The sequence below is a fragment of the Hordeum vulgare genome, chromosome 1H, assembly GCF_904849725.1.
Source record: "Hordeum vulgare subsp. vulgare chromosome 1H, MorexV3_pseudomolecules_assembly, whole genome shotgun sequence".
NCBI classification, from domain to species: domain Eukaryota; kingdom Viridiplantae; phylum Streptophyta; class Magnoliopsida; order Poales; family Poaceae; genus Hordeum; species Hordeum vulgare.
Genome location: NC_058518.1, coordinates 152,592,004 through 152,664,092, shown reverse-complemented (window position 1 = coordinate 152,664,092; position 72,089 = coordinate 152,592,004). Strand labels below are relative to the sequence as shown.

Sequence of the window (72,089 nt, the reverse complement as noted above, 5' to 3'; positions counted from 1 at the left end):
CATATGTGCTTATGGGAAAGAACTTGCATGACATCTTTTGTCCTACCCTCCTATGGCAGCGGGGTCCTAATGGAAACTAATGGATATTAAGGCCCCCTTTTAATAGAGAATCGGCCAAAACCATTAGCACTTAGTGAATACATGAACTCCTCAAACTACGGTAATCACCGGAAAGAATCCCAGTTATTGTCACCCTGGGGGATGCGGTTCATAACTCGCAATAGGTGTTTATAACTTGCAAGATAGGATCAAGAACACATATATATTCATGAAAACATAATAGGTTCAGATCTCAAATCATGGCACTCAGGCCCTAGTGACAAGCATTAAGCATAGCAAAGTCATAGCAACATTAATCTCAGAACATAGTGGATACTAGGGATCAAACCCTAACAAAACTAACTCAATTACATGATAGATCTCATCCAACCCATCACCGTCTAGCACGCCTACGATGGAATTACTCACGAACGATGGAGAGCATCATGAAATTGGTGATGAAGGATGGTTGGTGATGACGACGGCACCGATTTCCCCTCTCCGAAGCCCAAATGAGACTCCATATCTGCCCTCCCAAGGAAAAACACGAGGTGGCAGCAGCTCTGTATCATAAAATGCGATGAACTCTTCTCTCTGATTTTTTCCTCCACGCATAGGAATATATAGGAGTGGAAAATAGGTCGGTGGAGCTTCAAGGGCCCCACAAGCCAGGGGAAAGGCCTAGGGGGCGCGCCCTGCGGGCTTGTGTCCTGAGGGTGGACCCTCTTCGGTAGATTCTTTCACCACTATTTTTTTTTAAATCTAGAAATATTCTCAGTAAATTTCCAAGTCAATCCGAGAACTTGTATTTCTGCACAAAAATAACACCAAGGCAATTCTGTTGAAAACAGCATCAGTCCGGGTTAGTTTCATTCAAATCATGCAAATTAGAGTCCAAAACAAGGGCAAAAGAATTTGGAAAAGTAGATACGTTGGAGACGTATCAGTTTACAATCGAGGTTTGCACATGCACGGTCCTTTGTCTAATAGTAGCACATTCTTGTGCAATTGGAGGAACCATTCTAATATTTAGGTTTTGAACAATTTGGTCTTGCACATAGGTCCCGCTGTCAGAGGTTTTGACCCACTGTTCGACTCTTTTTGCATGTGGGGACATGAGTTGTCCATGAAAATCAATCAAGTCAACAAACTCCGAAAGATTGTTAGGATAAAGAAACTAGGGAGAAAAAACAACAAGATCTTTGTCTCCACAATGAAGAAGGCATCAATGCACTATAGGATGGTACTAACTATTATAGCTTGTCTTTTTTATTCCCTTGTGCCATTTCAAATCTAGAGAAGATATTTATCCATATCCTTGTTTTCAGGCCTTTCGAAAGCACTTCACTGATGATTACCCCTCAAACCACGTGTATGGCCAGGAGGCGGGGCGGGTATTCATACAACACCCACGGTACAATCTTTAAGTCTTCCTGAAGAGGATGAAGGATGGATGGTCAATCATCCATAGACGCTGGCCTAAAGTTGCATAGACCTTCAACATCAATAAAGGTTCAATATTCGCCTTCCCCTTCAGCAGTTTTCCAGATGAGATTCATCTCTCTATCTACCATCTATGATGCTAATTTCCAAAGGTTATAGATGTTGCATGTGAAACTTGGTGCTAGTGCAGTTGTGTAATGGGGTAGCTAGCTATATGCCTATATGGTGTACCTGAGTGCTGAAGCTACATGATGTTGTCCTCTCATGTATTTCAATTACAAAATCCTAGTTCTCTAATATGATGAAATAAATTGTGTGCTTAATATGAAATGTCAATTTGATTAATAAATGGATTATTAATAATAGGCCAATTAGCCTGCTAATTGGGCATCTGTATTGCTAACAGTTATTTAGAAAAGACCATCGACAATGGCCTAAGACAATGCACACAGTTTCTAGGACGAAAACGTGTTGGATCAATGAACAATCACACATGATTTCCTCTTGAAAACTGTTTGGGTTAGGCCTCCTTGCACGAACGTTTTCCACATAGAAAGTGTGTGTGATGGACAGCCTATGCCACATAGTTTGTTCAAACCACCAGGCGCGATGCATTCAAGAATGCAAAAGATAAAATTGTTCATATCGTCTGCAATGGCAACGCTATCACACACGATTTGATGGGGAAAATTTTGTGTGATGTACGTGCGAACAGAAACATTTTTCTAGGATTCATCGTGTGGGATGTACATACGAACAGAAACATTCTTCTTGGATTGACTATGTAGGATGTACATACAAATGGAAACGATTGGGCATGTATAATTGTATGCGATGGCTAGCCCGATCGCACACGAGCTAATTTTGCGTAGTGTGTGACCGGAGATCCTATCCCTGACGGTTTTTGGGTCGTGTGGGAAGGACCCCTCCCCCCTATCGCCCACACCCACTAGGCGCCGGTTTAAAATGTCGTCACGGAAAGGGGTTAAAAACCGTTTGTATAGCACGTGGCTGCACGAGTGGTGGTGACTTTTGACTTTCTCAAGAACTCCTTTGAAACGCCAAGGATCCTAGCCTCCTCTACTTTCTCTTCTTTCGTTTTCTTGAAAGTAAGATGGGCACATTGCAAGCAAGTCTTCCCGGGGGATAATGATGGTAAGGACACCTTTGGACGCATTAAAACACGATCATCTTGCGACAAGGAGTATAAGAGAGAAAAGAGTTAAGTTCAATTTTTTCCTTTGATGAGAGTTGTTTTTTCCTTTGAAACAATCCACTTGTATGAGAAAAACATGCACGCGAGGAACCCTTGTCGGATCTGTCCGCACTCATCGTTGTTTCAAGTTTGCTCAACAACCTGAGCAGTCGCGGCAAGGACAGCAAGGTAGTCCCGATGGAAAAGCGTGTCGTTGACAAGCTGGTAATGACCCGTTCCTAAAAGCGCTTACAGCAAGAATACATGCACCGGCAGGCAATTACAATAAGCGTAGGTGTGGAAACATACAAGTGCAAATTCATAGGGAAAATGGCCACTCAATAGACATGATAACGCTTAAAAACCTGGCGGGAAGTACCCTACAATTTTCTTCGTATTTCTTTGCAGGATTACATAGGGTACTGTTTAAATACAAAAGGATATTTTCCACTACGATGTGGCGATTGATCCGGACACAAGGCATCGCACATGGAGCACCAAGTTCGGACCATACAAGCCAAGACACGGTAACGTCTTCTGAATCCCGCCAAGGCATCATCACGCCTACTCGGAGTCATCACCCTCGAGCCTGGCATCGGGGGAGTTGTCATTGTCGTCGCTCTCCCTGGAGGTGTCAAGGTCCTTGAACTGGAGATTTCCGCATAACACTTCATCCGGCTATCGGGGCTCCCGAAGAACTTCATAAAGGCGTAGCGTATCCATCGAACGTGAAGTGTAGAAGATGCTCCGGACCTAGGTTGTGGAAGTGCGCGAACGACTTCCACCCCCACGTCAGGAATATGGCGCTTCCAGGGTAGAGATCGACCGCCACCAGGTGGGTCCGTTGGAACAACCATATGCCCGGAGCCATAGACCCACAGGCCCGCTACCCTCCATGGCCCTCGCGAAGGGGTTGGGCAGCTGGAACCAGCTGCGAGGGTGTCGGTGCAGCGAAACCAAGAACTCATGTGTCGCATCCCATGCGATAGGCTCCGGCAGGATCGGTGGGAGAGGAAGGCCGCTGTTGTCGCCTTGACACGGAGCACATCGTCCTCTACAGTCCAGATCCGCGCTCCTACCACGGAAGTCGGCGCTAGACCCTGCTGCTCTGACCATAATGCGCGTCTGGCATGGGGTCCTCGAACCGGCCACTGGTGCTCGGGCTCCACCACCAACTCTGCCCCTCGCCATTGCAATGGTGGCTCTCAGAGGAAAAGGAAGAAGACGAGGGAAAAAGGCAGCGGTGGCTAGAAGTCTAGCAATAGAACGTCTCAACGAGCAGCGCTCCCCACGAGCCCCCTTTTTATAGGAAAGATGCACGGGGTTGGCTCTTCACTACTCCGATGAGTAACTATGCATCACCACATTGACAGCACAACTCCGCCAATACCATGCTCCGCATGCGACACGTGTTGTAAAGGAAACATGATGCAAGAGAGGGCGGGCAGAAGAAGTCGAACCAGGATGAGCAGCGCCTTTGTTAATTCTCGCCTCTTATTTTTTACAAGCGTGGAATGCGCAGAGGCCGTCTCTCCTCGTTTGACCTGCCCACGCTTCCCGAGGCACGCTGAAAGGATCGATATGGTTGACTAGAGGGGGGTGAATAGGCAACTACCAGTTTTAAGCTTTCTTTTAACAAATTAAGTTAAGCAACAAATAGGTAATCTAGATATGCAACTAGGTGATCAACCTATATGAAGCTACCAACAACAATAACAAACAAGTAACAATGCAAGTAAAGGTAAGAAGTAACCACAAGTGGAATCTATGAAGACGAGGATGTGTTTTCGAAGTTCCTTCCCTTTTAGGGGAAGTATGTCTCCATTAGAGCGGTGTGGAGGCACAATGCTCCCCAAGATGCCACTAAGGCCACCATATTCTCCTCACACCCTCACACAATGCGAGATGCCGTGATTCCGCTAGTGGTTCTCTTGAAGGCGGTGATCCAACCTTTACAAACAAGGTTGGGGAAATCTCCACAACTGAATTGGAGGCTCCCAACGAAACCACAAAGCTTCACCACAATGGAATATGGCTTCGAGGTGACCTCAACCATCTAGGGTGCTCAAACACCCAAGTGTAACAAGATCCATGAGGGAATAGTGGGGGATCAACTTTCCCTTGGTGGAAGTGTAGATCAAGGCCATCTCAAGAAAACTCTAGAGTATCAACTAGTTTTGTTGGCTAGGGAGATAGATCGGGCGAAAATGGAGCTTGGAGGAACAATGGAGCTTATGGTTGGAAAAGCTAAAACTTCTCAGGGAGGAACAACTCCTTTATGTAGTGGGGGAGATTTACAACCGTTACCCACTTACTCATCCCTCATATGAGTGGTACTACCGCTCAGGAGAGCGGTACTACCTCCCATTAGAGATAGTACCACTCTAGGGGAAGAAGTACTACCGCTGAGGCAGAGAGAAGGAGCCCAGCGAGAGGCAGATGTCGGTAGTACTAGCGGGGCGGCACTACCACCCATTAGGTGCAGTACTGCTACCTACTTCCACTCCGTACATTGCTATAGACCTAACCCAGAAATACTGAGCGTCCTGGCATGGTAGTAATAAGTGGTACTACCGCCCATTGGGCGGTACTACCACCCAGTACTACCGCTCTAGACACCGCTCAATCCGACACGAAAAGTGTCGAGACCGAGGGGTAGCGGCACTAGCAAGCGGAACTGGCGAGAGCACTACCGCCCAAGAGCGGTACTACTGCTGACAGGGCAGTACTACCTCCGATAATATGTAGTACCGCTCCAAGGTGCGGTACTACCGCTTGGATCTTTCTAGGCAGGGCACAGGCAAGGTTAGCGACACATTTAGACGAGAAAGTGGGTGCGAGAAAACGTGTACGTGATGATTCCACCCAAACATTTCCAACGTGGACCCTCTCTTAATAGTACGGATTTTCCTACGACTCAAGTGCACCGAGAGTGAAATGTAAGGAAGAAAACCGTCTTCATACTAATACACCGAGGGTCATGAACCGTCTTGTGCCATATGATGAAATACCTGAAAGGATTAGTGCACACAATTAGTCCGCAAAAGCATTGTCATCAATCACAAAAACCACTAGGGTAGAAATATGCCCTAACAATCTCCCCCTTTTTGGTGTATTGATGAGAACACGGGATTTGCACAGAAGATATACACAAGAAATAATGCAAACCCTACTATCTACAAAATATAGAGAGGCTCCCCCTAGATTTGTGCACTATTTGAGTATGCTTCTGCAACACAAAATGCACACACTAGGATCAACACTCTCCCTATATTTATAGATAGGCACTACTTGCACTAAGAGAATATGAAAGCAATATATATGCAAGAAATGATGTGAGCACTGATACTAGGGCACAATATAACCATCTCACAGACTAAAACAAGATGAATTAAGGTAGAATATGTCTCACACCATATGACTTAGTCTCACAAGAGTATCACACACATAAAAGCAAGCAAAGCAAATGATAGAAGAGTTCACGAGCGAAAATAAACATAGGCGACGAAAAAACACACTCGTGACTCCCGCAAATCCGTAAAATCTCTCCCCCTTTGGCGGCAAGACACCAAAAGGGTAGACAAAACTAAGAGGATCTAGGAAGGTGGTAACTCTGGTAGGTGACATCAATGCTCTCCGGACTCAGAGCTAGGAGCTGCAGGAGATCCAGGCAGCTCAGCATCGGAATCCCACGGGTAATGCTCAGCGATCCACGTGTATTCATTAGTTAGTATGACCTCAGAACTACTAGAAGTGTGTAAGCCTATCTTCTTGCATGTAACCTTGTGATGGCTGATCGCCGCCTTCTCGGTAGTGTGAGCCATGTACTAACCCTTTGCCTGCAAACAAAACAGCTTCTTCATCTTCTCCTAGATCTTCTTAGCCCAAGATGGCTCAGTAGAAGGGGTGCAACACTAGGGGTAGCGCCACCTGCCGCCTCAAAGTCCTGATCATCTTCATCCTCTACATCCTCTAGCAGATCTTTCTCAGGAGTAGTATGAGTAGCCTACTTATCCTTCTGTCGTAGCTGAACCACCTTGTGTGATACCAACTCTCCACACTCAAACATGATGTTAGGAAAAGTTGCTCCCAAGTTTTCTCAATCAGATGCATCATATAGGGCACAGAGATGGGGAACTTACGCTCAGAAACAGCAGAATGGAGCTCAGACCACATAACATGAGAAATATCCAATGGCTACACATTAACCTTGAACTTATGAGGCTGGCAGAAAAGGAGTATATCCACCAAGTATGAGTGTACCGGATCCAGATTCCCAACACGGGAAAATAGAATGTGCTGTAAAATGCGGTGCATAATATCGAGGAATGGTTCCAGCACCCAAGTGGACTTGCATGTGGTGGAGGAGATATTTTCCGTACTATACTTGTAAAGTGGCACTTGTGGTTTGAAGTAGTCTCTTTGTGGGTACGGAAACCAAGAGGGTTCTCGAGTCCACTGTCCTCGTAGCCCAGCAGATTCATAAAGGTCTTCCAGGGAGCAAAAAGCAGCCTGCCGTTGGTCATCCAAGTCAAGGTCATGTCCTCATCAATCCCCAAATGCACAATGGCAAAGAAGACAACAACAATCTCGGCATCAAAGTCTTTGTTGAACTACATAATGTTGAGAATGCCCAGTTTTTCACAGAGTGGGAGATCAGCCCCGAAGTACTTGACATTTTTCTGCATATATTCCACGTCAATGGATTTGACATGTGGAACATACAAGTTCTCTTTCTGCTTGAGAACATCATTATAGACTGACAATTGCTTCCTCGTCAAGAAGGGACGATTGCATATAGATGGCTCCTGAGCTTCCCCGTAGGGGTAGGCCTTGCGTGACATCTAGAAGTCCCTAGCATTCAGAGTGGCCATGGCTTGGGACTTAAATGGCCTGGTGGTAGGGCCCTTCCCCTTGGACTTGGAAGATTGTTGATAGGCACTCTCTTCTGGAACATTCTGATTTGGCTGGCTAGAGCTATCTTCTTTAGTGGTGCGATAACGCTTCGAGCTTCCACGACTGGGGTTCACCCTACGCTCCTCATGAGAAGAGATGCCACCTCCTGAGATCCAAAACAAGACCCGAGGAAAACATGAGTGTAAATGATATGCATATGCCAAAAAGAAACCGAACGTGGAAGAAATTTGATGAAACAGGAGGAAACATGTGTGATTATCATATCAGAGCGTTAGTGCCGCTGCTAGGAGAGGTACTACCCCTAATGGCGGTAGTACCGCCCAAGGGAGCAGTAGTACCGCTCGGCGCACAGACCACAGGGTGGTTACCATCGCTGGTCAGATCCGGTACTATCGGGGATCCCAAGAGCAAATGTTTCCTACTAGAACATCAAATCTACTCCCTAACCGCCTTCCACATCTGACTCATGCCTCAATTTTGACAAAAAAATGAAGAATGCATCTCATATTGCCCAAAAACTAGATCTAAAGAAGGAGACTAAGAAGGGAGAAGATCGGGGGCAATACCGGCATCCATGGCAAGAGGCGGGGGTGGGGATCGATTCCACCGGTTGGAATCATGGAAGAACGGCCGAAAACGGAGATCAGCGGCGACCATCGAAGCCCTTGGGTCGGCTGGAGAGAGAAAGACGCGAGGAGGAGTGGGAATGAATGGGTATGGGGAGTAGAAACTGCCCCTACCCATGCCCCATAACCCCGTGTGATTTCTCATGAGCGATAGTACCGCTCTGGGAGCAGTAGTACCGCCCGGCGATAGTACTACTATTGCCAGCGGTACTACCTCTTATCCGGGGTAGTACCGCTCTAGGAGAGGTAGTACTGCTCCAGATGACGCCAAGGAGACTCCATGAGGTGGCAAATGCACAAAAACATGAGTTTGTTTGACAAAAAACATGAGACTACCAGGAGAATGGGACACACCAAGTTGTGAAGAACTAAAACAGAAAAGAAAATCAAATTAGGGTGACACAAAAACACAAACAAGTACCAAGAAAGCAAGTGGCTCACTATGAGCGGGGGCGGCCGAAGCCACCTATGTTTGAGTCAATTGGTATGGCACCATGAAAATTTTAACCTTGGGCCCATGACCAAAAATCGTCTTTGTAACACACGTGTCATCAAGAATGACTAATGTGAAAGACTTGATAGATTTATGCATAACACGGGGAGATTACATTGAGAGAACAACACTCCCCCTAAGACCATGCCTACATCTAAACAGGATAGTATGAAGAGAGTGGTGGGGTGTGCCTAACCTTAATCCACATTGCTCGAATCAATGATATCTAGCTCATGCCTTAACTCGTGAAATCTTCCTTCATCCAATGGCTTTGTGAAAATATCTGCACATTGATCATTAGTGTTGAGGTGAATAAGATTAATCTGCCCACACTTGATATGATCCCAGTTAAAATGGTGATCAATCTGCTTCGTCTTGCAGTGTTGAACCGGGTTGTTGGATATCGAGATTGCACTTTCATTATCACAATAAAGAGGTACCTTGTCACAAGTGACATCATAATCCTTTGAAGTTTGCCTCATCCAAAGTAATTGAGTATAGCAACTTCCAACAGCTACATACATGGCCTCTATGGACAAGAGAGTTAGACAGTTTTGTTTCTTCAAAGACCAACTAACGAGAGAGCAACCAAGGAATTGGCAACCTTCGTAAGTTGACTTCCTCTCCACACGGTCTCCCGCTCAATCCGAGTCCGGATATCCTATGAGATCAAATGAAGCACCTTTGGGATACCATAAGCCAAAGTTTGGGGAATGAGCCAAATATCGAAAGATTCGCTTGACACCACGAGGTGACTTTCCTTTGGTGCGGATTGAAATCATGCACAAATTCCCACATTCAACATAATATCCAGTCTAGATGCACAAAGGTAAACCAAAGAGCCAATCATAGAGCAATATACCTTTTGATCCACAGCTTTACCATTGAGATCCAAGTCAAGTTGCCATTTGAGAGGCATAGGAGTGTTTGCCTTGGCCAGTTTGAGATCATCGATCTTGAACCTCTTGAGCATGTCTTCGGTATATTTTGCTTGATTGATGAACGTTCCTTGACTTTGTTCATTGACTTCGAATCCTAGGAAGAACTTCAACTCTCCCATCATACACATCTCAAACTCTTTGGTCATTAGTGCGGCAAACTCTTCATTAAAAGCTTTGTTAGGAGAACCAAAGATAATATCATCAACATATAGTTGGCATATGAACAATCTCCCTTTGCCCTTATTTGTGAAAAGAGTGGGCTCAATTTTCCCAATTTCAAACCCACGATCTTGTAACATCTCGGTAAGGTGATCCTACCACACATGTGGGGCTTGTTGAAGACCATAGAGTGCCTTTTCGAGAACATACACATGATTGGGAAACTTGGGACCCTCAAACCCTGAGGGTTGCTTGACATACACCAACTACTTAATGGACCGTTATGAAATGCACTCTTCACATCCATTTGATATAATTTGAAGTTATGATGAGAAGCAGATGCAAGCAACATGCGAATAGATTCAAGGTGGGAAATGGTGTCACAACCCTAGTTATTACTTTGCTTGCAAAGCATTCATGCATGCATTTAATTTATTTTGAACTTGAAATGAGGAAGTGATCAAGCCTCATCATTCAAACTTTTGGAAAATAAGCAAGATAAAAACTGCTTCAAAATGATCCAATAAAATGTCCCTAGTTTTTCAATAAATTATTGGCATGATATAAAATGTCAACCAATATTTTTGGATCACAGGAACATTTTATATTAGACTTTTGAATTAATCAAACAATTATTTGAAGTGGAATTATATTTGCTATATATAAAATATAGTTTCATAAATTCTAAAACTATTATGTGGCATTGGATATTTAAATTTGTGTCACGTAATGATATTTTCAGTATTTTATAAAACGATATGATATTATTTTCAAATCCAAACAAATACCAGAAAAAAAGGTAAAACGTACCTGGCCTGCCTGGCCCAGGAGGGAAGCCAGCCCAGCCCACCAGGGGCAGGGGTCTTCTTCCTCCTCGTGCCAGGAGGACAGGCAGGTGTGTGGCGCGCACGGTCACGTCGCCGGTCACCTCCACCCTCCGTGTCTGCCTCCCCCTCGCCTTAGCTGTGCCACGGAGGCCCCTCACCGCCTCCCTCTCCCTTATCCTCTCTGGTCTCTCCCCATCTCTCTACTCTCTTCTCTCCCCCTCCATTGCCGAGCTCGCTAGAGCTCGCCGTCATCACCGCCACGGCCATCGTCGCTGCTACCCCCCCCCCCCCCCTGAGTTGCTCATCACCTCCGCCACCACGAGCTGCTCCTCCCCGCTGGAAGAATCAAGCTCCACGCCCCTGCAACGTCACCGCTCCGGTCATCTTCAACCTCCGGATCGGCCAAACTCCATCGTCTGATTCGCCGGCTACCGGACCTCCCCGATCTCGCCGTTGCATCCATCCTCCTCGTGGTAAGCCGCGGGTTCCATTCCACCTCTCCCCATGGCTTCTCGTGCACCGCAACCCATGCCCGCACATGCCCGAACTGCTGCCACCGCATACCTCATTGCTGGAGCCATATCCGGCCGCCCCAGCTCCTCTTGTCACCCATGCTGGATGAGGCCGAGCTTGGGCTTCATCGCAATGCTCTCGGCGCTCGAATCCGCCCTTTGTAGCACCGATTAGAGCAAGTCTGGCGAGCCCCCGCCGTGGTTTTCGTCGCCGTCGGACAGATTCCGGCGAGCGTCGACGTGGTCCGCAGCTTAGCGGCTAATTAGCCCCCACATCAACTGACCGTCGGGCCCCACACGTGGTCAAACCCCATTTAGCGCGAGTCAGCACGGGGATTAGCCCTGGGTCACGGACCAGTGGCCCCACTCGTCAGGTTTGACCTGGGCCAGCGTTGCTCACTTGTTGACGCAAGGATGATGCAGTAATTGATTTTCTAGAATAAAAATAAATGAGGGAATTCCAGAAAAATAGCAAAACTTCAAAAAATCAGAAAAAAATAAAATATAACTCGAATGAAAATAATTTATATATGAAAAATTATCAGAAAAATGCAAGGAATCTGATGGTACCATTTTCATGCATGTTTGAACAACTTAAACTTGTTGAATAGGAAAATTTCATTAAAGGGGTTTAAATGCTATATATGGAGTTTATAATTGATCTATATGGATCAAATAATTTCCATTTAATCTATGATCACTTGCATTAGATAAAACCATCATCATGTTAACATGCCATACTCGTGCATCATTGTGAAGCATTTGCCATGCTTAATTTGTTCTTGTTTTATCTTTTCGATAGACTTGCGAGATGTACTTATCACCGACATCGAAGAACAGCTGAGTTCTTCTGATCAACAGGCAATCAAACCCCCCTTGAGCATTCCGATACAATCCCACTCTCTCGCTCTTGCTCTCATTTCAATGCATTAGGACAAGATGATTCAACTGCTACTTGTATTACGGTAGATGAACCCATTACTTTGCATGACATGTCTTTGTCACAGTAAATAGCTAAACCAAGCAACCTAGCATACCTGGTAGATGCTTTAGCCATGATGTGCCATTACCCTGATATGCTTGCTATGCTTAGAGTTGAGTTGGTCTGATCATCTGGATGATGAATTGGAATGATCATGTCCTACTGGTGAGAGTTAAGTATGTGAACCTGTTTTGGTAAAGGTAGCGACGAGAGGCCATGTAGGAGTACATGGTGGGTTGTCTCATTGATGCCGCACTTAGGACCTGAGATCTTGTGTTGGTGTTGCAAGACTAGCTACTACTGCACATTGGGTTCCGGTAACTCGACCCCTCTCGACCTATTAACTACTCTATTCTCAGTCCAAGGAGTCGCAGTAGTTCGAAAAGTTCATAGGTTGTGGCACGGCATGCTAAGTGGATGAACGGCCCAATCGGGACCGGCTTGGGGCCCTGCTCACATCATTTGAGGCATTGTTGGAAACCTCGGTCGGACTTCCATTATGGGTTCCAACTCAGATAGGCGACTGCCTTGGACGTGAGTCATTGTAGGTTAACATCCGTGGCCGACCCCCGTGATGGGCTTCCCCTTGAAGGTTGTCCATATCACAGTCATGGGTCAATGTGCCATAGTTGATGTCTTCAGTCTTGGGGTCTTCTTTACGTCCAAAAATTTTAGTTCTAACACCCCAAAATCCAGACTTCCTCTTTGTCACCTTGATCTCACGTATCGGCAACTTCATCATATGTACCAGCTCCATGAGAAATGGGCCTCCGAGAACATCTTCGTAGTGCTCTCTCTCGTTCAGAGTGTAGCTCTCCATCTATAGTTTTGAAATAGGGAATGTTCAGTAAAAGAATTAAGAGGTATGAGAGTAGTGAAAACAAAAGTTGTTCCTATCAAGGTCTTCCTATTTCTAAGCCATTTTCTAGGGTTACGTCCGACAGTCAACATGTGCTCTGATACTATATCTGTAGCAACCCGACTCAAAATGAGTCAAGCCTTTGTGTATCTGTGCCATCCCTGGATCAGTATGTTGGCACACATAGTACATCAATGTATATATCAAAGTGCAATCACATGTAAATAATGTAAACTGATATATACCTCAAAATCTCACTGGAAACAGTCAAAGGGAGTGGAGTCCTAATAAACACCAACGGCGGGTTGAGTGCGGACCGTAACCCTGAATTTTACTCTTACTCGTCAAAGAAAGTATCTGCAACATAAGACATTGCAGCCATGTAGGTCAGCATATTGAATATGCTGGCAAGTCACAAAAGAGAGGGTCAAAATATAATCTATACTATATGCATATATGGCAGGTGGGGTTGTAGTTTAAGTTTTGCGTAAAGAAAAATTTTCCTACAACAAGAGAGAGGGTAAAAGCAAAATTTACTACATTGTTGATTGTTTAATGAGAAGGTTCCATGATACATCTCCAACGTATCTAAAATTTTTGATGGTTCCATGCTATTATCTTGTCAACTTTGGATGTTTTATATGCATGAATATGCTATTTTATATCTTTTTGGGACTAACCTATTAACTCAGTGCCAAGTGCCGGTTTCTGTTTTTTCCGTGTTTTTACCCTTTTTCAGACGGAGTCCAAATGGAATAAGACTTTGCGATGATTTTTTTTGGACCAAAAGAGACCCCCGAAGGTTTGGAAGAAGGCCAGAAGAGCCACGAGGGAGTCACAAGCGAGGGAGGCGCGACCCCCCCCCTAGGCCGCACCTACCAGGATTGTGACCTCCGTGTGGGCCCAACCGACGTAATTCCACTGCCATAAATTCCTATAAATTCAGAAACCCCCAAAAAGAAACCTAGATCGGGAGTTCCACCGCCGCAAGCCTCTGTGGCCACCAAAAACCAATCTGGAGCCCGTTCCGACACCCTATCGGAGGGGTAATCCATCTCCGGTGGCCATCTTCATCATCCCGGCGATCTCCATGACGAGGAGGGAGTAGTTCACCCTCGGGGCTGAGGGTATGTACCAGTAGCTATGTGTTTGATCTCTCTCTCTCTCTCGTGTTCTTGAGATGTCCTGATCTCGATGTACCGTGGGCTTTGCTACTATAGTTGGATATTATGATGTTCTTCCCCCTCTCCCTTCTTGTAATGAATTGAGTTTCCCCTTTGAAGTTGTCTTATCGGATTGAGTCTTTGAGAACACTTGATGTATGTCTTGCACGTGTCTATCTGTGGTGATCAACTTGCAGGTTTGTGACATTGGGAACCTATGCATATGGGTTGGCACACGTTTGGATATTCATGTGAGTACTTGATGTATGTTTTGGTGATCAACTTGCGGGTTTCGTGACATTGGGAACCTATGCATATGGGTTGGCACACGTTTTGACTCTCCGGTAGAAACTTCGGGGCACTCTTTGAAGTTCTATCTGTTGGTTGAATAGATGATTCTGAGATTGTGTGATGCATATCGTATAATCATGCCCACGGATACTTGAGGTGACAATGGAGTATCTAGGTGACATTAGGGTCTTGGTTGATATGTATCTTAAGGTGTTATTCTAGTACGAACTCTATGATGGATCGAACAAAAAGAATAGCTTCGTGTTATTTTACTACGGACTCTTGAATAGATCTATCAGAAAGAGTAACTTTGTGGTGGTTTCGTACTCGACAATAATCTCTTCATTTGTTCTCCGCTATTAATGACTTTGCAGTGACTCTTTGTTGCATGTTGAGGGCTAGTTATATGATCCGGTTATGTTATCATTGTTGAGAGAACTTCACTAGTGAAAGTATGAACCCTAGGCCTTGTTTCCACACATTGCAATACAGTTCGTGCTCACTTTTGTTACTAGTTACCTTGTTGTTTTTGTAATTTCAGATTACAAAAACCTATATCTACCATCCATATTGCACTTGTATCACCATCTCTTCACCGAACTAGTGCACCTATACAATTTACCATTGTATTGGGTCTGTTGGGGACACAATAGACTCTTTGTTATTTGGTTGCAGGGTTGCTTGAGAGAGACCATCTTCATACTATGCCTCCCACGGATTGAGAAACCTTAGGTCACCCACTTGAGGGAAAATTGCTACTGTCCTACAAACCTCTGTACTTGGAGGCCCAACAACGTCTATAAGGAGAAGGTTGCATAGTAGACATCATTCCACCAACCATTTCTCATACCCAAATTATTCAATATTACCCACATCAATAAGTTAATGGTGTGGAGAATTCCTGATAGTTTCAGTTCCCTTGGCTCAAGTTGTCCATGACCGTGGACACGGCTAATCGATTAGGTTTGAGTACTCTGCAGAGTTTTGCACACGTTCCCCACAAGATTTGATCGCCTCCGTTGAAGTCCTCGCACTTCAGGGTGTTTGAGAACCGGATGATTAAAACATGGTCTTTCAAAGGGTTCCTGTGAGACACTATCGGTGCCCATCCAATCCTACCGTTCTTCTACATCTCATAGCACCACTCGTCCAGAGTCACCATGATGTCCAACCAAGCCAGAGCCCATAATGACTTGTGGATGTGCAGGTAAGCCTTGGGTCTTGAAGTATCCATCCATCTCTTCGTGCCTGGGTGAAGCTTTCCAAAAGATGTCATGGCACTTCCCCATACATCCGGGGTCATCCACTGGTTTCTCCAGGGAGCCCATCTAAACCGTCCTTCACCCAGAGGTATATTGCATCATGAGGTCTTGAAAGTCTTGAAGTATTCAGGTCTTGATTAGTAAGTTCTCACAACACTCATGATAAACACTCAACCAAACCCGTCAACTAGAAGCATAGCAAAATAACTAGAAGCGTAACAAGGGCTTATGGGTGCCTATCGCAAGATACTACTCAAGAATCAAAATTTCCAAGTACCTACTTTGCATGCAATGGGTGGAGAAGGTTGATCTAATGCAATAAAACCATAGGTAAATTATGATAAATGTGAACTTGTCTAGTAAGGTTGATGAAGATAGATATAGCTCACAGGAAATAACTAGCTAGAACTATTTGTCACTCTCCGATGAAATCTATATAATCAAACATAGTATTCACATAAGCAATCATACTATCAATCATCCTAACAATCCATAGCAAAACAACAATTTCAATTGATGCAATAAGATTAATAAGAAAAAAATCAAATAAGAATCCAAAAGAAACTTCAAAGAATAGCTATGGAGTCTTCTACTACAACAACACAAAATAGTTTTTGGTCCTAATTAAACTTAACAGCAAATAAAACACTAAAATAGTGAAATAACAGAAAATAAAAATATAAAATAACTAAGATAACATAAATTAAAATTTCCAAAACATTATCATTTTGAAAGTATTTTCAAATAGGAAATCAAACTAGCAATGAAATCAATTTACAAGTTACAATAGAACTAGAATTGATTCCATGCAAACAAAGAAGAATAAAATTTTGTTGTTGTTGAAAATTTACTGGTAAATATCAGAAAACAAAATATAACTTGTTGCAATTACAAAATAAAATAAATTAAGAACAATTAATACAAAAGAAATAACAAGAAAACTAAAAGGAGCTAAAACAGAATCTGTTTTGCTTAAAACACTAATATAAAATATCCTAAAAATAATGAAATTAAACCTACTGATAAATAAGATCACTCGTGATCAGTAGCAATAAGAATGAACTAAAAACCTATTTTTAAACTCCAGATAATCACAAAACAAGGTTTAACTCAAATCTGTTTAAACTCAAGATTTAAATATTCAAACATGGACAAATTTTATATATACAGAAACTACATAACAATTGTGATCCAATGCAAAAAAGAATCATCTAATTTTGAGTTATATAATAAAAGTTAAAGCTAAAACAAAATAGAAATTTTATGGTTTTTAATAACAGCAACAGAAATAAAAGTGTTAGCTAGTGAACAGAGTGCCACGTGGCGATTTGCTACTGGCTAGGAGGTGTGCGCTGAGTGGGCTAACTAACGAACGGCCGTAACTAAAAGAAAACCTTTCAGTTAAAATAATTACTAACAGAAAATCGTGGTTTTCTTATCTAAACCGAACAGGTATAATAGATCTAATCTAAGCCGTAGATAGAGGATCCGACGATGGAGGAAAAAGTGGAGACTCGCTAGTGGCTGGAGGGAGTTCTCCGGCGAGGTACTCCTCTGGCCGAAGGTGGGAGGTGGCGGGGAGGTGGCTCCGGTGGTCGAAGGGGGCGGCGGAGAGCTCCGGACGGCGGAGGAGGGGCTCCGGCGGCGAATGGTGGCGTCGGCAGGGGCTGGGGCGACGGGAGGAGCAGGAGGAGCTCCAGTTGAGCTCGGGCTGGGGCGGAACTCCGGCGAGGCGGGGCTGCGTTCTCGCATGGGAAACTCGGGGGTTTGGGGCAGAACGGAGAGAGGGGGTCGAGGGGAGTATTTATCGGGGCTCGGGAGGGGTTGAGACAGAAGGAGGAGGGAGATCGGCTCGGGATTTGATCTACTCCAGCCATGGAAAGTTACTCGCAACGTTAGAAGGAAGGAGATCCATCTCGGGGGAGAAGAAAGGGATTCGGGCCAGATTTTCTAACGGGCCTCGGTGGTTTTCCTAATAAAAAACGAATTATTTCCTTTTAAATAAAATAGGAAAGAAAACTACAAAAAGGGAATAAACCCTACTCCGAAAATATAAGTTTTATATACCAAAATAATCAGAAAAACAATTCCCACAACGTGGACATTTTCTTTTGCACAAAAGAAAAACTTTATCAAAATTATTATTTTTAAATCCAATAAAAACAAAGTTTTGTCTTTTAAAACTTTTGGCACTATTTTTCTTCTGACTTTTTGGGGTGTCATGTTACCTCTCCTGTTTCTTGCTTAGCAAGATAATTGTCAAGCATTTTGTGAGTGAAAAATCTTGTGCCAAAAATAAATGCAAATCAAATACCAAAAGAAAGTCAAATGCCGTCATCATTCAAATAAAATGCATAGTTGAAGAAGTCATGTTATCTTCTCTCAGTGATTTTAAATGGATGAATTTGAATTCATAGGAAAAGGGGAAAGTCATTTTATTCCCTCTCAATCAAAAGTTTTAAAAGTTTCGAATTTTCACTCGAATTAAATAACTCAATCAATCAAACCATCAGTCAACTATTTATTATAACATTCCAAAATTTTGGGATGTTACACTCTTCTGGGTCTATTAAATAAATGATATGTTGTAGAGTTATGTTGTGATGCCATGTTGTATCTACACATATCGTGCATATTGTGTGTATGTTTGAAATGCATTGATATGTGTGGGATTCGACACCTAATTGTGTGCCTTTAATAGTACTCTTTACGGGGAAATGCCTCTTTGTGCTTCCATCGAGCCTTGGTAGCTTGCTACTGCTCCGAACACATTGATTGACCGACATGTATCCTTCTGTGCTACTGTGTCTGTCCCCTCGGGGAAATGTCACGCGGTGTAATGGAGTCCCTGTAGCTTGCTATGACTCGTCTACACACGTTGTTGACTCACACCTGCTTTGTTGGGTTATGTATGCATGTTCCTGTATGGATGTGCCACTTGGGCTTATAACTAGCCATGTCGACTTGGGTTCTCTGACATATGATTGCTAGTGACATAGTCATATATGTGAGCCAAATGGCGCAAACGGTCCCGGCCAGGGTAAGGTAGCAGCCGTGGTGATTACCGTGTGTGAGGCCATAAAGTGATATGATGTGTTACAAGCTGGAATCATATGGCTTAGGATCGGGGTCCCGACAAATGGGAGCAAAGGTTTCATCGTAGTCGATACCCTCGATTTGGGAGTAGCCTTGTGCTACCAATCTTGCCTTCTTGTGAATTACGACACCATTTGCATCTTGCTTGTTCTTAAAGATCCAATTGGTTCCAATGACATTGTGGTTCTCCTTTGGTTTTGGCACCAACCGCCACACTTTGTTGTGCTCGAAGTTGTTGAGTTCATCATCATGGTCTCAGGCCACTCCACGTCCTCGAGCGCTTCTTCTACCTTGAGGGGTTCAATGCAAGAAACAAAGGCATGATGTGCACTAAAGTTTGTTAATTGTCTATGAGTGGTTGCCCCTCTCAGAAAGCTACCGTAGACATTCTCCAACACATGTTGTTTCTTATGAAGTTTGGAAGCATTCTTCGCGACACGTCTTTCTTGAATCTCCTCCATGGAAAGTTAAGGAGGAACCTTTTGTGACCTTGACCAACGATGTGAGCTTGCTCTTGATCTTGAACTTGGTCTTGATCTTGAGCTTGATATTATATTGAGCTTGCTCAGTGGTGTGAGTTTGATCAAGGACATCACTTGGTGAACCACCATCATGAGGTTGATCTTGTCCTTGATCTTGATCACAAGCCTGAGGGCCTTCACTTTGTTCTTCGGAAGCGTGTGGGTCTTGCATCGGTGATGGTTCCACTAGATTGGAACACTGTCCTTATCCTTCGGCCACAAGGGGTTCCTCAATGGGTAGGAAGTGTCCGAGACCCATTCTTCTTATGGCTTGGGGAGGAATTTCATCACCTACATCACAAAGACCACTTTGCTCCACTTGGGAGTCATTATTTTCATCAAACTCCACGTTACACGTCTCCTCAATGAGTCCATTGGACTTGTTGTGGACACGGTAAGCACGAGAGTTTGTAGCATAACCAACAAATATGCCCTCTTGAGCTCTAGGTTCAGATTTAGACAAACGAGCACCTTTCTTGAGAATGAAATACTTACAACCAAACACCCAAAAATACTTGAGGTTGGGATTGTTACCGATAAGAATTTCATAAGGAGTCTTGTTCAAGCCTTTGTGGAGGTAGAGCCGATTAGATGCATGACATCAAGTGTTGATGGCTTTGGCCCAAAAGTTATATAGGGATTTGAACTCCTCCATCATGGTCCTTGTCGCGTCCATTAACGTCTGAATCTTCCTTTTCGCTACACCATTTTGTTGAGGGGTATATGGTGCATAGTATTGGTGCGTGATCCCCTCACCACTAATAAACTCATTCAACGTGTAGTTCTTGTATTCGATGCCACTTTCACTTCTAATCATCAATATCTTTGCCTCATGTTGTCGTTGAGTTTCATTGGCAAAGTCGATGAAAGTTTGTCGGGTCTCACTCTTCCTCTTGAAGAAGTATACTCAAGTATATCTTGAGTAATCATCCACTATCACCAAGCAATAATTTATTCACCCAAGAGTATCAAAAGATCAAGGACCAAAGAGATCCATGTGGAGGAGCTCCAAGTTCTTGTTGGGGTATATGGTAGTCGTGGGGAAGTGAGTTGTCTCGTGTAGCTTTCCTTCAATACAAGCACTGCAAGCACGATCTCTGGTAAAACTCACATTTGTTAGTCAAAGAATGTGATCTCCTTTGAGGAGACTTTGCAAAGATCTCATATTGAAATGGGCTAGCCGGTGATGCCAAAGCAATCCCACATCAAATTTATCCATTACGCAAGTTGCAGTCTTAGTGGGTCACTCTGAGAAGTTAACCACATAGAGACCGTTCTTGACATGCCCAACAAAGGCTACTTTAAGAGTCTTGCTCTACAAAAGGTCCATGGAGTCAACACCAAAGAACATACTAAAACCCATGAGTGCAAGTTGATGAACGGAAAGTAAATTGTATGCAAGGGTCTCAACAAGCATGACATTCTCAATGGAAAGTTCCAGAGAGATTACCACCTTTCCAAGGCCTAATACCTTTGAATAGCATCATCAACAAAGGAGACTTGGGTGGCCATGGATGGGTCGGGATGAACGTCCACCACCAAGTCCTTGCTTTCGGTCATATGATTTATCGCTCAACTATCAAGCAACCATGACACTCCACCGGAAGAAAACTCCTACATAAGGTCAATTCTCTGATTTAGGTACCCATTCTTTAATGGGTCCTTTTAGGTTAGTAACAAGAATCTTAGGAACCCAAATAGACCATTTAACGTACTCATAAGGAGAGCCCACAAATTTAGCAAAGACATTTCCATCACTAGCACGGCATAAAACATAAGAGGGGTTAAAGTCTCTAGCATTGTTGGGAGGGAGGTTTTTACCGTTCTTGGAATTACCATTGTTAGCTTTGTTCTTCTTCTTATCATGAGTACCCTCCCCGACTTTAACAAAGGTTTCCTTAAGCGGGGGAGGTTTCTTGGTCTATATCTTCTTGTTCTTCTTGGACTTGGGTGTAAACCTAACTCCTTCCTTTGCAACCACTTCCTTTTGATTGCTCAAAAGTTCATTAAGATTCTTTTCGCCTTGGATGCATGTCACAAGGCCTTTCTCAAGTTGCTCTTTTAACTTGACATTCTCCTTCACAAGATGCACATTCTCACAACACAGGTTAGTACCATGGGCATTATCAATTAATACAAAAGGAGAACATTTAGCTATTTCCTTAGTAATTTTTACATTGAGTTGATCATGAGACTCTTTTAAAGAAGCATGAACACTCTTCAAAGCCTTATGGGCCTTGTCAAGTGTGGAAAACTCTTCCTTGAGTCTATGAGGGTCAATCCCAAGCGCAACCTTTTTGGATTGGATCACACGAGTAAGAACAAGAGCATGATCGTGATATTTTTGTAATTTAGCAAGGTCATCATTGTGTGACTCCTCAAGAGCCAAACGAAGACCTTGATCTTCCTCAAGAGCAATGGAAAGATCCACTATCTCATCGGCATAATCACGATTATCTCCTTGTAATATAGAGATAGTTTCTTCATGAGTTTCAATGAGGTCATTAGCCTCTCCCAGTTGTTCCAAGAGAGCAACAAAGTGCTTCTTGGTTTTACCCTTGACCTTTCTCATAAATCTAATAAAGGAATTTTCCTCAACATTTACCTCCTCTTTTTCATCCCCACTACACATAGGAGAAGGGGTAGTGGAAATGATAGTTTTGATGTTCGTGGTTACCTTGTTGGATGCCTTGTCAATAAGGCACTTGGCAATGTTGTTCTCGTTGAGGGCATCGAAGAGGGACACCTTGCTTGGAGAAGAGGATGAAATGGCCACTGTGGCCATTCCCATTACTTCACCACTTGCATCATCATCATCCTCATCAGAGAGGTACTCTTCTTGAGCCACCAACACCTTTTGGGGCATCTTCTTGGCAAAGTTGTTGTTGCTGGGGAAGGGCTTGGCCTTGTATTTGTGAATAAGCTTGCCACCATTGTCTTCCCTCTTCTCATAAGGATAATCTGCCACAAAGTGACTCACATAGCCACAATTGTAGCAAGACCTCACGCGTTGCTTTACCTTGGACCCACTTGAGTTGTTCTTGGATAAGTTGGGCCTTGAGTTTCTCTTGTTGCCCCAAAATTGCCTTGACGCAAGAGCCATGTGCTCATGGTAAGAATATTCGGTATCTTCAGGAAAAATTTCTTCTTCTTCTTCTTCATGTTACTCCAAAACAACCTTGGCCTTCAAAGCAAGGTTGGAGGAGTCTTTTCTTGACCGTTGGACACGAGCAGGGGCGTTGTCGGTGTTGGAATTATGCCCTAGAGGCAATAATAAATATAGTTATTATTATAATTCCTGTATCAAGATAATCGTTTATTATCCATGCTATAATTGTATTGAATGAAGACTCATTTACATGTGTGGATACATAGACAAAACACCGTCCCTAGCAAGCCTCTAGTTGGCTAGCCAGTTGATCAAAGATAGTCAGTGTCTTCTGATTATGAACAAGGTGTTGTTGCTTGATAACTAGATCACGTCATTAGGAGAATCACGTGATGGACTAGACCCAAACTAATAGACGTAGCATGTTGATCGTGTCATTTTGTTGCTACTGTTTTCTGCGTGTCAAGTATTTATTCCTATGACCATGAGATCATATAACTCACTGACACCGGAGGAATGCTTTGTGTGTATAAAACGTCGCAACGTGACTGGGTGACTATAAAGATGCTCTACAGGTATCTCCGAAGGTGTTAGTTGAGTTAGTATGGATCAAGACTGGGATTTGTCACTCCGTGTGAACGGAGAGGTATCTCGGGGCCCACTCGGTAATACAACATCACACACAAGCCTTGCAAGCAATGTAACTTAGTGTAAGTTGCAGGATCTTGTATTACGGAACGAGTAAAGAGACTTGCCGGTAAACGAGATTGAAATAGGTATACGGATACTAACGATCGAATCTCGGGCAAGTAACATACCGAAGGACAAAGGGAATGACATACGGGATTATATGAATCCTTGGCACTGAGGTTCAAACGATAAGATCTTCGTAGAATATGTAGGATCCAATATGGGCATCCAGGTCCCGCTATTGGATATTGACCGAGGAGTCTCTCGGGTCATGTCTACATAGTTCTCGAACCCGCAGGGTCTGCACACTTAAGGTTCGACGTTGTTTTATGCGTATTTGAGTTATATGGTTGGTTACCGAATGTTGTTCGGAGTCCCGGATGAGATCACGGACGTCACGATGGTTTCCGGAATAGTCCGGAAACGAAGATTGATATATAGGATGACCTCATTTGATTACCGGAAGGTTTTTGGAGTTACCGGGAATGTACCGGGAATGACGAATGGGTTCCGGGAGTTCACCGGGGGGGCAACCCACCCCGGGGAAGCCCATAGGCCTTGAGGGTGGCACACCAGCCCTTAGTGGGCTGGTGGGACAGCCCAAAAGGGCTCTATGCGCCAAGAAGAGAAAATCAAGAGAAAAGAAAAAAAAAGGGAGGAGGTGGGAAGGAAGGGGGACTCCCTCCCACCAAACCAAGTCCAACTCGGTTTGGGGGGGAGTCCTCCCCCCTTGGACTCGGCCGACCCCCTTGGGGCTCCTTCAGCCCCAAGGCAAGGTCCCCTCCCTCCCACCTATATATACGGAGGTTTTAGGGCTGATTTGAGACGACTTTTCCACGGCAGCCCGACCACATACCTCCACGGTTTTTCCTCTAGATCGCGTTTCTATGGAGCTCGGGCGGAGCCCTGCTGAGACAAGGTCATCACCAACCTCCGGAGCGCCGTCACGCTGCCGGAGAACTCTTCTACCTCTCCGTCTCTCTTGCTGGATCAAGAAGGCCGAGATCATCGTCGAGCTGTACGTGTGCTGAACGCGGAGGTGCCGTCCGTTCGGTACTAGATTGTGGGACTGATCGCGGGGCGGATCGAGGGACGTGAGGACGTTCCACTACATCAACCGCGTTCACTAACGCTTCTGCTGTACGATCTACAAGGGTACGTAGATCACTCATCCCCTCTCGTAGATGGACATCACCATGATAGGTCTTCGTGCGCGTAGGAAAATTTTTGTTTCCCATGCGACGTTCCCCAACAGTCGGTGGCCTTGTTCAATATGTTCATTGCTATGAACTCATCCAACACATCACTTGAGGACAATGAGTGAATGTTCGACCTTTGCCGGATGACGGAGGACATGGCCTTGTTGAAAGGAATGATAGCCTTGAGAAACTTCTGTTTGATCCAATTGTCATCCACATCCTTGCTTCCATGATCTTGAAGAGCAACAACAAGGGTTGTCACTCTCCGATAGAGCTCATGAGGGTCCTCATCATCAAGCATCACAATTTCATTGGAAGCATCAAAAATCACTTCAGAGTTGGGCAGTTGAATACTTGAGCTTCCTTTGTACATGGAAATAATGTGCTCAACAATCTTTGGCATGAGTGAAGGGACGCAAGTGAGCAAGATCTTCAATGGGAACACCTGCTTGAAGGATGAACAAGGCGGAGTGATTGAGCTGATTGTCGACCTCTTCTCTTGGAGTGAGGTTGCTTGGATCATGTGGGTAGTACCCTTGCTCAATGATCCTCCAAAGTTGTGTCGAGATGTGATTCAAATGAGCCTTGATATGAAAAACCCAATTAGCAAAATCATTCTTAACAAGTTTAGGAGGAGGACCAAGGTTAATGATATGCGGTGGGTGAACCAGTCCACCATAGACCGTGGGAGGAGGAACCGAAGCATAGGTATTCCCACCGCTCATTCGTTGAGGCAACTTATTCTTACCACTACTAGAATTCTCCTTCTCGGAGTTGGCCTCCGACTCCGAAGCTGTGGGATTAACCACACGCAATGGAACGGTAGGAAGTCTGAGGCCATCAAGGAAATCTTTAAGCACGGATTTAACCTCGACAGCCATTGATGATCTAAGAGAGGAAATAGCCTCATTTAGATCCTCTCGGGTGACTGAGTTCACAAGCTTGGTCTCGAGCAACTCCACAACCCTATCCCCGTTGTTAGCCATACTCTTTGGGTGGTGAAACCCTTAACAAAGAGACATAGCTCTCATACCAATTGAAAGGATCGATATGGTTGATTAGAGGGGATGAATAGGCAACTACCAATTTTAAGCTTTTATTTTAACAAATTAAGTTTAGAAACAAATAGGTTATCTAGATATGCAACTAGGTGAGCAACCTATATGAAGCTAACAACAACAATAACAAACAAGTAACAAATACAAGTAAAGGTAAGAAGTAACCACAAGTGGAACCGATGAAGACGAGAATGTGTTTCCGAAGTTCCTTCCCTTTGAGGGGAAGTACGTCTCCGTTAGAGCGGTGTAGAGGCACAATGCTTACCAAGATGCCACTAAGGCCACCGTATTCTCCTCCTGCCCTCACACAATACGAGATGTTGTGATTCCACTAGTGGTGCCCTTCAAGGCAGGGACGAAACCTTTACACACAAGGTTGGGGCAGTCTCCACAACTGAATTGGAGGCTCCCACTGAAACCACAAAGCTTCACCACAATGGAATATGGCTTTGAGGTGATCTCAACCATCTAGGGTGCTCAAACACCCAAGAGTAACAAGATTCACGATGGATTACTGGAGGAAATCAACTTACTCTTGGTGGAAGTGTAGATCAAGGCCCTCTCAAGCAAACCATAGAGTATCAACAAGTTTTGTTGGCTAGGGAGAGAGATCCGGCGAAAATGGAGCTTGGAGCAACAATGGAGTTTAGGGTTGGAAAAGGTAAAAGTTCGTAGGGAGGAAGAACTTCTTTATATAGTGGGGGAGATTACCAACCGTTACCCACTTACTCAGCACGCATATGAGAAGTACTACTGCTCCATAGAGCTATACTACCGCCCATTAGAGGTAGTGCCACTCCAGGGGAAGCAGTACTACCGCTAAGGCAGAGAGCAGCAACCCAGTAGGAGGTAGAGGCCGGTAGTACTACCGGGGCGGTACTACCGCTGCCGGGAGCGATACTACCGCCCATTAGGGGTAGTACAGGTTCCTACTTCTGCTCCATACATTGTTGCACACCTTGACCAGAAATATTGAAAGTCTTGCGCGGTAGTAGTAAGCGGTACTGCCGCTCACTAGGCAGTACTACCGCTCAGTACTACCGCTCCAGAAACCGCCCAGTCCGACAAGAAAAGTGTCGTAACCCGGGAGCAGCAGCACTAGCGAGCGGAACTGGCCAGAGCACTATCGCTCGAGAGCGGTACTACCGCTGCTAGGGCGGTACTACCTCGGATAAGAGATAGTACCACTGCAGGGAGCGGTGGAGCGGTACTACCGCTTGTATCTTTCCACGCATGGTAGGGGCAAGGTCAGGGACACATTTAGGCAAGAAAGCGGGTGCGAGAAAACGTGTACATGATGAATCCACCCAAACCTTTCCAACGTGGACCTGCTCTTAATAGTAGGGGTTTTCCTACAACTCAAGTCCACCCACAATGAAACGGAAGGAAGAAAACCGTCTTCATACTAATACACCGAGGGGAATGAATTGACTTGTGCCATATGAGGAAATACCTGAGAGGGTTAGTGCACACGATTAGTCTGCAAAAGGATTGTCATAAATCACCAAATCTACTAGGGTAGAAATATGCCCTAACACACGCCCTCAGACGCTATCTCGCTTTTGGGCCTAGCCCAACAAGTGTCACGGACTCCAGTGTGGCTTAGGCCCGGGGGCTACTATAAGTGTGCTAAAGAATGGGTCCCTTACTACCCTAACTTGTGCACATACGACAACGGCCTCCTCGCCCTACAGCACTCTGCTGGAAGACAGCTCAACTACAAGTAACAAGACCAAGCCCTCGGCAAGCCACTTTGCCTCGGGAGAAGACCCCGACAGCACTCACGCACGGCAGGACTCCTCCACATCTCCGCCGCTCCACCTCATTGGGTTGATTGACAACATCAGCGAGGTATCGAGCGGGCAGGCGGTTAGGTGGGGGCTGTTGGAATTATGCCCTAGAGGCAATAATAAATGAATAGTTATTATTATAATTCCTGTATCAAGATGATAGTTTATTATCCATGCTATAATTGTATTGAATGAAGACTCATTTACATGTGTGGATACATAGACAAAACACCATCCCTAGCATGCCTCTAGTTGGCTAGCCAGTTGATCGATGATAGTCAGTGTCTTCTGATTATGAACAAGGTGTTGTTGCCTGATAACTGGATCACGTCATTGGGAGAATCACGTGATGGACTAGACCCAAACTAATAGACGTAGCATGTTGATCGTGTCATTTTGTTGCTATTGTTTTCTGCGTGTCAAGTATTTATTCCTATGACCATGAGATCATATAACTCACTGACACCGGAGGAATCCTTTGTGTGTATCAAACGTCGCAACGTAACTGGGTGACTATAAAGATGCTCTACAGGTATCTCCGAAGGTGTTAGTTGAGTTAGTATGGATCAAGACTGGGATTTGTCACTTCGTATGACGGAGAGGTATCTCGGGGCCCACTCGGTAATACAACATCACACATAAGCCTTTCAAGCAATGTAACTTAGTGTAAGTTGCGGGATCTTGTATTACGAAATGAGTAAAGAGACTTGTCGGTAAACGAGATTAAAATAGGTATGCGGATACTGACGATCGAATCTCGGGCAAGTAATATACCGAAGGACAAAGGGAATGACATACGGGATTATACGAATCCTTGGCACTGAGGTTCAAACGATAAGATCTTCGTAGAATATGTAGGATCCAATATGGGCATCCAGGTCCCGCTATTGGATATTGACCGAGGAGTCTCTCGGGTCATGTCTGCATAGTTCTCGAACCCGCAGGGTCTGCACACTTAAGGTTCGACGTTGTTTTATGCGTATTTGAGTTATATGGTTGGTTACCGAATGTTGTTCGGAGTCCCGGATGAGATCACGGACGTCACGAGGGTTTCCGGAATGGTCCGGAAACGAAGATTGATATATAGGATGACCTCATTTGATTACCGGAAGGTTTTCGGAGTTACCGGGAATGTACCAGGAATGACGAATGGGTTCCGGGAGTTCACCGGGGGGGGCAACCCACCCCGGGGAAGCCCATAGGCTTTGGGGAGACACACCAGCCCTTAGTGGGCTGGTGGGACAGCCCCAAGGGGGCCTATGCGCCAAGAAAAAGAAATCAAAGGAAAAGAAAAAAAAAAGAGGGAGGAAGTGGGAAGGGAGGGGGACTCCTCCCACCAAACCAAGTCCAACTCGGTTTGGGGGGGGGGAGTCCTCCCCCCCTTGGCTCGGCCGACCCCTTGAGGGTCCCTTGGACCCCAAGGCAAGGTCCCCCTCCCTCCTCCTATATATATGGAGCAATTAGGGCTGATTTGAGACGACTTTCTCACGGCTGCCCGACCACATACCTCCATAGTTTTTCCTCTAGATCGCGTTTCTGCGGAGCTCGGGCGGAGCCCTGCTGAGACAAGATCATCACCAACCTCCGGAGCGCCGTCACGCTGCCGGAGAACTCTTCTACCTCTCCGTCTCTCTTGCTGGATCAAGAAGGCCGAGATCATCGTCAAGCTGTACGTGTGCTGAACGCGGAGGTGCCGTCCGTTCGGTACTAGATCGTGGGACTGATCGCGGGATTGTTCGCGGGGCGGATCGAGGGACGTGAGGACGTTCCACTACATCAACCGCGTTCTCTAACGCTTCTGCTGTACGATCTACAAGGGTACGTAGATCACTCATCCCCTCTCGTAGATGGACATCACCATGATAGGTCTTCGTGCGCGAAGGAAATTTTTTGTTTCCCATGCGACGTTCCCCAACAGTGGCATCATGAGCGAGGTTCATGCGTAGATGTCTTCTCGAGTAGAACACAAAAGTTTTTGTGGGCGGTGATGTGCGTTTTGCTGCCCTCCTTAGTATTTTCTTGATTCTGCGGTATTGTTGGATTGAAGCGGCTTGGACCGACATTACTCGTACGCTTACGAGAGACTGGTTTCATCGTTACGAGTAACCCCCTTTGCTCAAAGATGACTGGCAAGTGACGGTTTCTCCAACTTTAGTTGAATCGGATTTGACCGAGGAGGTCCTTGGATGAGGTTAAATAGCAACTCATATATCTCCGTTGTGGTGTTTGCGTAAGTAAGATGCGATCCTACTAGATACCCTTGGTCACCACGTAAAACATGCAACAACAAAATTAGAGGACGTCTAACTTGTTTTTGCAGGGTATGATTGTGATGTGATATGGCCAACGATGTGATGTGATATATTGGATGTATGAGATGATCATGTTGTAATAGAAATATCGACTTGCACGTCGATGGTACGGCAACCGGCAGGAGCCATAGGGTTGTCTTTATACTAACATATGTGCTTGCAGATGCGTTTACTATTTTGCTAGGATGTAGCTTTAGTAGTAATAGCATAAGTAGCACGACAACCCCGATGGCAACACGTTGATGGATGATCATGGTGTGGAGCCGGTGACAAGAAGATCGTGCCGGTGCTTTGGTGATGGAGATCAAGAAGCACGAGATGATGGCCATATCATGTCACTTATGAATTGCATGTGATGTTAATCCTTTTATGCACCTTATTTTGCTTAGAACGACGGTAGCATTATGAGGTGATCTCTCACTAAAATTTCAAGACGAAATTGTGTTCTCCCCGACTGTGCACCGTTGCTACAGTTCGTCGTTTCGAGACACCACGTGATGATCGGGTGTGATAGACTCAACGTTCACATACAACGGGTGCAAAACAGTTGCGCACGCGGAACACTCGGGTTAAGCTTGACGAGCCTACCATGTGCAGACATGGCCTCGGAACACGTGAGACCGACAGGTCGATCATGAATCATATAGTTGATATGATTAGCATAGGGATGCTTACCACTGAAACTATACTCAACTCACGTGATGATCGGACTTGGGATAGTGTAAGTGGATCATGAACCACTCAAATGACTAGAGAGATGTACTTTTTGAGTGGGAGTTTAGCATATAATTTGATTAAGTTAAACTCTAATTATCTTGAACATAGTCTAAGTCCACTTTGAATATATTTGTGTTGTAGATCATGGCTCACGCGAGTGTCATCCTGAATTTTAATACGTTCCTAGAGAAAGCTAAGTTGAAAGATGATGGAAGCAACTTTGTAGACTGGGCTCGTAATCTTAAGCTAATCTTACAAGCTGGGAAGAAGGATTATGTCCTTAATGCTGCGCTAGGAGATGAACCACCCGCTACGGCTGATCGGGATGTTAAGAACGCTTGGTTAGCGCGTAAGGAGGACTACTCAATAGTTCAATGTGCAGTCTTGTATGGCTTAGAACCGGGACTTCAACGTCGCTTTGAGCGTCATGGAGCATTTGAGATGTTCCAGGAGTTGAAGTTTATCTTTCAGAAGAACGCCCGGATCGAGAGGTATGAGACCTCCGATAAATTCTATGCTTGCAAGATGGAGGAAAACTCGTCTGTCAGTGAACATGTGCTCAAAATGTCTGGGTACTCAAACCGTCTGGCTGAGCTGGGGATTGAACTCCCTCAAGAGGCTATCACTGACAGAATCCTTCAATCACTGCCGCCAAGCTATAAAGGCTTTGTGTTGAACTACAACATGCAAGGGATGAACAAATCTCCCGGCGAGTTGTTTGCGATGCTGAAAGTCGCAGAGTCTGAACTCCGTAAAGAGCATCAAGTGTTGATGGTGAGCAAGACCACTAGTTTCAAGAGAAACGGCAAAGGCAAGAAGGGCAATTCGAAGAAGAGCGGCAAGCCTGTTGCCAATCCGCCGAAGAAACCCAAGGCTGGACCTAAGCCTGAAACAGAGTGCTTCTATTGCAAGGGTATGGGTCACTGGAAGCGCAATTGCCCCAAGTATCTCGCAGATAAGAAGGCGGGCAAAGAAAAATCAGGTATATTTGATATACAAGTTATTGATGTGTACTTAACCGGCTCTCGTAGTAGTGCCTGGGTATTCGATACCGGTTCTGTTGCTCACATTTGCAACTCGAAACAGGAACTGTGGAATAGACGAAGGCTGGCGAAAGACGAAGTGACGATGCGCGTAGGAAATGGTTCCAAGGTTGATGCAATCGCCGTCGGCACAGTGTCACTTCAGCTACCATCGGGATTAGTGATGAACTTAAATCATTGTTATTTAGTGCCTGCGTTGAGCATGAACATTATATCTGGATCTTGTTTATTGCGAGACGGTTACTCTTTTAAGTCTGAGAATAATGGTTGTTCTATTTCTATGAGTAACATCTTTTATGGTCATGCACCGAATGTGAGAGGATTGTTCATATTGAATCTTGATAGCGATACGCATATACATAACACTGAGACCAAAAGAGTTAGAGTAAACAATGATAGCGCCATATTTTTGTGGCACTGCCGCTTGGGTCATATTGGTGTAAAGCGCATGAAGAAACTCCATGCTGATGGGCTTTTGGAGTCACTTGACTTTGATTCACTTGACACGTGCGAACCATGCCTCATGGGCAAGATGACTAAGACTCCGTTCTCCGGAACAATGGAGCGTGCAAGTGACTTGTTGGAAATCATACATACCGATGTGTGTGGTCCAATGAGCGTGGAGGCACGCGGCGGATATCGTTATTTCCTCACCTTCACTGACGACTTAAGTAGATATGGTTATGTCTACTTGATGAAGCACAAGTCTGAAACATTTGAAAAGTTCAAGCAATTTCAGAGTGAAGTGGAAAATCATCGTAACAAGAAGATCAAGTTCCTACGGTCTGATCGTGGGGGTGAATATCTGAGTTTCGAGTTTGGTACTCACTTAAGACAATGTGGAATTGTTTCGCAGTTAACACCGCCTGGAACACCACAGCGTAATGGTGTGTCCGAACGTCGTAATCGTACTTTGTTAGAGATGGTGCGATCTATGATGTCTCTTACTGATTTGCCGTTATCATTTTGGGGTTATGCATTAGAAACAGCTGCATTCACTTTAAATAGGGCACCATCAAAATCCGTTGAGACGACACCATACGAACTGTGGTATGGCAAAAGGCCAAAGTTGTCGTTTCTTAAAGTTTGGGGATGTGATGCTTATGTCAAAAAGCTTCAGCCTGAAAAACTGGAACCCAAAGCGGAAAAATGCGTCTTCATAGGTTACCCAAAAGAGACAGTTGGGTACACCTTCTATCTCAAATCCGAGGGCAAAGTGTTTGTTGCTAAGAACGGAACTTTTCTCGAGAAGGAGTTTCTCTCGAGAGAATTGAGTGGGAGGAAGATAGAACTTGACGAGGTTGTCGAACCTCTCATCCCTCTAGATGGTGGCGCAGGGCAAGGGGAAACCTCTGTCGTTGCGACGCCGGTTGAGGAGGAAGTTAATGATGATGATCATGAAACTCCAGTTCAAGTTTCTGTTGAACCCCGCGGGTCGACGAGATCACGCGCTGCTCCAGAGTGGTACGGTAATCCCGTCTTATCAATCATGTTGTTAGACAACAATGAACCTGCAAATTATGAAGAAGCAATGGTGGGCCCAGATTCCAACAAATGGCTAGAAGCCATGAAATCCGAGATAGGATCCATGTATGAGAACAAAGTGTGGACTTTGGAGATACTACCTGAGGGCCGCAAGGCTATTCAGAACAAATGGATCTTTAAGAAGAAGACGGACGCTGACGGTAATGTGACCGTTTATAAAGCTCGACTTGTGGCAAAGGGTTTTTCACAAGTTCCAGGAGTTGACTACGATGAGACCTTCTCACCCGTAGTGATGCTTAAGTCCGTCAGAATCATGTTAGCAATAGCTGCATTTTTCGATTATGAAATCTGGCAGATGGATGTCAAAACGGCGTTCCTTAACGGTTTCCTTAAGGAAGAGTTGTATATGATGCAACCCGAAGGTTTTGCCGATCCTAAAAATGCTGACAAGGTGTGCAAGCTCCAGCGATCCATTTATGGACTGGTGCAAGCATCTCGGAGTTGGAACAAACGCTTTGATGAGGTGATCAAAGCATTTGGGTTTATACAAGTGGTTGGAGAATCTTGTATTTACAAGAAAGTGAGTGGGAGCTCTGTGGCGTTTCTAATATTATATGTGGATGACATATTACTGATTGGAAACAACGTAGAGCTTTTGGAGAGCATAAAAGGTTACTTGAATAAAAGTTTCTCTATAGAGGACCTAGGAGAAGCTGCTTACATTCTAGGCATTAAGATCTATAGGGATAGATCAAAACGCCTGATAGGACTTTCACAAAGCACATACCTTGATAAAGTTTTGAAGAGGTTCAAAATGGAACAGTCCAAGAAAGGGTTTTTGCCAGTTTTGCAAGGTACGAGATTGAGTAAGACTTAGTGCCCAGCAACTGATGAAGATAGAGAGCATATGCGCTCCGTCCCCTATGCTTCAGCCATAGGTTCTATCATGTATGCAATGTTGTGCACTAGACCGGATGTTAGCCTGGCCATAAGTATGGCAGGTAGGTTCCAGAGTAATCCAGGAGTGGATCACTGGACAGCGGTCAAGAATATCCTGAAGTACCTGAAAAGGACTAAGGAGATGTTTCTCGTGTATGGAGGTGGCGAAGAGCTCGCCGTAAAAGGTTACGTCGATGCAAGCTTTGACACAGATCCGGACGACTCTAAGCCGCAAACCGGATACGTATTTATTCTTAATGGGGGTGCAGTAAGTTGGTGCAGTTCCAAGCAAAGCGTCGTAGCAGATTCTACATGTGAAGCAGAGTACATGGCTGCCTCGGAGGCGGCTAAGGAGGGTGTCTGGATGAAGCAGTTCATGACGGATCTTGGAGTGGTGCCAAGTGCACTGGATCCAATAACCTTGTTCTGTGACAACACTGGTGCCATTGCCCTGGCAAAGGAACCAAGGTTTCACAAGAAGACCAGACACATCAAACGACACTTCAACCTCATCCGCGACTACGTCGAGGAGGAGGACGTAAATATATGCAAGGTGCACACGGATCTGAATGTAGCAGACCCGCTGACTAAACCTCTTCCACGGCCAAAACATGATCGACACCAGAACCGTATGGGTGTTAGATTTATTACAATGTAATTCACATGGTGATGTGAGGGCTAGATTATTGACTCTAGTGCAAGTGGGAGACTGTTGGAATTATGCCCTAGAGGCAATAATGAATAGTTATTATTATAATTCCTGTATCAAGATGATAGTTTATTATCCATGCTATAATTGTATTGAATGAAGACTCATTTACATGTGTGGATACATAGACAAAACACCATCCCTAGCATGCCTCTAGTTGGCTAGCCAGTTGATCGATGATAGTCAGTGTCTTCTGATTATGAACAAGGTGTTGTTGCTTGATAACTGGATCACGTCATTGGGAGAATCACGTGATGGACTAGACCCAAACTAATAGACGTAGCATGTTGATCGTGTCATTTTGTTGCTACTGTTTTCTGCGTGTCAAGTATTTATTCCTATGACCATGAGATCATATAACTCACTGACACCAGAGGAATGCTTTGTGTGTATCAAACGTCGCAACGTAACTGGGTGACTATAAAGATGCTCTACAGGTATCTCCGAAGATGTTAGTTGAGTTAGTATGGATCAAGACTGGGATTTGTCACTTCGTATGACGGAGAGGTATCTCGGGGCCCACTCGGTAATACAACATCACACATAAGCCTTGCAAGCAATGTAACTTAGTGTAAGTTGCGGGATCTTGTATTACGGAACGAGTAAAGAGACTTGTCGGTAAACGAGATTGAAATAGGTATGCGGATACTGACGATCGAATCTCGGGCAAGTAACATACCGAAGGACAAAGGGAATGACATACGGGATTATACGAATCCTTGGCACTGAGGTTCAAACGATAAGATCTTCATAGAATATGTAGGATCCAATATGGGCATCCAGGTCCCGCTATTGGATATTGACCGAGGAGTCTCTCGGGTCATGTCTGCATAGTTCTCGAACCCGCAGGGTCTGCACACTTAAGGTTCGACGTTGTTTTATGCGTATTTGAGTTATATGGTTGGTTACCGAATGTTGTTCGGAGTCCTGGATGAGATCACGGACGTCACGAGGGTTTCCGGAATGGTCCGGAAACGAAGATTGATATATAGGATGACCTCATTTGATTACCGGAAGGTTTTCGGAGTTACCGGGAATGTACCGGGAATGACGAATGGGTTCCGGGAGTTCACCGGGGGGGCAACCCACCCCGGGGAAGCCCATAGGCTTTGGGGAGACACACCAGCCCTTAGTGGGCTGGTGGGACAGCCCCAAGGGGGCCTATGCGCCAAGAAAAAGAAATCAAAGGAAAAGAAAAAAAAAGAGGGAGGAAGTGGGAAGGGAGGGGGACTCCTCCCACCAAACCAAGTCCAACTCGGTTTGGGGGGAGTCCTCCCCCCCTTGGCTCGGCCGACCCCTTGAGGGTCCCTTGGACCCCAAGGCAAGGTCCCCCTCCCTCCTCCTATATATATGGAGCAATTAGGGCTGATTTGAGACGACTTTCTCACGGCTGCCCGACCACATACCTCCATAGTTTTTCCTCTAGATCGCGTTTCTGCGGAGCTCGGGCGGAGCCCTGCTGAGACAAGATCATCACCAACCTCCGGAGCGCCGTCACGCTGCCGGAGAACTCTTCTACCTCTCCGTCTCTCTTGCTGGATCAAGAAGGCCGAGATCATCGTCAAGCTGTACGTGTGCTGAACGCGGAGGTGCCGTCCGTTCGGTACTAGATCGTGGGACTGATCGCGGGATTGTTCGCGGGGCGGATCGAGGGACGTGAGGACGTTCCACTACATCAACCGCGTTCTCTAACGCTTCTGATGTACGATCTACAAGGGTACGTAGATCACTCATCCCCTCTCGTAGATGGACATCACCATGATAGGTCTTCGTGCGCGTAGGAAAATTTTTGTTTCCCATGCGACGTTCCCCAACAGGGGCTTGTCAAAGGCCCCTCGCAATAGTCAAGGACATGCATCCGCTTTAATGACACTCATCCCGCGGCGTGGCAACATATAAAGGTAGCTGGACAAATAGAACAGAAGGAGAGGCAATCCTTGCAGAAAGACATCACCAGCGTGAAACCTCACGGCATATTTAATGCACCTATCGTAATCCTTCATGGCTAGGTATGAACAACTGTAGCTCCTGTCGGCAGTTTTGGCAGGTATAGCAGCCACGGTTCACCCTAACAAAAGACCATTTTAGCCACTATTGTAACCCCTTACACTATAAAAGGAGGTCCATGGCTAACTTTACAAAGGTCGGCTCTTTGTCCATTTGCACGCGTAGTCACGCTCCTCGTGCATCGTTACCAAGTTGTCATGCTCTTGTACTTGGACACACACACATAATCCTAGAACACATGACGTAGGGTTTTACACTTTCGAGCGGCCCAAACCTGGATAAAAAAACCTCTGGGTGCGTACGTGTTTGATGATGCTCTTTGTGCACACGTGACCCCGCCTGAACCACAAGGGACCACATTGATCCCATAGATCGTCGTTTACACACCGATAGATGGGCACTGATACTTGTGATATGCGCTGGGTTTTTCCATGAAGACGAACGGATGATGCAGCACAGTATAGATAAGTGTTTCCCTCGGTGAGAATCAAGGTTATGGAACCAATATGAGGACAGTCAACTTCCCCTTCAGCGCCTACACACAAAATAGCAAACACTTGCACCCAACATGGGCAAGAGGGTTACCAAGCCCCTTGAACTCATTACTTGCAAGAAGATAAGTAGTATAGATGATAGATTGATAAATATAAAGTGCACAATAAATAAAATTTAAATAAAGGCAGCAAGAGAATAATTGCATTTGTAAATTTATAAGTGGATAGACCCGGGGGCATAGTGTTCTCTAGTGGCATCTCTCTCGAAGAAGGTATACGGTGGGTAAACAAATTACTGTTGGTCCATTGATAGAAAAGCGCATGGTTACGCAATATTTATTCATGGCAATGATTATGTTATATAGGTATCTGTCAATGAGAACGTAGACCGACTCCTGCTTGCATCTACTACTATTACTCCACCCATCGACCCCTATCCAGCATGCATCTAGAGTATTAAGTAAACGAGAGTAATGCTTGGAGAACAATGACATGTTGTAGACAAAGAAAACTCAATTAATATGAATCAACCCCATCGTTTTATCCATAGTGGCAGCAATACAAAGAGGTGTCTTATCCCTTTCTGTCACTGAGATATAGAGCACCACTAGATTGAACCCACTACGATGCACCCCTCTCACTAAAGATAGATCAATCTAGTTGGCCAAACCAAATTAATAGATCGGAGAGATTTACGAAGCTATAATAATCATGCAAATAAGAATCAAATAGTAATTCACAGAAGACCCAAAACTTTTATCATGAATAATCTAAACATAAACCCACAGTTCATCGGATCCCAACTAACGCATCGCACAAAGTGATTACATCGAATAGATCATCATGAAAATGTGATGAACTTTGTATTGAAGAACATAGAGAGAGAGAGAGAGAGAGAGAGAGAGAAAGCAATCTAGATACTATCTACGGACCCGTAGGTCTGTGGTAGAATACTCACACATCACCATGGGAGCAGCAAGGTTGATGTAGAGGCCCTTCGTGATCGATCGTCCGCCATCAAGGCACCGAAACAGGGCTTCAGATGGGCACATGGTGGAACAGAGACTTGCGACGGCGGAAAAATTGTTTTGGGAGCTCCCCTAGGGTTTTCAGAATATATGAGGATTTATAAGCCAGGGAACGAGGTTGGGAGATGAGGGTGTGGCCCACAAGATAACACGGCACGACCACCCACTAGGCATGCCCTGTTTTCTTGTGGGGCCCTCGTGTGGCCCCCGGCCTTCTCCCGAAGCTTCCACGTCTTCTTTTGGTCCAGAAAAATCATTAAAATGTTTTTTGGTATTTGGACTCCATTTGGTACTTTAACCTGAAAATCCAAAAACATGTAGAAAACAGTAAGTGGCACTTGGCACTAGGTTAATAGGTTAGTGCTAAAAAATAATATGAATCAACAAATAAATGCCCAAAAACTATCCTAGAATGGTAATATTATAGCATGGAACAATCAAAAATTATAGATGCGTTGGAGACATATCAGCATCCCCAAGCTTAATTCATGCTTGTCCTCGAGTAGGTAAATGATAAAAACTGAATTTTTTGTGTGACGTGCTACCCAACATGTAACCTATTGCACGTGTGATCATTGAGAAACAATGAATTAATATACATCAACATAGTAATATCCATGAACATAAGTAACATGATCATTCAATGTTCAAAATATATGATCATTAATAAATGATTACCCCACCCCCCCCCCCCCCCGCCCCATTCATTTTCTCATATTAGCAGGGCATGGATCCGTCTTTACCATATAAATACAAATGTCAAGCACCACGGTATTAAGCTAGTCAATTGGACCGTACTTTTTAACGCGCTTTAGCTTTTTATTACTCACTCAATACATGAGCTTGAACCATGGATGTAGCATATACGAGGAATAGAAATGGTGGTAGGATTCAAAGGGGTAAAAGTGGAGAAGAAATTTTTGCATCAACTCGGTGTATCAATGGGCTATGAAGATGCCCATCAATAGATATCAATGCTAGGAGTAGGAATTGCCATGCAACGGATGCACTAGAGCTATAAGCATATGAAAGCTCGATTGAAGCTAAGTGGGTGTGCATCCAACTTGCTTTATCATAAAGACCTCGAGCATTTGAGGAAGCCCGTCATCGAAATATACAAGCCAAGTTCTATAATGAAAAGTTCCACTAGCATATGAAAGTGACAAAACAAGAGACTCTCTATATGAAAAACATGATGCCACTTTGAGGCACAAGTGTGGAAAAGAGGTAGTAGCATTGTCCCTTCTCTCTTTTCTCTCATTTTATTTATTTATGTTTATTTTTTATTTCTTTATTTTTCTTTTTGTTTCTCTTTTTTCTTTCATTTTACGTGTAGAGTCTCATCCCGACTTGTGGTTGAATCATTGTCTTCATCATTCTTTCCTCACTCAGACAATGACCTAAATAATGAATAGCATCACACTTCTATTTACTTAGAACTTGATATGAAAAACTACTAAACAATATGACTATATGAATGCATGTGATAGTGTATCAGGATGTGCAATGATCTAGCATAACATGTATGACAATGATGAATGATGGCTTTGCCACAAATACTATAACAATTATATGATTATGCAAAGCAATATGACAATAAATGTATTAATCATATGATGTGACGGTGGAAGTTGCGTGACAATATATCTTAAAATGTCTATAGAAATGCCATCATAGGTAGGTATGGTGGTTGTTTTAAGGAATATGTGAGGTGGCCTATTATGTGCAACACAGCGTATCATGGCATGGGTTTGCATGCACCGACGAAGCTTGCATCAATCCTCGAGGTGAGAATGGGTGATGCATGGTACCGATGAGTCTAGCAAATATGAGGTGGTGAGAGTGCGTACATCCATAGATTCACATTAGTCATAAAAAAACTCACATACTTATTGCAAGGTTTCATTAGCTCTCTCAAAGCAAATACTACTATCGTGCCCCTAGGGGGAGGTTGGTAGGAGTTAACCATCGCGCACCCCCGACCTAAGCAGCACATGATTTCAACGAGGAATAAGAATGCTCACACATCATCACCATACTATAACCAATATTTAGATGAATAGAAAATTAACATCCTTTAACTATCGATATTTTTGCTAACCAACAATCATGCACTCATACCCTTTCATATTACCACATGAATACCATTAACGCACAATTTCTCTTTTATGTGCTACATGTGGTTTTGATTATGCACTCCTTGAATACCTATTATTTTTGGACTAGTCTTATAACCCATGCAAATTACCATCATTGTTTATTAACTCTCTAACAAATTTAAGTGAAGAACGAGAGTGAAATTATTTCTATAAAATATATATGTCATCGTGTTTTAAAAGATATAAGTGAAGTACTAGAGCAACTTCTTAGCTCAAAAGATATAAGTGGAACCCAAAAAGTATTCTAACAAATCATGGTGAACATGTGTCTCTATCAAGTGGGTGTGTCCAACAAACAACGATTGTGGAAAACTAAAACAAAAGCAAATGACGCTCCAAGCAAAACTCATATCATGTGATGAATAAAAATATAGCTCCAAGTGATATACAGATGGATTGAGACGAAAGAGGGGATGCTTTCCGGGGCATTCTCCAAGCTTAGGTGCTTGAGTCTTCCTAGAATATTACCTTGGGGTGCCTTGGTTCCCCAAGCTTACGCTATTGCCACTCCTTATTCCTTCATTCATCGTGATAGCAGCCAAAACTTAAAAACTTTAGCACACAAACTCAACAGAAAACTCATGAAATCTGTTAGTAGGATAGGCGAACCATAAACATAAGGTACTATTATAAATTGGTTCATACTTTATTATTGAATAAGTTATTGTATTATAACTTTTCCATGACTTATACCCCCTGGTATAATCTATAACATCATCAGAATAAGCAAACTATGCAAGCAAAAAACAGAATGTGTCTAAAACAGAAAAGTCTGTAGTGATCAGCAAAGACACCCTACTTCTGTAACTCCGAAAATTCTGAAAAAATTATTACAACCTGAGGAATTTGTATAAAAATATTGTGCAAAAAATGCATATCGAAAATACATTCCAGAAAAATCAGAGAAATTTTGCACTGGACGCAAAAGTTACTGTTTTGCACCGTATCAATCTACTTATCATACAAATCATCCCAAAGGCTTTACTTGGCACAAATACTAAGTTAAACATAAAAACACAATCATTACAATAGCAATAATCATGTTATCACACACAAACAGAAATTAAAACAAGAAAAATAAGATAACTATTGGGTTGCCTCCCAACTAGTGTTATTGTTTTACGCTCCTAGCTAGGCATAATGCATATGATCAAATGTTGTAGTAATCATGAGAAAAATTCATAGAGCTATAATCATATTCCCTTCTCACAAAAGAAGGTTTCTAATAGGTAAGCAAAAGTAATTCAAAGGACTAAACTTCACAACACAAGGGTCCGTGAGATTTATCTCGGGAGGAATAGAAGGCTCCTCCTTAGGTTTTTCATAAGTGATAGTCAATTCCTCATTGTATAAGTTTTGATGTAGATATTTCCTTAATTATCTCTCAAGCACATGACCCAATCCAAGATTTGGTATAACAAATTGATCATTATGTTCAGAAATCTTACCAACTAGGACGTTAGGTGGAACCTTTTTACTAAGGTTTTCATCATACACAACATAATCCATTGACCTCGGTTCCTTATCTCTTCCAAATCATAAAGAATTCCTTCTATAGGTGGGCACTCACCATTAACTCTATAATGAGTAAATATTTTTCTAGCTTATTCCATAATGTGATTGAACTCATGAACGTGAAATATTGTTGCTAAACGTTTAGTAAGAGCATCTTGAATATTAGAGAATTCTAGAAACGACTGTTGTATGAAGGGATGCATATGAATGAATTGTCTTTCCAATTCAACTATGAGCAAAGGTATAGCATCCGCATAGCTAGTAGTTCTGGCAAGAATAGATCCTCCTATCAAGGGTAATGAGCCAGCACAAGTAAAAAGTCTTGAACTACACTTTTTCCAATAATATTATCACTACCTGTGTGGAATTTCTTTGTTTGCATAATAGGTTCTCCTTTAGGAGGATCATCATCCGCAAGGTTATCAAGTTTTTATTTAGCAACTTCATCAATATTTCTTTTAGCATTCTCATTACAAGGTGAAGTTGGATAATCAAGAGCTTCTACACTAGAGGCGGAAGCACCAGTAATTTCAAACTTAGACATGATAACAACTTCAAGCAAGCGGCTAGCAAACGAAACAAGCAAACAAGCAAAGGTAAATATTTTTGTCTTTTTTATTTTTATAGCAAGCAAAATATAACAGCAAATAAAAAGTAAAACAAGTGGATGGTAATTTGTGAGAAGGTACTTGATAGTAAGTTCGTGATACTCCTCGGCAACAGCGCCAAAAATCTTTCCTAATACTTGTGATCTGCGTTGGGTTTTTCTATGAAGAGGAATGAATGATGCAACACGGTCTAGATAAGTATTTCCCTCAATAAGAACAAAGGTTATTGAACCAATAGGAGGACCACGCAATTCCCATCTTCAGCGCCTACGCACAAAAGAGCAAACACTTGCACCAACGCGGGAAAGTGGATTGTCAAGCCCCTTGAACTCATTACTTGCAAGAAGATAAGTAGTGTAGATGATAGATGGATAAATATAGAGTGTATAATAAATAAAAAGTAAATAAAGGCAGCGAGGAAATAATAGTGCTTGTAAATTTATAAGTGGGTAGACCTGGGAGCATTGTGTTCTCTAGTGGCATCTCCCTCAAAGAAGACATACGATGGGTAAGCAAATTATTGTTGGCCAATTAATAGAAAAGCACATAGTTATGCATTATTTATTCACGGCAATGATCATGTGTATATAGGCATCACATCCATAAGCAAGTAGACCGATTCCTGCTTGCAGCTACTACTATTACTCCATCCATCGACCGTTATCTAGCATGCATCTAGAGTATTAAGTAAAAGAGAGTAATGCTTGGAGAACAATGACGTGATGTAGACAAAGAAAACCAACTAATATGAATGAACCACATCGGTTTATCCTTAGTGGCAGCCTTAGTGGCAGCAATACGAAGATGTGTATTGTCCCTTTGTCACTAGGATATAGAGCACCAAATTGAACCCACTACAACGCACCCCTCTCACTAAAGATTAGTCAATCTAGTTGGCCAAACCAAATCAATAGATCGAAGAGATTTACAAAGTTGTAATAACCATGTAAATAAGAATCAAATAGTAATTCAGAGAAGACTCAAATCTTTTATCATGAATAATCTAAAAATAAACCGACAATTCATCGGATCCCAACAACGAACTACACAAAGTGATTACATCAAATAGATCATCGCGAAGATGCGATGAACTTTGTATTGAAGAACATAGAGAGAGAAAGTCATCTAGATACTAGCTATGTACTCGTAGGTCTGTGGTAGACTATTCACACATCACTATGAGAGCAACAAGATTGATGTAGAGGCCCTCCATGATCGATCCCCCCTTCGACAGGACACCGAAACAGGGCTCTAGATGGACACAGGGCGGAACAGAGATTTGCGGCGGCGGAAAAGGTGTTTCGGGAGCTCCCCTAGGGTTTTGAGAATATATGAGGATTTATAAGCCACGGAATGAGGTCGGGAGACGGGGTTGGTCCACAAGCTAACAGGGCATGACCATCACCCCCCCCGGGCCTGTTGGCTTGTGGGGCCCTCGTGTGGTCCCCGACCTACTCCCGAAGCTTCCACGTCTTTTTTTGGTCGAGGAAGAATCATCAAAAAGTTCCATGGTATTTTGACTCCGTTTGGTATTGTACACCTGAAAAGCCAATGCAGAAAACAAAAGCTAACATTTGGCACTAGGTAGAAGCTAACACTTGGCACTAGGTTAATACGTTAGTGCTCAAAAATAATATGAATCAGCAAATAAATGCCCAAAAGGTATCCTGGAATGGTAATATTACAGCATGAAACAATCAAAAATAATAGATACGTTGGAGACGTATCAGTCACCAAAGGACAACAACAAAATAAAACATGTAACTCTAACCAATCACAATCACCAATTAACCATAGGACAAAAGGATCTACTCAAACATATAGAAGATGCGAGAAATCATCGGATGATAATTTATAACATCAAACACCATGTTTGAGCGATGAATTACAGCGGGTTGCGGGAGAGTGTGATGTTGAATAGAGAGAGAAGGTGATGGGGATGTTGAGGAAGACGGTGAATTTGATGGAGAAGATGGCAGTGATGAGGGTTCCCCGGACGGCACTCCGACGCCACCGGTAAAGAGGGGGGATATCCCCCCCCCCAACCTTCTTCCTTGGCCTCTCCCCTAGATGGGGAGATGTTTCCTCCTCTAGTCCTTGGTCTCCATGGCTCCCGAAGGGCGAGATCCCCTCGAGATTGGATCTCCCTTCCCTCGTTTCGGTACTTTTCTGGTCCATGTCACCGTTTCTTAAATATCCGAAGATCTGTAACTCCGACTAGGATAAAAAATTTACTGATTTTTTATTATTTTAGGATCTTTCTTGCGGCTGAAGAAGAGCATCCACTGACTTAAGGGTGCACATGTCGTAGGCCCACGTGCCACCCCTAGGGCACGTGGAAGGGGTATGCGGCCACCTGGTGGCTCCCCTGGCTTCCATCTTTTGGCTAATGGCGTCTTTTGGCCCGGTGGCTCCCCTGGCCTCCATCTTTTGGCTGATGGCGTCTTTTGGCCCAATGGCTCCCCTCGCCTCTGTCTTCTGGCTAATGGCCTCTTTTGGCCTAGTGGCCCCCCTGGCTTCCCATAGGAGGTTCTATGGCTGGCCCTCTCCTCAGGTGAGCACCTCCTTTCAATGTGTTTCCCCCTAGCGATCCTCCTGCATGTGGTGGGGCATGGCGAGGTGTGGCCCCAGTATGTGTGGAACCATGAGGCCCCGAATGATGGGAAGGTTCCCCTAGGGGGTGAAGGCGACATGGAGCGTCGTTCCTCCGACCGGAGCCGATTCCTGAGGCATCGCTTGACCTATCTAGAGCGGTTGCGACATCGTTGGTGGTGAATGTCGTGGTCTTGGGCCGATGCTGGCGATGAAGGCCTCGAGCGGGCCAAAGCCCGCATGGAGTCCATGTTGATATCTAGAGCATTAACGAGTCTCTTCGAGGAGGAGGTGATGGAGCGAGGGTCATGGACGGCTTTCGGCAGAGCGGAGCTTCCCGCGGTAAGGTGGCCTTCGGCTCCCAAGCCTAAGGTAGTCCCTATGTGGGCGCTGAGGTCGAGGGTGACTTGCGAGACGTTTGGAGCAACGATCCCTCCATAGGGGGCGGTGGAATCGGGGCCTCCTCGGGGTCCACTTCCTCGAACACCACGTCGAGGGTGCGGTCATCAAGTGCTTTGGGCTCCGCCTCTCCTGTCGTGTCCTTCTTGGATCTTGTCTTGAAGCTTTCTCATTGAATGCCTCAGTTTCTGTCAAGTCTTGCTTTGGGGGCATTTAGCGACGATGGTCACGGTGATTTCACACACACGACGAGGATCCCCCATGGTCGGCGCCAACATTGATGTTCGAGAATCGACGTTCAACTAGGGGGTGTCCTTAATAGTGTGGTCATAAATTAGCAAGGGCATGTATGTCAACCTTATACCGAAGGTCGTCGTACACTCAACAAAGTGGCACAACGATGTTTTTACGTATGTTCGATCGCTGTCGAGAGCGGTGCCGTCGGCATGGGGCACTTAGAGTGCAGATGTTCTAGTGTACCATGAATCCCAACTAGTCCAAGCCTTACAAGGTCCATGGACTCCGAGCTCTCGGCCTTCGTTTGCCCTCCTGAAAGGGCTTAGAAGTTAGAAGGAGAGTGACCCAACACTTAGTGTATTCAAGTGATTGAGTGGGTTACATGCCCATTGGGGCTTTATATAGCCTAGGACTCCTTGACAAATGAACAAGCCTACCCTTAAGCTTGTTTGGCTAAGAGGTGGGTTGCGGCCCATTGAAGGGGAAATCTCTACACCATGAGAGACCTTCTTGCTTGGGCTTGAACTTCTTTGCTCTCGTCTCCTCCTTCGAGTTTCTTTCTTGAGGTCTTCTTTCTTTGACTTGCTTTGGCTAGTCTTGACTGGTGGTGTGGCACTCCATGTAGGACAAGGGTGGCACCATAAGTAGAATTGAAATCCTCTACTACAATATAACAAAATATGGAGAAAAAAACTATGACAAAATACATATAGGCAAATATGGAGGACGAGCTCCATGGAGCCTGTTATTTCAAATTTGCTGGTTTCAAAAAGTTTGGAAAACAATCATACACCAATACACGTATATAAGTATGTAATATATATGTGTAAAATACAATGAAATACTTTGAATTGCAAGCTGCACACAAGAAATCATGGACTTCCAAGAGTGAAACAGTGCATGTCATAAAAAGCCACAGATATGTTTTCCTTTTTGTAGCTCTGATATATATGTGTATTTTTTTAGAACTTGTTGAAACATAAAACTATATTTTTTTTATTGTTTAAAATTCAGGTTCCATGAGCCCAATTTCCAATTACCATTTTTCACAAATATGTAGATTCCAAGTCACATATGTTTGAAGTGTAAACTGTAGAGATTTGATTCTCAAAGTCCGAATCATTTCAAATCAAATTATAACTACAGAACATTCTATGATTGGATGCTACTCCCTCCGTTCATAAATATAAATCTTCAAATGAAATGTTTTTAAAATTCATTCATTTTGCTCCGCATGTAGTTCATAAAAAAATCTCTAAAAAGACTTACGAACGGAGAAAGTATATACTGTGCAAAACCCATGTGAAACGTATGCACCACTTTTGTCTTAAAAGTATCTCATACGTAGTTTGGTAGAAAATATAATGAATAGCCAAGTATAGCAGAGAGAATCGGGCTTTATGAAAGGCGCTGTCATAGCCTTGAATCAAAATAAAAATCAGGAAACAAAATAAATGCCAATTATTCTAGAAAAAAAACTTGAAAGAATCGTAGTGCGGACTACAGAGTAGTCTAGATTAAATGAAAAATGCCTAGTGCGTTGTAAATAACAAAGTAAAAAATGGATGACGAATTGACGATAAGGGAAAAGTTGGAGAATTAAAGCATGGATGAGTTTAGAACAAAAGTGTTCATTGTTTTGATATTTGTGCACATTGTATAGTATATATACCATCCACTCCCTTGGAATAATTCAGTGTAGTCAATATTCAAGCACTGCTCTGATTCACTACCTCTCTACAGTTGGATTGGGTTTATCCAACGATCAATATTCAAAGTTATACTAATATTGTACTCTATATTGCTTTGAGATTTGTGCATATTGTGCCCAAGCACAGTAACTTCTAGGTAGCACCCAACAAGATTTGTGCATATTCTGGTATCGTCTGCAGGTATCCTCCGGCGGTAAGAGGCTACAACAAGATTGCTGTCCAAACAAGATCGGTGATACATACAACAATATAACTCCAGGCGATAATGAATCCAATTTCCCCATAAGGGAGGTTGGCATCCACACAATAGCCCATTCATGGGTCAGTATTATATTCTACTCTTCCTCCTCCACTTCAGGCGGTAATGTTGGGCTTTTTGAGCACAAAGTTGTGTTGTGCAGCTCCTTTATTTTCTCAATGGGGTTACAAGAGCCTGTAAATAAATAAGGACTGCTTTAACCATGTGTTGGCGTGTCGAGTGGACTCGAGCCACAAAAGAAGGCATGAGGTTGGTCAATCAAAGAGATTCTGAATTGTACAATAAGACCTTGATCTATACCGATAGGCTTGAGATATGAAGAACGTTATACTGAAACTGAATAGCTAATACATCTAGGTACAATTACATACAGTAATCAGATGGTGTCATAATTAGCATTATGGTCATTCTCTCCTTCAGACATTATGAGTAATATTTTAGACAAGTAGTTCACCAAGGACATACCTGAACATGCCTTGCTGTCCCATACAGCAATGGAGTTGGGAGTGCATGTGGAATCACACATTGCACAATTGTCTTCATGATTTACATTCATGGCAAGCATCCATGAGCCAACAGTAACATCCTCATAATCAAACATCCTTAAACTGCGAAATGCATATAGTAAGATAACGAATATGTAAACATTTGAAAAATAACAGCGTGGGAAAAATATAACAGCCGATCAAGAAGATGGATTGAACTAAGGGGAGGGTGACCTCTAAGAAGAGGTCGGGCACTCCCACATCACATGTGTCATGTGAAGGGCAACCCCTTGTCTTACCTACGGTTTTTCTTGGTTTTTTGTCTTTGCAGTTTAACTGCTGTATAGCTGGATTTTTTTTTCTTAGGTCTTTTACTTGAAAGCAACATTCAGAGTAGAGCATGCTACCAGATAACAGAGTCATGATTTCTATTTTTATATAGATAATGAAAGGGGGGCATAGGTTGAAATACACATTCGTCAAAGGCAACATTCAGCATAGCGCCCGTCATCGGTTGCACCAGCTCATAGCACCTTTGACGCATATCATGACACCCATGACTCAAAAAGAAAATCGCTACAAATATTAATATATTTTCACCAAGGCATATCAAAACAGGGTCTAGCTTTGAAGATCTACATGAGAAATAGTGGAAACCTTCCATTACTGATCAGAGCGCCAGCAGCCTCCTGCTCCTCCCCACTCCCTCCCCCTCCCAACCCTAGCCGCCCCACTCCCTCTCCCTCCCTTCCTCGCCGCCGCGTGAGGCAGCCGCCGGGCAAGCCCGGGGCACCAAGGATCGTGGCGGCGGGGCCTTGGATGCCCTGCCTCTGCGTGGGGAACTCTGGATCTGGAGTGGCGGCTCCATGGACGAGGCACGGCAAGCTAGCAGCCGTGCGGGCGATGGATGTGGCATCCGGGCCACGCGGGCGGCGGGATCCAGTGATCATTGGCGGCCGGCGGCGGCTTCTGCAGTGGTCGGTGCGCGCGATCTGGCGCATCCCCTCCTCCCATGTTCGGCGTGCGGGCTAGCCTGGTCGGGCCGCGCTTCCTTGGGTCGCTGGTTCTGTACAGGAGGCGTTGCTGGCGACGGGGATCTAGTTCGGGCGAAATCCCTGGCCGGCCTTGGCCGGCCGCATCGACGGCGACGCCTGAGGGCGCCGTTCCCCTCCTTGGAGGCGTCGGTATGGACTGATCCCCTCACTTCCCATTCCCCTAGGTCTTCCGGGCGAAAGCCCTAACTTTGTTGGGCGGCCGCGGCGCTCACAGCGTCGTTCCCTTCTTGAAGGCGCCGCTTTGGGAACCTTGGGGCTGGGTGGCGCTTGTGGGTGGTGGGCGACGGAGGTGGTGCGGCCCTATCCTAGCATGGATCTACATCCGCTGCTTGGAGATGGACTCGCGTAGGTGGAGGTCGTCGTTTGGCGTCATGGTGGCGTCGATGGAGGAGGCACCTGTCAAGGCTGGTACCTCAATCTGCTCTGAAGATGAACCAGTGGATGATGGTGGCGGCGACACATGTGAGTGCGTCAGACTGGTTTATGCCCCTGACCCGGTATGTGGCTCGGTCGGGGCCTCCGGCTTTAGATGTTAGGCTTAGATGAGAGGTCTGGGTATTGGCTCAGCTTGCACCCCTTCATCATATGGATAGGAGTAGCGGCAAATGTTGCCAAGAAGGCGGATTCAGGCATATTGTTGTACTACTTTGTAAGGCCCTCGGAAATAATCAATAAAATGGTCGCATGCATCTCCCAAATGCAGAGACCGGGGGTCATCCTCCTTTTCTAAAAAAAAAATTTACTGGATGCTCGGGTCAAACGTTATTTTGTTTGTATTTTTGCTTCTGAACATAAAAGCACAAGAAAAACTGCACACCCTCCCCAAGCAAACAAGCCGTGCCCTCTTCTGCCATTGCACGACCAGCGACATCATGGCCGTGAAAGAGATATTGGCGCTCTTTGGCCGTGCCTCCGACCTACGCGTTAATTACACCAAGAGTTCAGCCTCGCTGCTGCATTGCGATCCAGCCGAGGCGACGGAAGCACTCGCGCACCTGGGCTGCCCCATTGTGGAGCTGCCGATCACTTATCTTGGGATCCCCCTCACGATCAGGCGACCTACAGCGGCCCAGCTGCAGCCACTTGTTGATGGGATCGCCGGACGTCTCCCCGCTTGGAAAGCCGACTTGACGACTAAACCTGGGCGCCTGGCCCTGGTGAAATCTGTCCTAGGTGCCATCCCTGTTCACCAGCTCCTCGCCTTCGAGCCGCCGAAGAAGACCCTCAAGCAAATTGAGAAGATCCAGCGTGGCTTTCTTTGGGCTGGGCGCGCAGCTGCCAACGGCGGCCACTGCCATGTCAACTGGCGCCGTGTCTGCCGCCCCACTTCCCGCGGTAGCCTTGGAGTCCAGGACCTCGAGCGCACTGGTCTCGCGCTGCGACTCCGGTGGCTATGGTTCTCGTGCACTGACCATGACCATGCTTGGCATGGCTTGGACCTGCAATTCTCGACCGAGGAAAGGGCGCTCTTTTTCCATGACCGTGCTTGGCATGGCTTGGACCTGCAATTCTCGACTGAGGAAAGGGCGCTCTTTTTCGCTTCCACCACGATGATCATTGGGAGCGGCTCAACAGTGCTTTTCTGGAAGGACCGTTGGATCAATGGGCTGTCAATCGCTGAGATCGCCCCTGCTCTCTATTGTTGCATCCCCAAGCGCCGACGCAAGATGCGGACCGTCGCTGAAGGCCTGCAGGGCCACAGCTGGGCACGCGACATCCACAGGACCGTGGGCATCAACGAAATTGGCCAATACATTCAGGTCTGGCAAACGATCGAGCACTTCCCCCTCTAAGACGCCCCTGACCAGCTGGTCTGGAAATGGATGACGTCCAGCACCTATATGGCCCGCTCCTGCTACCTCGCCACATTTCAGGGCTCCACTACCTGCTTCTCCTGGAAGCTCATTTGGAAAAGCTGGGCACAGCCACGTGTGAAATTTTTCCACTGATTAGCTAACCTGGATAGGTGCTGGACTGCTGATCGCCTAGCCAGGCGGGGCCTCCAGCACCAAGCCCGATGCCCATTATGTGACCAAGCCCCCGAGACGATACGCCACCTACTTCTGGTGTTAGAGTACGTGATGGGCCTGGGCCCGTTAGTCTTAGGGTTTGCTTAGGGGTCAAGTAAGCCTTACTTGGGAGTCAAGTAAACCTCTCTATATATGGAGAGGAGATGTATCAATCTAATCAGGCAAGAATTAAGAAGGAAAACCCTTTTCCCTCTTGCCCGGCCGTGGGAAAGGACCCCCACGGTCAGCTCTCTCGCGCCCTCACAGCTCTCTCTCTCCCGCTCAAACCCTAGCAACCATAACATCTGGTATCAGATTTCTCAGGCTCGATCATGTTCACCCCGTCGCCGCTGCTTCCTGTCATCCTCACCCCGAAGGAGATCGCCAGAGCAATCCGCAACCTCACCACCGTCGTCCAAGGGATCTGCCTCTTCCTGGCCGGTCCCTACGGACTGCCGCCGGCCGCGCCATCAGTCGCCGCCTAAGGGCCGGCGCGGCTGCCGTGGCAGCCGCCGCACCAGGCGGCCTCCGCCGCGATCGCCGGGCCACGGCAGCCGACGCTGCTGCTGTCGTCGCCGCCACTCGACGCCAGGCTGCTGCAGCCGCCGCTGCCGCTCCCCATCTCCGGGCCGATCTATACGGCGGCCTGGGCGCCGCCGCACATCCAGTCGCCACCGGCGCCACAGTACGGCGGGCCCTCCCGCTTCGCCAGTCCCGACGGTGCGCCATTCCACGGGGGGTCCTCCATGGTCACAGCACCGGCGCCGACCCCCGCATGGCCACCGCCGCCGCCCTCGGCTGCGACCACGGCGCCGGTCATCACGTTCCAGCATGGGATGCCCTACGACGGGACTGCGACGACCTCGTTCCCACCAGCGCCGTCGCCATCCCAGGACAATCCCATCTAACAGATCAAGTTCCAGCCGTCGCCGGCACCGCTTCCGGCTTGGATCGCTACCCACCACGTGTCGGCGGCGGTGAGGCTGCAGGCTGCTGCGCACGGCCTCCTAGCGCGTCGGCATGTGCAGGAGATGCATGATTTGCAGCTGCAGCTCCTCCAAGTTGCGCTTCGCGGTGCAACGGACCTCGATCTCGTCCGCTGCATGGGGGATCTTGGGCATGCGGTTTCCCCCACGGGCGACGACCTCCAAGTCTGCGACATCGACGGTCAGCCGGCGGGGAGAAGACATGGTGTCACCGACAGGAGTGTACCGCGTAGCACCACTGCATTCCGCCGCCGGCCGCCGCGAGGGCTCCCTTGGTCCCGATGGTGTCCTTGGGATCCAGGGGGCTGCAAACGCACAAGTTCGGCGCGCGGAGGATTCTCGCCTTATCGTTCGGAGTCAAAAATAAAGAGTCGGAGTCTCATTCGGGTTAGCTTATTTCAGGTCAATACAATAGGCCGAGATGTAAAAGGCTTGTTTTTTAGGCGTTAGGGTTGTGTGGGGTCGAATCGTCGTTGGGTTGCAGCTCGAGGAGGAGTTGCATGTCCAGGTGGGGTGTAGTGTTAGAGTACGTGATGGGCCTGGGGCCGTTAGTCTTAGGGTTTGCTTAGGGGTCAAGTAAGCCTTACTTGGGAGTCAAGTAAACCTCTCTATATATGGAGAGGAGATGTATCAATCTAATCAGGCAAGAATTAAGAAGGAAAACCCTTTTCCCTCTTGCCCGGCCGTGGGAAAGGACCCCCACGGCCGGCTCTCTCGCGCCCTCACAGCTCTCTCTCTCCCGCTCAAACCCTAGCAACCATAACACCTGGAGTGCTCCTTTCACCAGGCAGACTTGGCATGAGATTCTTTCCTGGCTCAGGGTGACCACCGCAGGACCAAGCGATGAAGGCACTCTCATGGACTGGTGGCTGCGTGCCAAGCAAAACACACCTGCACCGATGCGGAAAGGTCTTGCCTCCATTGCCCTCCTCACGCCGTGGATGATCTGGAAGCAGCGCAACGAGTGCATTTTCAACGGTGCCCAGCCCCTCATCCATGCCCTGGTCTCTAAGATCAAGGAAGAGGCGCGCAATGGGCACGCGCTGGTGCCCGTGGCCTCAGGGTCATCTTGCCAACAACCTGGGATGTACATTAGATTTCTATTCATGTTCCTCCTGTACTCGCTCTCCTAGGAGGGCTGTAACCAAACTCTATCTTTTCAATGCAATGAAACGCAAACTCTCGTGCGTTTTCTCGAAAAAAAAAGGTTATAATGGTAGAATGGCATGCTGGAGACTGCGTAGGCTGACAGTTTTCCGATGATCAGGAGGTCTTTTCCACCCTTACGTATATACTCCTTTTAGCAGCACGCCATATCTGCCTGAAATGGTGGGTGTGCTGTTCACATTTCCCTGCTTGCAAGTTGCAACTCTCCTACCATAGTGTTATCTTGCCTCTGTGTGTCCCTTGGTTTTTCCCTGGAAGGTTTCCACCTTAAATATCTCTCTTATGTTCATGATTTTTTTTTCAGATCCACGGTATCTCCACAACAGAACTAACTTGCGCAATAAGATTCCCTAAAAAAACTTGCATAATAGGCTTGAAGCCTTGAATGCTTCATTGGAAATCAAAACCATGATTTAGTAATTAGTATTGATTATTGGTGTTAACATGCCAGTAGAGGATCAATAAGATTAAGCTTATGCCAAGTGCGGAAAGGGTCATGCTTATGTCCTTCAGTTGGCTCTTAACATACAATACCAGATGATAAGATTAATAATCTACTTGTCACCATGGTTAATAATAAATCGATACAATCACATTAGCAAGTATAAAGGCTATGACTGGGAGTTACTGCTTCTTCACGCATACATATTATCTTATCTGTTTTCTCACTGTGGAGTACTAAAACAGAAAGCATGAGGCCAAACCTCTCTAATCACTGACGACTAATTAGCAAAGAAACTACTCAGATTTTTTCAATGTACAAATTATGCCATCAGATTTGTCATGAAAAAGTATTTCAAAATATTTACCGACATATCCATATAAAAAGCAACAATGGAAGTTGTATCTTGGAGGCTATCCATATATGAAGTATCATATATTTTGGAACAGATGGAGTAGGTTGGTTGTGTTGGTACTTGGTAGGTTCCTCACCACCACCTTAGCAGGTCTTTAATGATGGATATGCGCATGCGATTTGGAGAACCTTCTTGCAAAATGGAGCTATCTGAGCACATGCGCATGCATACCATCTATGATATGATTATCTGCAGCTTGCTGGTCACATTCAAACTGGTACGTGGTTTAATTAGGAGCAATTATGTGCATGATGAATACATCGCCAAACATAATGTTAGCTATAACTGACTGTATTTTGTGCATGATGGACTTCATATGGTTGACTTTATAAGGCCATTCTGGGGTTTCTTTGGCGGAGGACTGTTGGCCACTTGAGGTCAGGGTCTCTCCTGTTGAGAGTGCGAAACTTACCCTCCCATTTTCGCCTGAGGAGATTGGTCAGGCGATTGCAGAGATGAAGGCCAGTTCAGCACCCAGACCGGGCGGCCTGCTGGTTGCTTTCTGGGTGCAGCTTCAGCCAGTGATTATGCTGATGTTCCATGAATTCTATATTGGGACATTGGATATGTCCCGCCTGAACTTTGGTGTCATTATCCTAATCCCCAAAATAGTTGGGGCAACGGATATCCAAAACTTGAGGCTAATTACAGTGATTAATGTGCTACAACGGATGTCTCTAATGTGTGTGCGACACGGTTTGCCCCGCTGGTGGAACGCCTCTCTCACCGCTGCCAGTCCGCCTTTCGGAGTGTGGTTGGGCATATTATCCCTGGAGGTGGTGTTACTCACCTCCAATATGCGGATGACACCATGATCATGGTTGAGGGTCGGAACTTGATATCATTAACCTCAAGTTCCTTCTCCTCTGCTTTGAGGCCATATCGGAACTTGAGATCAATTCCGATAAGAGTGAGGTTGTGGTATTAGGGTATTCTGTCGACGATCGGCAACGGATTGCAGAAAACCTTAATTGCAAGTTGTCCTCTTTCCCCGTTGCGTACCTGGGGATGCCGCTATCTAATTCGAGGGCCCCCCTCTGGCAATTTGATCCGCTTATGGGTCGTGTTGCATCTAGGTCTGGGCCATTGTACGGTAGATTTACTTCCAAAGGGAGAAAATTTGTGCTTATCGACTCGTGCCTTTCTAGTCTCCCCATTTATATGATGGGGCTATATCTTTTGCCGGAAGGATGCATAGCTCCTTTGATAAGGATCTTTCGCGCTTCTTCTGGCAGTCGGCCGATGGACGTCAGAAATACCATATGGTCAAGTGGGCTGATATCTGCTTGCCCAAGGACTTATGGGTTGTAGGTATTCTTGTGTCTCGGCGCATGAACGTGGCCCTTATGTTGAGATGGGTTTGGAGGATCCTCAGAGAAGATGGGGGCCTGTGGCTGCAGCTTATTAAAGCAAAGTATTTGCAGGACCGCCCCCTTGTGTGTGATCATAGGGAGGGATCTCAGTTCTAGAAGTCGATTAAGTCCATCAAGAATGAAATTCGTCTTGGGCTCTCTATCTCCATAGGCAAGGGAGATGGGGCCCTCTTTTGGCTGGACCCTTCGGTGGGTGGATCTCCACTCTGCAATGATTTCCCAGCCTTGTTTGCTATTTGCACAGATCCAGTGTTGTTGGTGTCCTTGGCCGTCCACAATGGGATTTGGAACGTCTTGTTCTGTCGCACATTTGGGCCCAAGGAAACTGTTGCTTGGACCAGCCTTCGAGCGGCTCATCCATCAATGCTTCAGAATTATCCGGACGTCATATCTTGGTGCCTGACCCCTTCAGGGTTCTTCTCTGTTGGCTCAGCATACCATGCCTTGCGCCGGCGACTGATTCTTGCGTGGACCACACCTTCGTGAAAAGGCGCCCCTTCCTCTGAAGATCAGAATCTTCGTGTGGCAGATTCTGCAGGGTCGCCTCCCATCGAGGAAGGAGGTGATCAAACGGAATGGGCTTAGCGATGGATTATGTCCTCTTTGTGGTGCCCCCGAGACTGGGACACACATCTTCTTTGCCTACTCTGCTGCTCGGTTCCCTTGGTGCTCTATTTGTGAGGCTCTGGGGCCTAATTGAGAGGCCCTGGACCTGGCAGGGTTTCTCGAAACTCACGCCAACGGAGGAGGAGGAGACGCCTCTTCTGGTTAATGTTTGCCGCAATGACCTGGACCCTCTGGACGATGAGTAACAAGATGGCTATTGAGAGTGTCTTCTTACGGCAGGTTACAAACTATTCAAATTCTTGGCCTTTTTGCAGCACTGGCACCCGCTCTCTAGGCAGCGGGATCAGGACCGGCTTGGCAGCATGATGGACGCGATGACTCTGGCAACTCGTCGCCTTACCCCGACTCATAGCCACCGATCTATAGGCCACTTGGTGGCTTTTTTCCTCTTTTTTAGTAGGGCAAAGTTTGTGTTGTTGCCCTAGGCCCCTAGAAGACTTATTTTTACTTTTCTCACACTTGAGCTTGTTGTATGGACTTGATGGTTGCTTTATCTGTAAAACAGGGCGAAGGCATGTGTTGATAAATTTAACATGTTTGACTGAGTGCACATTGTGAGTTCTCCTAATCATGGGAAGCTTACATTTTGGTCGTTTAGTATTGTGCCATTGTTTATTTTAGATCTACTGCAATACACCAGAACTAGGTTAGGAACATAAAGAATTCATCAATAAAGAAATACTCTATGTAAGATGATAATATGTGCAAGCAACATTTGTTAACTCCTTGCCTCCTTGGTAATGTATATTATGTTCAGAGTGATGCGAGCTAGTATATGTCATATGCTTTCACTCTTCAGGACGGAAAAAAAAGATAAACAACTAACCTTTCATTGTATGTAGTAGCTATAGCTCCCACCACTTCTGAAGAAAGAGCATACAGTGAACCAGACGCATGCATGAAGTACTCATTACCTAATAATCCATATGAACTTTCATACCTGACACGAAATAATAACATAATCACTGAACAAGGTAGTTCAAAACCTTCATGGTAAGGATAACAATACATGCCATGGATACTAGTACGACTTAGATGGAAAACCAATTGGACTTGCATTGAAAACCAATTGCTTTTTCAGAAAAGTGACATGCAAATATGAGTTTTGAAGTTAGAACCTATTAAATTTCCACTAACCATTCCATATTCGGATCACTAACAACCGGTCCCTTCTTCATGCAACCAATATAAGTCCGGTGATGAAGTCGGTCCTTTGCAAGGAGAGCAGCAAGTCTATCTGGCGCAGAAATGTGACATAATTACATATAACAGATCTAACTGTCTAAGCAACAGTTTCCATACATTGTAAATCACAAAATTTACCTGGGCGCAGATAGATAGTATCATCAGCTTTGACGTAAAATTCTGCGTGGAACATGTCATAAGCTGCTTTGAAATATGCTAACCTATCACATGAGCAATCGGTAGGTAAGATAAACAAGATGCAAGTTCACAGGTAGAAATACAAGATTACAGAGTGTACAAAGCTTACATCTTCTCTGGGGGCTTCGTACCCTCATCAGCATCAATAAACAAAAAGTCATGATACATGTCCACCTCTTTCTGAAGATCTGCCATTTTTTCTTTGTCCTTTGTCCTTCCAATGACAAACCTAAAAGATAAACCAAATCCATGTTCCAAACTGCAGGACCGGTGGAGGGCCAGTGAGCATAAAAATGATTCAATATGTTCTTTACTACTAAAGCGTTAAAAGTAGGGGAGAATTAAAATCTCTGCAATCATGTAAATGAATGGACTTAATAAGAGATGACTTGTTTCCATCTATAGGTAATAGTTACAGTGTGCTCAAACTAAAGTAACTAGCCATTTTACATAAAAAGATCATATCTGATAAGCTAGAAACATTATTAGTAAAATTGGTGCTCTCAAAGTGATGAGAACACCCCAAATGAAATGCCTCCATCCAAAATGATGATTGAGGACATCCAAAATGACATGCCTCTAACTCAAGTAGGGCCAATGATGATGGCATGTGCCAAACACTCGAGCAACAGGTGAATCTTCTCCTACTTGAGTCTCCCGCTAATTTACATATGAATTGGATGCTATTTGATATACCAACTTTGTCTATCCTTAGGTTTGAGAAGCTAAACACGGAGGACATACCCCTGGACAATATCCTAGGTATGCAACAAAGAAGCTGAACAGAGAGGACATGCCCCCAGGCATGTCCTGGGTCTGGGTGTGCAGCAAGGTATCAGACAAACCAAAACGAATTCAGCTGCCCAAGCGGGCTTTCATAATGGGCCAAACACTTTGCACAATAGCTAGGGCTGAAGTAGACAGTACAATTAAGACGAGACAGCCTTTTTTGTAGGGTCAGACTTGTTTTGGAAAGAAACTAGTTGAGCTTTGCTCTCCTATCCTAGGGTTTGACCATCCCCTCCACCTTAGTTCTTGCATTTCCTTGTGTTTGTAAGAATGGAAGAGTGCCTCTCCCGGTGGAAATCGAGATGTCCATCAACTGTTTTGTTGGTTGAGTTCACTGTCAAAGGCTATCACGTTGGTGTGCGTTCTTGACATTTGGTTCATGAGGCAAAGCAAGGTATCCTTTCCTAGCGTGAAGATCAGGCCAAATCCGGGGGCCTCCCCATTACAAAAAAACATGCTGAGCCCTACTCAGCACAGGTTACGGTTAATATTCAACTATATGTCCACCAATAGTATACATCCCTTTGTAGTAATACATGTCAGTCAATATAATTATACAACAATTCTTGTATAGTTTCACGAGAAGTAAATAGCCGCACCTAATGAAAGCACTTTCTAAAATATGGAAGTTCTTTATCATGATAAAACCTCGTATATATCAACAAGCAGACAACAAAGAAGAAACATGACAAATAGTACAAGAAGATTTTTCAGAAATGAATCCTGCTAACCAAGACGCCAACACAGTTTCACATTTAAAGCACCGAAAATGAAGTTTGTTAACTTGTGTATTTCACAAATTTGTACCAGGCCACCCACCTTGCTTTTTAATGTTTACATCGCTTGGTCACAAAGCAATCAATTGCATCTGAATTCACTTGATAAGAGGAAAACGATTCGTAGGAACCAGGTGCCCTCTGGCTTTAGAATACAGCAATATAGGATTTAACGGGTTGTCCAAAGTAAAAGACCAGTTAGTGGATAGCTGGGCTGATTATGAAAATTAGGACAAATAATTGGTGCCCAGGCTTTTTCCCTTTCGAGAACCAGTGGCATTTGCAGGTTGGTGACTGCATTTTACTTCAATCGATGGTTTTTTAGTCTTCATGTACAATTGTTATAAATTTCAGGGAAGTTCTAATATGTTCCAGTCCGTAATGCATGTGCACATTTTACAACAACAAAAAAAAGATATGCTCAGATATGAGGCGTAAATTCGAAATTCCAATTATAGCTTATGAACATTCTGCTATGTAAATCAAATGATGGAACTGCAGATTGGTATTGCATCGGAGTTTTCAAGTCTCAACTCATTTGGTCACATGGAATGTAGGTCAAGTTAGTAATCATTGACAGAAGAAATTCCCCTACAAATATTCTTATGCTATTTTTAATGTGACTAATCTTAAATTACTGCTGGTTCTACAAATAATGTGAGCAAAGGTATATATGCCTAACTGCCAAAACCAAACTGGGAAAAATGAGCCAGTGCCGATGTGCAAGTCGGTAAGACCAATTCCAACTGACACTGATATCAAACCAGAAAAAAATAAGATTGTAACAAACCATTCACAAAAATTACATCAATTTACTGGTTATTAGTACAGCCATAGTACGGAGTGGGGATAATTGGTGATTCAAAATTCAAACAGATCTCGCATTAGTCGAAGCTTCGTAGAGCAATGCAGGTGACAGAAACTATGCGCATCATCTTATGAGATCCACATGAAGGTATAAGCTTCTCTAGCAGCAAACTAAAGCAAAAGAAATATCTACCAGATCCAAGTAGGATGAATGGAGAATCATATGGAACCTTACGACGCCTTCAGGGTTTGGCGGGAACCAGGTGGCACGGAGCGCAGCACGGCGGGCGGCGGATCCGAGCTCAGTGTGGACGCCAACGACAGCGAGCACCTTTTCTCTGTCGCCGGCGGAGTGGTTCCCGGAGGAGGCGAGGAAGGAGCGTAGGGAGTCCTCGGCGCGGCCACAGCGGAAGGCGACGGAGTCGGGAGGCGGCTGGAGTGGCACAGGGCGGCGGCTAACGGACACGGCGAAGGAGAAGGAGGCCACGGCGAGTAGGAGGCAGACGACGGCGAAGAGGAGGAGGAAGCGGTGGGGGGAAGCGGCGGAGGCAGGGGAGGAGGGGAAGCTGGAGGGGACGTATGGGCGCCGCGGCTTGGCCTCGTCGTCGGAGCGGTGGTAGGGGAGGACGTCTTCGTCGTGGTGGTGGCGGTGCTTCGGGTGGTGGAGCGGCATTAGGTGGAACTTTGGAGAAGAAGAGGAGCGAGGCTTTTCGGAGGTTGATGAGTTCGTTTGATCTGATCTCGATCTCTGTATTAAGATCAGTGCAGAGGGAGAGAGAGAGCAGTGCAGTGTTTGCTTTGGGTTCAAGGGCGGAGCTACAAGGGGACATGGGTGTACACTGTACACCCATTGATTCTGATAAGAAAGCATATACGGAGTATTAGGATATTCATGAGTTCTTGAACTTTGTACACCCATTTTGGTGAACCTGCTCCCCCTTCAAGCAATGCTTAACGCACATTTCACTCCTTACACTCCTTACACTCATAAATATAGAGTAATCAAGTGCACTAATTTTGATGATTCATGAAAAAAATTGTACAACCCTTAGAGTCGCGTCCCCAAGACGCCGAATTCCGCCGGTTCGGTCCATTTTTCTACATGGCGATCCCAGGCCAAACCGAACACACTCGGGGGCATTTGGGGGCTTCGGCGGAAGGAAAAGTGGTCCGTGGACCACCATTGTCACGCGAGAAATGCCTTTTTCCCGTCCAGATTTGACATACGCGCGGCAGAACGCCACTTCCCCTTTCGCAATTGTTGATCACCAAGTACCGGTAGCATGGGTTGTCTTCCTCCAGGAAATCCGAGACCCACACGTGCATCAAAAACGATAGCACGACATGGTGGAGCACCTGTGTAGGCTCAAGGCAACGCCTAGTTCGATATGTTTTAATTCGTATTTGTATTATGAGTTTGTTTCGTTGAACTATTTTAATTTGTATTGATTTCTGTGATGAACTATGTTATAAAAATTATTATTATTATTGAATTTGTGTCGAAGTGTAACGAAATTGTGCCGAATTTGTGCAGAATCTGTGTTGGAACTCGATGGCTGGGGGAGCGAACTTGGAGGCAGCTCGGAGCCGGAGCCCCCCCCCCCTCCCCCCCTTCCATTGAAAATAGCGTCGGCAAGCCCCCAAGAGGCGCTATTTTTTGCCTAAAACGCCTTGGGGCGAAAGTCTGGAGATGCTCTTAGATATGAAATTATGTGGAAGCGATATTGAGCGCTCCCTGAAGTGACAGTTGGAGTGTGAGATAAAAAAAAAGATCCCTTGGAAACTTGGGGGGTCGGAGGTGAGGACGCGGAGGAAGGCGCAATGGTGAAGGATCGCAGAGGAGTGAGAGGCTCGTTAGCTGAAGGCGGGTAGTGTTGTGTGCATCTACTGATTACGAGCCGATGTTCTACAGTAGCAGAGAGGGGAGAAGATGGTGATGGCACTGGATGCTGAGCTAGGCGTCTCCAGGTTCATCTTCCTAGCCACCAAAAACTCTAAACAAGCCTCCACCGCACTCTGATTTTTTCTACTCATCTTGGTGGTGTGTGTTGCAATATGAAATTGTCCTAGAAAACTCATGTTTGCTTTCATATCAGTTTTTTTGTCATTGTATTTTTTTCGTGTGTTACAAACATAAATTTGTCATGTAGTTGTCAATGATTAGTGTTTCCCGTTTGTTTTATAATTGCTTGTTCTTGTTTATCAAGAGAATACATGGTTATATCTTAACATAGGTTGTGCATGGAACCTTGTTGGTTCACGAGCTAAACATGTGTCATGATATAGGATTAAAAGTATGTCTAGAGAGAGATGAATAGACTACTAGCAAAAGTTGAAGGAATCCTTCCCCAATTTTAGTTCTTGATAGGTTTTAACTTAGCTAACAATACAAAAGCACCGTATACATGCAAGTCTAGATTATAGGCAGCGGAAAGTAAAGACAAGCAAGTGATAGTGAAGTGGGAGGTTGAATTTAGAGATAAGCACAATGTTGACACAATGAAGATTTTTGACATGTGGCTCCGATAGGTGGTGATGTCATATGTCCATGTTGATGGAAGCTTGGATCTATGGAGGATCTAAGATCATAAAGAGCATGGGTTTGAGATTCCCTAGAGTAATTAAGTCCATGGAGGGATCAAACTCATGAAGAGTCCACGAAGAATCAACCTTGCATATCGCACCATGGCTTATGCCATGAAGGACTAGCCTCACTCGGTAGATCTTCGCGAAGTAGGAGATCTCCAAGCCCTCCCAAACTTCTTGGCTTCTCCACAACAATTGGATACTTCCTAAAACACCTAGCCGGTCTAGGAGGCACCACCCTCCAAAAGGCAAAAGATATTATTGTTGATGATGGACTCACTTCTCTTGTGCTTTAAAAGATAATCTCCTCAACATTCAAACTCTCTCATAGATTTTTGGCTTTGGTAGGAGAGGATTTGGGTGGAAAACAATGAAGTAACTAGAAATCAAAGTTTAAATGGCTGCAATGGAACCCCCTTTGAAATCAGCACGAATGAGGTGGATCCCTCTCTCAAAAAATGGATATGGGTGGTGTTTGATTCAAGAGACAACGGTGAAGTGGGTGGGGGTATATATATAGTGATGACAAAAAATTGATAGTTACACACACTTTTGCACACATGGGTGAGACCGGCTGGTTTTCTCGCTCAAACTGATATGTACAAAAGCTAGCAACTTAGGATTGCCCGGTCACACTAGGTGAACCTGATCGGTAGCTCTGAGCTCTGATGACCTAAGAACTTACCATTCGAAAATACCGAGCGAATTACATAAGGTTGGCGTAGGTGCTTCGGTGAGCGGATATAGAGTTTGATCTCGAAGCACTTGATCATCTTCTCAACCTCAACCCCTTTTGGTAGTATGAGGATTCCTATGGACTCAATGTGATCTTTGATCACTTAAATATAAATTAACGGTCTTGAGGCATGAACCAACACTTGACGTTAGCATTTCAGAACGTCCAATTTCACTTTCAAAGTTATAGCTAAAATGAACTTTCCTGAAATATTCTTTGAATAGGCATTAGTACAAGGATATATAGGTTGCCATGAATTACCAAAACCACCAAGGGGATTAGATGCACTTTCAGTCTCCCCTTTTTTGATAATTGATGAAAATATATAGATTAAAGCTTTTATAAAAGATATAATCATGAATAATATCATCGCTTTGAGAAGTATGTGATATATAAGAACTCCCCCTAAATTTATGCATTGTTTAAATTTGTGTATGAATGCAAACGCACAATCGACTAGGCATATGAGGAATTCTTTTATGTCACATACAACTTGGTGGAGCACAAGAATAACATATGATAGAATAAAACAACGCAAAACACCAAAAACATGTAAATGACCACCAAAGATGCACTAAAGCATAAACGAGTAGCATAAGTGTAGTAGCACACAAGTTTGGGTCATCACACACAAACAAAAGAGTTTACATCACGTAAGAATCAAATGAAGTATTCCCTCTGTAAATAAATATAAGAGCGTTTAGATCACATAAAAAAGTAGTGATTTAAATGCTCTTGTATTTCTTTATGGAGGGAGTAGCAAGCAATGTAACTTAGCAAAAGAAACACTCTCTCACTCGAAGTTATCCCTATTTATATATCTTTCCCCCTTTCGCATCAAGATGAAAAAAAATCAAGAGCTCGAAATGTCACCTGGGGCAGCATGCTCGACGACAGAAGGCGATGAATTCCTTTGGCTGGAAGCACTAGTTTGGGTTGATGGAGTGGAGATGAGTGCTTCAGCGAAGGCTCGAGCATCAGTAGATGTGACTGGAGCAGCACGAGGAGTATACACAAATAGAGGAGCAACTCGGGACTGAGATACATATTGATCTGTAGAAACAGGTATATCATCTATCCCATCACTATAAGAAGGAATATCATGCTAATCAAAATCCTTCTCCGGTGCATCAAAGTCTGTAGATAGCTCATCCACCTTGACGGTTGAAAGTGCATGTAGTCCCGATGTGTGGTTTTGGTAAGTCATGACAATCCTACTGGACTAGTGTTTGCATTGAGTTATACATTTGAAGGAATGTTCTATTTGCAATGCATGAAGAAAATTGGATGAATTGAAGTATGTTTGTTCCATGAAGATGCAAGAAGGAGCTCGAATGAATTCTAAACGAATGTCATATACATATTATTGTGCATGCATCAAGGATGAGCTCAATGATTGAATCACATATGATACGATCAAGATGAATTCCATGTGATTAACAAGATGTGATCTATGTGGAGTTCATTGAGGATCTCACACATTCTCAGGCTTTGGCTTATGGTTTTAACCATGATGGATCAAGATCTTGAGAGAAGAATTCTACATATGTCTTGAAAATAGGATCATGATGAGCTCATATGTTGAGTCATGGATGATTATGTCTTCAAGCAAGTAATTCAAGTGAAGAATTCATTATGCCTCTCAAGAGACTATGTTATATCATGAACACGAGCAAGTTATAGCCAATATGATATTCATGGAGAAACTTGATATGGTCACGGTGAACTGAGATATTGGTAATCATTTCTAAAGTAATGAAGCCTAATAAGAAATCAATAGGGTCTTCAAGACATCAACATGAATCATGTATCAAAGATAAATGTTAACCAATATTAGATCAAAGAGTTAACTCGAAGTTGGTCATCACACAAGTGCAAATGATGTACCACATGGTATCATGTGGTATGGTAAGTAATTGTCAATTGCACTTTGTGTACTAACCCATACTATGTGTTGTCTATGTTTATGAGGGTTAGGTAATTATCATGGGATCACATCAAGAGAGAGATTCCTAGTGTCCATGAGAGGATGACATCAAGTGTTCATGATCATGTTTGACAAGGGCAAGTTCAAGATAACCATCTCGAAGGATTACATGCTTGAAGCTTGTGGATGTTCACATGATGGACAAGTAAAGATGAATACAAAGCAAGGCTTTCCACATTGTGTATGGGAGAGCTACTTGAAGACTTCATCAATGTCTTGCCTTCAGCTTGATCCAAGAAGAAACAATAACATCAAGCTCATGTGAAAGGATCTACTAAAAGGTATTAGTTCCTTTAACGTTGGTGGTGTGGAGTGAAGATCACCAAATAAACATCACTCAGCTATGTAGTGTTTCTCTTTTATGATTCTTGAGTTATCAGGATCCCACACTATTAAGAGGGGGTCAAAGGGTTTTGTAATGGACTTGTTCAAGTCAACATCTTCTATACACAATTACACTCCTATCATATATCCCAAAGTAAAACCGTAAGCCGAAAAGGATTCCCAAAATTATATACTCAAACCTTTGCATTGATTGCATCATCTATTTTGTTTGATATTTGGTGGTTCTCTATGTGAGGACATGGAGCTTTTCAATAGCTAAAAAACGATCCCAAGATCATCAAAATCAGAGTTCATATGTAAAAGTTATGCATGTTTTACTATTGGTATACTTGTTGTTTATTTGGGGGGGGGGGTTGGGCAGGTTTCGGGGAAGTTTTGGGCTAAACAAAAAGTTTGTGACCAAATGGAGCCCGGAAGTTATGGGCCCTCTCGGAAGTTCCAGGGGCCAAAAGTTCTGGGCAGGTTCCAAGGCAAGTTCTGGGCTAATCAGAAAGTTTACATCGTCTATCTCAATAGGGAGCCCGGAAGTTCCGGGCAAGCTGAGAAGTTTCGGTCTACGTTTTTCTGTGCACAACGGGCGGATTTGGTGGGGCACTATATAAGGTACCCTTCTTCCCAATGAGTTAGAGCTTTTGGATGTGAGATTTCCACGTCGTTTTGAGCTCTCTCCTCCTTCCCCAAGCCTCAAAACTCCAATCCATTTGGGGGAAACTATCCCATTGATCCAGGGTTCATTTGTTGACCTCCTCCATTGTTCCTCTCCTCTCCCATCCCTCTATAGCATTAGTTTCTTTTGGTGGGATTTGAGAGAGTGGGATTTGAGCATTCTTGTGTTAAATCCCGAGAAGATTTGTGAGAGTTCTTGAGAGAGATTTCATCCAAGCATACATCGAGTCCCCCTCTCTCTTTTGACCAAAGCAATCTGTGATTTGAGCAAGTCTTGATCATTTACCCATTGATCTTGTTACTCTTGGAGGTTGGAAACTCCTAGGTAGTAGGAGTGCTCCGGTGAGGAATCAACTTGTGATTTGTCCCCCAGAAAGTTTGTGAAGATTTGGAGGCCGCCTCAAGGTCTACCCCTAGTCGTTGGGAATTGCCTTCATGGTGATATCTCAAGGAGAATAGGGTGATCCTTCATGGCATTGGTGTGCCTTCGTGGTAACATCCACCTCTCTAACGGTGACTAGCTTCCCTCCAAGGAAGTGAACATCAGGATACATCCTCATCTCCGTGACTTCGGTTATCCCTAACCCTAAACCCTTACTTCTGGTTTACTTTGGTTACTTGAGCATGCGTTCACTACATATTGTTGTCCTCATTATATTTGTGTTGGCTATTTCCTTGTAAAGGTTAATCATTTAGGCCTACACTTTATATCTTGCAATTCATACTTGCCACTAGTGATATATCTTGTATTTAGTGTTATTTCTAACTTGTGTCACACACTTCCATATCTTGTGATATTGCTCAAGTAAGTTTGTGTAACTTACTTGTGCTTGTTTAGTATCCTTGTTGTGCTCGTCTTATTAGAACAAGTTGTTGGTGCACTTAGTTGAGCCTAGTATATTTAGGATTTGTGCTTGAACAATATCCTCTTAGTTTATTTCCGCATTAGGATAAACCAAATCCGTAGAAGTTTTAAAACACCTATTCACCCCCTCTAGGTGTCATCGTGGTCCGTTCAATGATGAGGCCGTGGAACTCGGTCTCGACATCCTTCCTGAGCTCACTTGGTTCTTGATGAGGTTAGCTAAGCATGTCTCAATCCGCTAAGCGATCTCGAGTAACGGTGCCATCTGATCTGGTCTATTATTGGGCAACTCTATGCTTGCTTGGATGGAAGAACCTAGAATGTTGGTTGATACGTCTCCAACATATCGATGGTTTTTTATTGTTCCATGCTATTATATTATCAATCTTGGATACTTTATATGCAATAATATGTTATTTTATATCATTTTTGGTAACTAACCTATTAACCGAGTTGAAAGGACATGGATGTCGCCTACAGGGGGGTGAATAGACGCTCTAAAATAATTACGGTTTAGGCTTGAACGAATGTAGAATAAAATTAATGTTTAATTAGTCAAGCACAAAACCTAAAACAAGTAGGCTCACCTATGTGCACCAACAAGGTATGCTAAGCAAGACAAATAACTAAGTGATAGCAAGATATATAATAAGAGACAATACGGCTATCACCAGGTAAAGTGCATAAGTAAAGGTCTTGGGTAAGAGATAACCGAGGCACGTGGAGACGATGATGTATCATGAAGTTCACACCCTTGCGGATGCTAATCTCCATTCGGAGCGGTGTGGAGGCACAATGCTCCCCAAGAAGACACTAGGGCCATCGCAATCTCCTCACGTCCTCGCACAATACAAGATGCTTTGGTTCCACCAAGGGACCCTTGAGGGCGGTCACCGAACTCGTACAAACAAGGTCGGGGCAATCTCCACAACTTTATTGGAGGCTCCCAACAAACACTATGAAGATTCACCACAATGGATTGTGGCTCCAAAATGGCCTCAAATGCTCGAGGCAATCTCCACAACCTAATTGGATACCCCGCCGCTAGCCCAGAGCTTTACACCATAATGATTGAGCTTTGAGGCACCACCAAGCTTCTACAACGCCAAAGCACCCAAGAAGAATAGGCTCTAGGGTACCAAGAACCCAAGAGTAATAAGCTTCTCAACCTTCACTTCCACGTATCACCGTGGATAACTCAAACCTATGCACCAAATGCAATGGCAAGGGCACACGGAGTGCCCAAGTCCTTATCTTTCATATCCCATCACAACAACTAATGCTATGGAAGAAAATGAGAGGAAGAACAAAGAAGAGCATGAAGAACTCCAGGGTCTAGATCCAATGGGTTACCCTCACATAGAGGAGAAAGTGATTGGTGGAAATGTGGATCTCAATCTCCTCTCTATTTTTCCTCAAGAACTAGCAAGAATCATTGGAGGGATTGAGAGTTAGCAAACTTGAAGAAGGTCAACAATGGGGGGCAAATACAAGCTCAAAGGATGGGGTTCAATGGGGAAGAAGGACCCCTTTTATAGGATGAGAAAAATCCAACCGTTACCCCCTCAGCCCGCACATGAGTGGTACTACTGCCCATAAGAGGTAGTACCCATCCAATGGGGAGTAGTACTGGTGCTGGGGCAGAGGGCAGCAGTTAACAAGGGAGGCAGAGGCCGGTAGTACTTCTGGAGCGGTACTACCGCTGCCAAGAGCGATACTGCCGATCATAAGAGGTAGTACCACCTCCTATATATGCTCAAGACATGCTGCAGACCTATCCCAGAAATACCAAGGGTTTATGGTGCGATAGTAACAAGTGGTACTACTGCTTGCTGGGCGGTACTACTGCCCTGCACTACCGCTCGAGAAACCGCCCGGACTGACATGAAAAGTGGCGAGACCCACGGCGAGCGACGCTAGCTAGTGGAACTGGCCAAAGCACTTCCACCCCAGAGCGGTACTACCGATCATAAAAGGTAGTACCCCTCCAAGAGCGGTACTACCGCTTGGATCTTTCGAGGCAGGGTGGGGCAACAGATGAAAAGCATGAATACCAGAACTGCCATATCTTCCGCATATGAGCTCCGAATTGAGCAAACTCAAGCTTGTTGGATTCAGGAGGACAAGAACTATCCAACAACTTGCTGGTTATCTTAATAAGTGGCAGTATAAAAATGCCAAAGATATAGAGATGTGAAACCTTTATGAGTGAAGAATCGACAAAAACCCCAACATTGAAAACATCATAGAAGATGCACATGGACTCCGTTTTCGATGAACTCGAGCTTGTCATAAAGACGACCATAAGCTCTAAAACTCACAAAGAGAAACACCAAATAAGAACCAAGAAATATGATGCAAGGATGCAAATGGTTTGAGCTCTCAATGAACGATATAATCAAGCTACTCACTTGAGATCCCCCCTTGACAGTACGACAATCTATCCTATAACCCAGTCTCCCAACTACCACCGTGAGATTGGTTAAATAGAAAACCTATCAAGGGAAACCCTATACCTTGCACATAGTCCACTTGAGTTAGATGATGACGATCTTGACTTCCTCAAGATGGACCACCTTTCTTGATTGCGTTGGCTCGGTGATGACTAGATGATTGCTCCCCCATACTCACTATGGGTGAACCACTCCTCAACACATCTTCACAAGTCCATTGCCACCACAATGGAGGGTAAGCTTCAAGCATGCTATCTTTTGATGCTCCACTTGAACTTGCACACCGCAGTCTTGATGACGATCACCACTTGATGTCATCCTCCATGGGTTGTATGAGATCTTTCTTTTGACGCATAGAACTCTCACGGAGACCATGGGTTAGTACACAAAGCATAATGGACAATGCTTACCATACCATGGGATCACTTGACCCCTCTTGGTTCATCTTGTCTGCTTTGTGTGTTGATCAACTTGATTCACTCTTTGACTTAGTCTTGATCAACCTTGTCTCTTTATGACCAATCTTTGGATAAAACCTTGAGTACCACCTTGGTCATCATATAAACTCCTTAAAACCAACAAATGGACTTTAAGAAGTGCCTATGGAAAAATCCTTCGGATATAACTCAAGGCAACCATTTGTCCATGGGGATTGTCATCAATTACCAAAACCACATATGGAGAAATATGCTCTAACACCAGTGCCTAGCGGCAGTTGTTGTATTCTCCTTGTTATTGATTTTCCACAAAATCTATACCAAATGAAGTCCAAAAGATACGAAACTTTTTGAAGATTTTTTTGGACAAAATAGACATTGGATGCTTCGGAAAGAGTCCAGATGATAGACGAGGAGACGATAAGGCAATAGGGTAGATCAGATGAATAAACCCACATCACTCATTGGGCATCAGAGGGTAGGCGTGCCCTGATGCCTTGTGGGACCCTCATGGCTCCATCTCACCTAATTCCATCTCCATAAATTCTCTAAAATCGGGAAACCAATAGGGAGCCACCAGAAACACTATTTCTATTACCGCAAGTCTCTGTTCCGCCGTGATCCCATCTCGACACCATTTGTGGCGCCCTATTTGAGGGGGAATCGATCACGGAGGCCATCTACATCAACCTTGCTGCCTCCGTGATGATGTGTGAGTAATCCACCATAGACCTATTGGTCCATAGCTAGTACCTAGATGGCTTCCTCTCTCTCTCTCTCTCTCTTTGATCTTCAATACAAAGTTCACCGTGATTCCCGCGGTGATCTATCTGATGTAATTCTATTTTGCGGTGTGTTTGTTAAGATTTTGTGAATTGTGGGTTTATGATTAGATTATTCATGAATATATATTGAGTCTTCTATGAATTCTTTTATGCATGATTGTTATAGCTTCGTATTTCTCTTTGATCTATCAGTTTGGTTTGGCCAACTAGATTGGTTTATCTTCACTAGGAGTGGTCCGTTGTAATGGGTGCAATCTTGCGGTGCTCAATCCTAGTGACAGAAAGGGACATGATACGTACGTGTATTGTTTCCATTAAGGATAAAACAACGGGTCTGAACATATTGATTGTCTTATTTTTTTTCTACATTATGTCATCTTGCTTCAAGCATTACTCGGTCTCATACTTAATACTCTATATGCATGTTGGATAGCGATCGATGAGTGGAGTAATAGTAGTAGATGCAGGCAGGAGTTGGTCTACTTGTTTATGGACGTGATGTATATATACATGATCATTGTCGTGAATAATATGTCATAACTATGCACTATTCTGTCAATTGCCCAACAATAATTTGTTTACCTATAATATGCTATGTTCAAGAGAGAAGCCTCTAACTAAAACTATGGCACCTGTGTCTACTTAAATATATTTACTAAAACTCAATTTACCTTGCTGCAATTTATTTACTTTTCAATTTATCTATCTATCTATCAGTATTTAATCCTTACAAGTAATGATTTCAAGGGGCTTGATAACCCTCTTACCCGCGTTGGATGCAAGTGTTTTCTTATGTGTGTGTAGGTGCTGCTAAAGGGGGTTTGCATGAGTCTCCTATTCGTTCAATAACCTTGGTTCTCACTGATGGGATTACTTATCTCTATTGTGTTGCATCTCCCCTCCTCTTTGGGGAAAAACCTAGCGCAGGTTACAAGTATGAGGAAGAATTTCTGGCTCTGTTGCTAGGGAGCATCATCAAATTCTCATCGGGTACCTGCTACTTTTAAACTGTGTTTGGCTTTCCCCCAAAGAGGAGAGAATATGCATCACCATAGAGATAAGTATTTCCCTTAGTGAGAACCAAGGTTATCGAAAGAATAGGAGAACCATGCAAACTCTCGTCGTCAGCACCTACACACAAAGAACCAAACACTTGCACCCAACACAGGCAAGAGGGTTGTCAAGCCCCTTGAACTCGTTACTTGCAAGGATTAATAGTGATAGATAGATAATATAAATATAAAATAAAATATCAGGATATAAATGACATCAATATTTATAGGGTTTTAATAATATATTTTGTGAAGTCCCGGAGGGCCATAGTTTTTGCTAGTGTCTTCTCTCTCGAAGATATCATACGGTGGGAAAATAAATTATTGTTGGGGAATTTATAGAATAGTCCATAATTATGAAATGTTTATTCACAACATCTACTACTATTAATCCACTCATTGACCGCTATCCAGCATGCATCTAGAGTATTAAGTATGAAACAGAGTAATGCTTGGAGCAAGCTGACATGATGTAG

At 44.5% G+C, this 72,089-nt stretch overlaps 1 protein-coding gene across 1 annotated transcript; it reads right to left on the bottom strand.

Annotated features, from left to right (window-relative positions):
• Positions 1-47,031: 47,031 nt before the first annotated feature.
• On the bottom strand, positions 47,032-60,524 carry LOC123427585 (probable beta-1,3-galactosyltransferase 12). The gene is made up of 7 exons (XM_045111666.1): positions 59,932-60,524; positions 57,439-57,588; positions 57,270-57,352; positions 57,084-57,183; positions 56,773-56,886; positions 47,853-47,995; positions 47,032-47,561 (listed from the first exon to the last, which is right to left on the bottom strand). The coding sequence occupies exons 1-7, from the start codon at positions 60,372-60,374 to the stop codon at positions 47,464-47,466; spliced, it is 1,131 nt and encodes a 376-aa protein (XP_044967601.1). The 5' UTR covers positions 60,375-60,524; the 3' UTR covers positions 47,032-47,463.
• Positions 60,525-72,089: the final 11,565 nt, after the last annotated feature.

Bases quoted from the DNA above. Each gene is read 5' to 3' on its own strand.
- LOC123427585 (XM_045111666.1), bottom strand. From the start codon at position 60,374: ATGCCGCTCCACCACCCGAAGCACCGCCACCACCACGACGAAGACGTC. The intron at 57,589-59,931 runs GTTCCATATGAT...CCGGTCCTGCAG, and splicing joins AACCCTGAAGGCGTCGTAAG to TTTGGAACATGGATTTGGTT. The intron at 47,996-56,772 runs GTTAGTTGTTTA...TGCATTTCGCAG, and splicing joins GCTACTACATACAATGAAAG to TTTAAGGATGTTTGATTATG.